The 69074-nt window shown below is 56.4% G+C and overlaps 1 protein-coding gene, 2 long non-coding RNA genes and 2 pseudogenes across 5 annotated transcripts; 1 reads left to right on the top strand and 4 right to left on the bottom strand.

The window, feature by feature from the left end:
* The first annotated feature begins 16970 nt into the window (after positions 1 to 16970).
* LOC308183939 (uncharacterized protein) lies at positions 16971 to 19016 on the top strand. The gene is made up of 6 exons (XM_080570528.1): positions 16971 to 17288; positions 17473 to 17532; positions 17639 to 17703; positions 18134 to 18203; positions 18374 to 18420; positions 18693 to 19016. The coding sequence occupies exons 1-6, from the start codon at positions 17040 to 17042 to the stop codon at positions 18826 to 18828; spliced, it is 627 nt and encodes a 208-aa protein (XP_080426654.1). The 5' UTR covers positions 16971 to 17039; the 3' UTR covers positions 18829 to 19016.
* A 9640-nt stretch (positions 19017 to 28656) lies between these two features.
* LOC308183971 (tubulin alpha-1A chain-like) lies at positions 28657 to 29751 on the bottom strand (annotated as a pseudogene). Its single transcript has one exon. The product of its transcript is annotated as a tubulin alpha-1A chain-like (transcript).
* Positions 29752 to 30600: 849 nt separating this feature from the next.
* On the bottom strand, positions 30601 to 32398 carry LOC308183977. The gene is made up of 2 exons (XR_013942540.1): positions 32218 to 32398; positions 30601 to 31520 (listed from the first exon to the last, which is right to left on the bottom strand). It is a non-coding gene; the product is annotated as an uncharacterized lncRNA (long non-coding RNA).
* Positions 32399 to 40767: 8369 nt separating this feature from the next.
* On the bottom strand, positions 40768 to 41866 carry LOC308183970 (tubulin alpha-1A chain-like; annotated as a pseudogene). Its single transcript has one exon. The product of its transcript is annotated as a tubulin alpha-1A chain-like (transcript).
* An 851-nt stretch (positions 41867 to 42717) lies between these two features.
* Positions 42718 to 44515, bottom strand: LOC308183942. The gene is made up of 2 exons (XR_013942538.1): positions 44335 to 44515; positions 42718 to 43637 (listed from the first exon to the last, which is right to left on the bottom strand). It is a non-coding gene; the product is annotated as an uncharacterized lncRNA (long non-coding RNA).
* Positions 44516 to 69074: the final 24559 nt, after the last annotated feature.

Genomic DNA, 69074 nt, shown 5'->3' with positions numbered 1-69074 from the left:
ACTCGTGCAAGTGACAGAGCAGCGAAATTCTGCCATCGGAGAGGCCAAACGTCTTCAAACACGACTGCAAGATCTGGGTTGTGAACTGAAAGCCATGAGACAACTGGCAGGACGAAGGCAACAACAGGAGAACGACCTCGAGGAAACAAGGCGACTGCTGCAGAAGAAGAAAGAGGAAGTTGAGCATTTGCAGAGGGCTTGGGCAGAGCAAAGAAGGACACATGAGGAAGACACGCAAGCGTCTCAAGCGCAGCTGAGAGAATTAGAGAAACAGAATCAGCACCAAAGTCAACAATGGGAGCTGCTCTCTCAGCAACTTGAGCAAGAAAAAAGAAAAGAATCCAACCGTGTCGGTTCAGGACTACCACAGGTGACATCTTCTCCCACAGCACAGGCCTATGCAGAGCAGTCCCATGACCTTTGCAACCGCGAAGACAGCTCTGATGTTTCTGAGGAGGCAACCAAGGTCCCGGCATCCCACACAAGCACCTCGACATCAGATGCCGCACACAACAGTCCTGGGTGCCGCCTTCTTTCAGACCAGGGCCCTGTGCATGGGAACGAAGAAGCAGGAGCAGAGCATGTGTCCTTCATCCTGCAGTCCTCGGAAGAAGAATCGCTAAAACTTCGAAAATTTTTAGCTCGATACAGCTACGATCCTTTCGAGGGTCCTAATGAGCACCCCGAAGCAGAGCTTCCTCTGACTGCGGGAGAATACGTCTATGTCTATGGAGACATGGATGAAGACGGCTGGTTTGTGGGAGAGCTGACGGATGGCACGAGAGGATTTGTCCCCTCTAATTTGGTAGAAGAAGTTTCAGACGATGACCTGGTGACAACTGTGCCTCCAGAGCTACGTGATCTCCTGCAGGATAGCGATGATGAACTGAGATCTTGCAGCAGGAGAGGAAGGAAGAAACGGAGGAATCGGAGGAATAAATAAAGATCTTGACCAAGGAATCTGTGTCCCCTGTGTCTCCCCCCCTTCTCCCTCCCCTTCCACAGCTTTTATTGCTGAGCGTGACGTTGCCGTATGGACTATCCCTTTGGTCTTTTTGGGTCAGCTGCCCTGGCAATGCCCCCTCCCCACCTCTTGCCCACAGCCAGCCGACTGGATTTGGGGCTGGGGGGTGGCAGAGGGAGGGCGCTGTGGGAGTCCTGATGCTGTGCCAGCACGGCTCAGCAGTAGACAAAACACATTGGTGCAATATCAAGTCAGTTCTAGCCAGAAGTACAGAGCATAGTGCTGCATGGGCTGCTGTGGGGAAGGTTGAGTCCATCCCAGGCAGACCCAGAACACCATACCCACCGTGGTGGGGATGGTATGACCAGGCAGGGTCTAGAGGGGTGGCTGGATCCCCACTGAAAAAGTCGTCAGGGGGCTGTGGAAAGGCTGCTCAGCCTGTAACTTGTGAAGCTTCTGCTCCCTGCTACGAGCTGCTTGGAAAGGCCCGGCTCTTTCAGAACCCACTTTCCCCTTTGGACCAACGGCCCAGGTGTGCTCGGGGCAGCGGTCTGTGCCAGCTGTGACGCATTTCACACCATTGCTGCTTCTGGAAGCCTGCTGCAGGCCCACCGTGCCTGCTGCCGCCATCGTTCACCCGGCTCTGCCACAAGCACCTTGTTTCTCCTCAGGTGTGGCCTCGAGTGAGCTGTCCCCTCCTGGCTGCCTGCAGGAGAGCTTCAGGGGCCTCAAAGAGAAGGCTCTGCTGGGCTCCGCTGTCACTTTGCCCTTTGGAACAAAAGCGCAAACCTGCGCTACAGCACCGCCGTCGTGCAGCCATCTGGGAGCACAACCAACAGGCTCCCTGAGAATCCCCCGTGCCCCCCAGCGTGCCCCCCATTTTCACTCGCCTGTGCCCCCGCTCCCATATGTCCCCCTTTCCCCTCACTATTTCAACTCCCATGTCCCCACCAGTAGTTTCCCAGTGAGCTACGTCCACGGGGCCTGAGGGAACCGGTGGACTTGCTAAGCCACTGGCCATCATACAGGAGAGGCTGTGGAAGTCTGTTTAAGTAGTTCCCACTGACTGGAGGAGAGGAAACATAGCCCCCATTCTACAAAGGGGAAAATGGAAGACCTGGGAGCTACAAGCCTTCCTCCCTTTGTGGGGGTGCAGAGCCTTCACCACCCTCAGGCGGGAGGCAGAGCTGAGGCAGGGCCGGGCTGGGTGGGGGGGGCGCTCGGAAAGGTTCTGTGCTGTGGGGCGTGCTGGGGGGGGGCACTGGGAGGGGGTGTCCTTAAGGTCAGTGGTCATTAAGGTCCCCTCCAACCCAAAGCATTCTAGGATTCTGTTTCTAAAAACACCTCTTCTGTTCCATCCCAGTAATAATAAACAGCACAAGCAGAAATCAGCTCTGCCAGCCTGGGGTGTCCCCATGCATTCAGGTCGTCCTCATCCCCCCCACACTCACGCTACAGCCTGCCCCATGGGAGGCCAAGGGGAGATGTTTCCCCTGCACTTGCAGCTCTCCAGCAAAGGCCCTGGACTGAATGGAACAGGCGGTGCTGGAGCTACACCGGGGGTGCTTGGAGGGCTTGTAGGCACAGTAAAAGATGCATTTCAAACAGCCCAGCTGGGCCCTGCTCGTGTCCCGCAGCCCGAAGGAGATGCCAGCACGGACGCGCTTTGAACCAGGGCATTTACTGGGGTACTGTGTGTTACTGGCATTTACTGTGGGGTACTGAACCGGACTGTGCGGTGGGGCCTGACAAGTGTCCCTACCTTGTGTTGACCTACAGAAGACGGAGGAACTGGCGAGGAGAAGAGGTGCCTTTTCCTGGCTGTGGTGAGTGTCCCCTCAGGTGCCCTGTGCCCACCCAGGTTCCCCTGCAGCGACTGGGATGGCCAGGACGCCTGCTGCGGCGTGTTTGCCCAATGCCGAGGTGTCTTCCTGGGCTTGTGGAGGCTCACGTCCAAGCCTGTCCGAATGAGCAATGAGAAATGCCTGGAGGGGCAGCCTGTGGGGCTCCCAGAACAGCCCCCTCTGGCATGGGTGCGGGATGCGTCCAGCCTGCCCTTTTTCCAGCTCTTTTTCTGCCCCACAGGACATTCTGCCTGATCTTCCTGTGCGTGGAGCTGGCCGTCACTTTCATGCTCGGTGTCACGGTGCTCTACGCCTCCTATTACGACCGGGAGTTCTTCCACCTGCTGCTTCATGTGCTGCCAGAAGACATCTTCACTGACCTGGCACACTTCCTTGAAGAGACCCCGCCTCTGGTCAGTGAGGGCGTGCCGCCCCACTGACATCTCCTCTAAATAAAACCGAGGCTGCTCTACCCAGTTCCTCTGTGCCTGTGCAAGAAAGGGAACTGACCAGGAAAAAAACAAGTACTGAGTCCCTCTACAGATAGGTAGGAGAAACTTCACGTTTGCAGGGCCCCGGGGGACTTCAAGCACCATCTGTCTGCTGGAGGGATAACACCGCAAGACATCAGCAATCCGGGAGGGTCCTGGGGTGCGCTGATGGCAGCTTCCTCACCTGCCTGCTATCCCGAGCAGTGGATATGTATGGGGTGAGCAGCCCCTCACCCCAATGCTGAGCGGGGGCTGCTGTTCCCAGCATGGCATAGAGTCTAGGGAAGGGTTTAAAGAAGATGGTAGGAACAAGTCAGGACTGAACTGGTCCTCACAGCTCCTCGCGTTTTGAACCAGGGCATTTAGTGGGGTAAATCCAGGTATGGGGGGCCGTGACCCACCCCTGGGTGCTAATGGAGGGCTGGGAAGCGTCCCTCCACAACTCACTTCTGGCACCAGCCCCAGAGCAGTGACAGCCATGTCCCAGTGGGCAGCAGCACTGAATCCCAGCTCAGAAATCTGTGCTCGTCCATGTGTCGCAAAAGGAATGATGCGCTTCACTCCTAAGAGAGAAGCAGCAATAGATTTATTGCTGAAAACAGTGATGGAGCAAAGCCAAATATGCCTGCTGAATGGCTGCTTGGCAGCTTACCAGTGTGTGGGGCTAGCAGAGGGCATCAAACAGACCTCAGTGTGACCACAAGTCAGCCCAGCCTTACAGGGTGCAGTGCACACAGGGGCCTGGCACACCCCATCATTATCTGGGCACTACTGAGCGCACAACTCATACACGCTGGCTTGCTGTACGAATGAGAGGTCTGTTGGGCCTGCTGGGAACCTCTTGTCCCGATGCGGGAAACGTTTCTTGGCGCGCAACCTCAAGTTTCTTAGTGAGTGGGGCTACATCTGGCTGGTGGCCAGTCACTAGCGGTCTTCCCCAGGGCTCAGTTCTGGGGCCAATTACCTTCAACATGTTTATCAAAGATCTAGGTGCAGGAGAGGAATGGGTCCTCAGCAGGTTTGCCAATGACACTAAACTGGGAGGCACCGTTGGCTCCGTGGAGGGCTGAGAGGCTTTGCAGAAGGATCTAGACAGATTGGCACACTGGGAGATTAGTAACGGCATGAAGTTCAACAACGGAAGATGCCAGGTGCTGCACCTGGGACAGCGTAATGCTGGATGCAAGCACAGGCTGGGAGACGAGTGGCTGGAGAGAGCAGCTCAGCAGAACGGGCTCTGGAGGTGCAGCTCCACAGCAGGCTCAGCGTGAGCCAGCAGCCAAGTCCTGGCAGCCACGAGGGCAAAATGCATTCTGGAGTGCATTCAACCCAGTAAAGCCAGCCGTTAATTGTCTTGCTGCATTTAATTATCTTAATTAATTAATTAATAATTAATTTTCTTGCTGTATTTAGTACGTGTGCAGCCTCACCTTGAGTATTGTGTGCACTTCTGGGCTCCACAACACAAAAGGGATGTGGACGTCCTTGAAAGTGTCCGGAGCAGGGCAACAAAGCTGGCAAAAGGGCTGGAAGCCACGTCCTGTGAGGACAGGCTGAGGTCACCTGGGTTGTCTAGGCTGGAGAAGAGAAGGCAAAGAGGCCACCTCATTGCTTTCTACAACTTCCCGAGGAGGAGAAATGCAGAGGCAGGTGTCGATCTCTTCTCCCTGGTAACCGATGAAAGGATGCACGGGAATGGCACAAAGCTGCGCAAGGAGAGGTTCAGACGGTACCTGAGGAAAAACTGCCTTACCATGAGGGTGGTCAAACACTGGCACAGGCTTCCTGGTGAGGTGGTAACTCCCCATGCCTGTCAGTGTTCGAGAGGCATTTGGATGATGCCCTCAATAATAAGCTTTAACTTTTAGTTAACTCTGGAGTGGTTCAGCTGTTGGACTGGATGATCTTTGACGATCCCTTCCGACTCGAGCTATTCTATTCCATTCTATTCTAAAATGACCGATCCCCAGTGATGGGACCAATCCTGGAAAGGATGTGTTGCATAACTCTCTAAACCCCCTCTTTTACCCTTTTATTGCTGAGCATGACATTACATGGCGTGGAACGTCTTGTTGGTTAGTACGGTTGCTCTGCCTGGTTATGTCTCCTCCCAACCTCTGGCTCACCCCACGGCCATTCACTCGAGGGGCGGGTGTAATAGACAAATATAGTGTAAATAGGTGTAAAAATAGGTGTAAAAGAACTAGAGAAGGCCTCGATGCTGTGCAAACACTGGTCAGCAAAAGCGAACAACTTCAGCGCACTACCAGCATCGTTTTGGCCACAGCTCTAAAACACAGCACCTTACAAGCTGCTATTAAGAATATTAACTCTATCCCAGCCAGACGCAGTACAGGGGAGCAGGCCACGGCTGGAGGCCTTTGGGGCTGTTCTCATCAGTTACAGCTCATCCATCCCACAGGCACTCTGTGAAGCAGGTGCCCGAGCCGCTTCCTCTTGTGGAGCTCCACATCACCCCAGAATGCCTCTGACAAGCAAGAGAATGGGAGAAGCCACCACCGCCTGAGGGAGAAGCAGCTACACCCCCCTCATTTTGAAAAGACTCGGACAAAGACTTGCATAAGTCTTTGCCAAGACTTATGACAAGATGCAGGTGAGAAAGAGCCTGACAGGGGGCTCATGCCCCAGCCCAACACTGGCTCTCCCTTCATGCGGCTCTCCTCTCCCCGTGCTTGGGATACTGGGGAATGGGCTTGCTCTCAGAACCCCTCCTGCATCTGTCACGTCTCTGACCAGGCTGTGTGCGCTGGCGTGGGACAAGGCCACCTTAGTGAGGTGTTCCCATCCGTTCCCGGTGCTCCTGAGAGTAAGAGATGAGCTGCAAGCAGCAGCTGCAGGGCTTGGCCTCTCCCTCACGCTCAGCCCTGCTCCTAGCTCTCTGCCTGTGTTGGTGCCAAGCAAGTGCTGCAGGCAGTAAGCATGATCTGGAGCAGGTGAGAGCAGACAGAGGCCTCTCTGGATAGAAAATTGCTGCTTATGACACTGATTCGTGGAAGAACTCCACAACTCAAAGCAAATGAATTATAAAGTAGGTATGTGGTTTATTTCAGCACCAGGCACATGCGGGACAGCTCCCAAAGGCATGCGCACCCCAACGCGGCAACTTGCTTGCGTTATAGACAGTAAAGAGTTACATAGGCATGAAGTTTCCCAATATGCCTATACATATGCATAACCTATCCCCGCGCGCAGTGCCTTCTGGTGGTGGTCGTCGGGGGGTCGTGGGGATGAAGGTTGGTGGCTCTTCTTCATCACCACTAGCCGACCCCCTGCCTTTGTACAGACTCAGCTGCTCCATGGCTCTTGTCCAAACCGCAAGGTCGGTCTTTTGAGACAGGTTTGGGTTTTTTTTGTTGTTTTTTTGAGACATGTTCACTTCGTTGCTTTCTACAACTTCCCGAGGAGGACAAATGCAGAGGCAGGTGTCGATCTCTTCTCCACACTCACACACTACAGCCTGCCCTGGGGGGGCACACTACAGCCGGCACTGGGGGGGGGTGTCCTTAAGGTCAGTGGTCATTAAGGTCCCCTCCAACCCAAAGCATTCTAGGATTCTGTTTCTAAAAACACCTCTTCTGTTCCATCCCAGTAATAATAAACAGCACAAGCAGAAATCAGCTCTGCCAGCCTGGGGTGTCCCCATGCATTCAGGTCGTCCTCATCCCCCCCACACTCACGCTACAGCCTGCCCCATGGGAGGCCAAGGGGAGATGTTTCCCCTGCAGTTGCAGCTCTCCAGCAAAGGCCCTGGACTGAATGGAACAGGCGGTGCTGGAGCTACACCGGGGGTGCTTGGAGGGCTTGTAGGCACAGTAAAAGATGCATTTCAAACAGCCCAGCTGGGCCCTGCTCGTGTCCCGCAGCCCGAAGGAGATGCCAGCACGGACGCGCTTTGAACCAGGGCATTTACTGGGGTAAATCCAGGTATGGGGGGCAGTGACCCACCCCTGGGTGCTACTGACCACTGGTCAATATGCAGATCCCTGAGGAATGCCACTCGTTACTGGTTTCTGCCTGGACACTGAGCCTCTGACCGCTACTCTTTGAGTGCAACCATCTCGCCAATTCCTTACCCACCGAGTTGTCCGTCCATCCGATCCATGTCTCTCCAGTTTAGAGATCATGGGGGACAGTGCAAGTGCTTTGCACGAGTCCAGGTAGATGATGTCCGTTGCTCTTTCCCTACCCACCAATGCTGCAACCCCATCATAGAAGGGCACCAGATTTGTCAGGCATGATCTGCCCCGAGTGAAGCCGTGTTGTCTGTCACCAATCGCCTCCTTATTTTCTATAGCCCTCAGCAACAACTTCTCAGGTACGACGGACAGTGGGTGGTGAAGGCTGTGCACCCCCACAAAGGGAGGAAGGCTTGTAGCTCCCAGGTCTTCCATTTTCCCCTTTTTAGAATGGGGGCTATGTTTCCTCTCCTCCAGTCAGTGGGAACTACTTAAACAGACTTCCACAGCCTCTCCTGTATGATGGCCAGTGGCTTAGCAAGTCCACCGGTTCCCTCAGGCCCCGTGGACGTAGCTCACTGGGAAACTACTGGTGGGGACATGGGAGTTGAAATAGTGAGGGGAAAGGGGGACATATGGGAGCGGGGGCACAGGCGAGTGAAAATGGGGGGCACGCTGGGGGGCACGGGGGATTCTCAGGGAGCCTGTTGGTTGTGCTCCCAGATGGCTGCACGACGGCGGTGCTGTAGCGCAGGTTTGCGCTTTTGTTCCAAAGGGCAAAGTGACAGCGGAGCCCAGCAGAGCCTTCTCTTTGAGGCCCCTGAAGCTCTCCTGCAGGCAGCCAGGAGGGGACAGCTCACTCGAGGCCACACCTGAGGAGAAACAAGGTGCTTGTGGCAGAGCCGGGTGAACGATGGCGGCAGCAGGCACGGTGGGCCTGCAGCAGGCTTCCAGAAGCAGCAATGGTGTGAAATGCGTCACAGCTGGCACAGACCGCTGCCCCGAGCACACCTGGGCCGTTGGTCCAAAGGGGAAAGTGGGTTCTGAAAGAGCCGGGCCTTTCCAAGCAGCTCGTAGCAGGGAGCAGAAGCTTCACAAGTTACAGGCTGAGCAGCCTTTCCACAGCCCCCTGACGACTTTTTCAGTGGGGATCCAGCCACCCCTCTAGACCCTGCCTGGTCATACCATCCCCACCACGGTGGGTATGGTGTTCTGGGTCTGCCTGGGATGGACTCAACCTTCCCCACAGCAGCCCATGCAGCACTATGCTCTGTACTTCTGGCTAGAACTGACTTGATATTGCACCAATGTGTTTTGTCTACTGCTGAGCCGTGCTGGCACAGCATCAGGACTCCCACAGCGCCCTCCCTCTGCCACCCCCCAGCCCCAAATCCAGTCGGCTGGCTGTGGGCAAGAGGTGGGGAGGGGGCATTGCCAGGGCAGCTGACCCAAAAAGACCAAAGGGATAGTCCATACGGCAACGTCACGCTCAGCAATAAAAGCTGTGGAAGGGGAGGGAGAAGGGGGGGAGACACAGGGGACACAGATTCCTTGGTCAAGATCTTTATTTATTCCTCCGATTCCTCCGTTTCTTCCTTCCTCTCCTGCTGCAAGATCTCAGTTCATCATCGCTATCCTGCAGGAGATCACGTAGCTCTGGAGGCACAGTTGTCACCAGGTCATCGTCTGAAACTTCTTCTACCAAATTAGAGGGGACAAATCCTCTCGTGCCATCCGTCAGCTCTCCCACAAACCAGCCGTCTTCATCCATGTCTCCATAGACATAGACGTATTCTCCCGCAGTCAGAGGAAGCTCTGCTTCGGGGTGCTCATTAGGACCCTCGAAAGGATCGTAGCTGTATCGAGCTAAAAATTTTCGAAGTTTTAGCGATTCTTCTTCCGAGGACTGCAGGATGAAGGACACATGCTCTGCTCCTGCTTCTTCGTTCCCATGCACAGGGCCCTGGTCTGAAAGAAGGCGGCACCCAGGACTGTTGTGTGCGGCATCTGATGTCGAGGTGCTTGTGTGGGATGCCGGGACCTTGGTTGCCTCCTCAGAAACATCAGAGCTGTCTTCGCGGTTGCAAAGGTCATGGGACTGCTCTGCATAGGCCTGTGCTGTGGGAGAAGATGTCACCTGTGGTAGTCCTGAATCGACACGGTTGGATTTTTTTCTTTTTTCTTGCTCAAGTTGCTGAGAGAGCAGCTCCCATTGTTGACTTTGGTGCTGATTCTGTTTCTCTAATTCTCTCAGCTGCGCTTGAGACGCTTGCGTGTCTTCCTCATGTGTCCTTCTTTGCTCTGCCCAAGCCCTCTGCAAATGCTCAACTTCCTCTTTCTTCTTCTGCAGCAGTCGCCTTGTTTCCTCGAGGTCGTTCTCCTGTTGTTGCCTTCGTCCTGCCAGTTGTCTCATGGCTTTCAGTTCACAACCCAGATCTTGCAGTCGTGTTTGAAGACGTTTGGCCTCTCCGATGGCAGAATTTCGCTGCTCTGTCACTTGCACGAGTTTCCCCTTCAGAGCAGCGTTGTCAGATCGAACCTCGTCTATCCGCTCCTTCTGCCCACGGAGCTGAGAATTTTCTTCTGCGCGCCTGGCATTTTCATTTGTCATCTCTCTCAGACGCACTTTCAGCTCCTCGTACCTTTGCTGCAGTCTTGAGCGTTCCTGATCCAGGTTCCTGTGAGGCCTAAGTTTTTTCCCAGCCTCGGTTTCCGATTCCCCTCTCTGCTGCTGGTCGACCTGCTCTGTCTTTGCAGCAGTCTTTCCAGATTTCAGGTCGGTCTCTTTCAGTTGCCTGGTGTTTTCTTTCAGGTGCTTGGTAAGGAGGCCTAGCATACTAGTCTTCTGCTGGAGCCTCTCCACCTCCTCCCCCAGTTCCAGAGCGCTTTCCTTCCCCAGAAGGCGGGTCTCCTCTTGAAGGACACCGCATTGCCTCTGCAGGTCCTCCAGGGCATGCTGCAGATGAGCTTTCTCCTGCAGCAGCTGGCTGTCTCCACTGCCAGGTGGGCAGGCCTCTTGTTGCGCTGCCACCTGAACACCCACGTCTGTGACCGCCCGCCCGCAGCTCTTCCCTTCTCCCTGGAGGTGAGCTTTTAAGCTGGAGTGGGTTGTCTGCTGCCCTCCTCCCCCAGCAGCACCAGATGCACCGGGGCTCTTCGAAGAGCAGGTCCCGGTGGTCCCTGCGCCCAGGCGAGTCTGCAGGCGGTGCCAGGCCGCAGCCCTGTCTTCGCTGTGGGAGGCAGACGGCCTCCCCTCAGCCTGCTCCAGGATGTACTGCTGGAAGAGCCTTCTCTGCAGTTCCAGTTCATTTTGGAGGCTTACGATGCGGGCGGTCTGCTTGCTGTCCTTCCGCCAGTGGAGCTGCCTGTGGACCTCCTGCAGCTTGCTGCGGGCCTCGCTGCTGCTGCTGCAGCCGTGCCTCACCAGCTCCTCGGCCAGCTCCTGCTGCAGGTCCCGCGCCTGGCGGATGGCGTCGTCCCGCTGCTCTTGGAGCAACTCCTGTGCCTGGCGCCACTCGGCCTCCTTCTCACGCAGCAGCTGACGGATCTCTGTTGCCCGCTGCTTCTGGCTCAGCTCCCACAGCCGCTGCAGCTCCCGTGCCCGTTGCTGCTCCCATCTGGAGCGTAGCTTCTCAGCCAGAAGCTGCCGCTCCTGCTCTGCCATCTTCTTTATCTGGCGGGTTTCATCAGCAAAGCGGCGGTGCAGCTCCTGCGAGTGGAGAGGCTCGGCCTCCAGCTGGGCCCGCAGCGCCTCCAGCTCCTGCCTGTGCTCCTCCTGCTGCACAGGCCTGCTGGGGGGTCGCGCTGGGCCCCGACGGGATGAGGGGTGACTGTGCGCCACGGGCCCCTGGCCCACACCACCCCGGATCATGGCTTAAGGGATGAGAACGATGAACGTTCACCAAACGCTGCCAGCAATAGCCACCAGCGATCGCGCGGCCTGGGCCTCTGAGGGACAGCAGCCTCTGAGCCCTCAGCAGACACCGGCTCCCAGCACCGCGCAGCAGCAGAGGTCGCCTCTGCCACTGGCCCGGCCTGGGCGAGCGCGGCCTTATATAGTGTCCGGGTGATGACGTCATAGAGGAGGGATGACGTCATATGACCTCGTTAACAACCCTTCTAGGGGTTGTTAACCCTCGTTAACAGCCCATGCTAATGGCTGTGTAATGCTGTATGTCATCACTACCACGCTTCCCCCACTAAAGGACAGACGTGGCCCAGACCCGTAAGCTGTGCCCGTGCCTGAGGCCTCACAGACACATTCTCGTTGCGCACCTGCGCGGGGGCTGCGTCTGCACTCGTTAACAACCCTTCACCTCCCTCCTCTGCACCCCTTGCGCTGAGGCTGTCGGGGTGTGTCCGGGCGGGCACGCACCATATAAGGTCATATGACGTCATCCCTCCTCTATGACGCCATCACCCGGACACTATATAAGGCCGCGCTCGCCCAGGCCGGGCCAGTGGCAGAGGCGACCTCTGCTGCTGCGCGGTGCTGGGAGCCGGTGTCTGCTGAGGGCTCAGAGGCTGCTGTCCCTCAGAGGTCCAGGCCGTGCGATCGCTGGTGGCTATTGCTGGCAGCGTTTGGTGAACGTTCATCGTTCTGAATCCTTAAGCCATGATCCGGGGTGGTGTGGGCCAGGGGCCCGTGGCGCACAGTCACCCCTCATCCCGTTGGGGCCCAGCGCGACCCCCCAGCAGGCCTGTGCAGCAGGAGGAGCACAGGCAGGAGCTGGAGGCGCTGCGGGCCCAGCTGGAGGCCGAGCGTCTCCACTCGCAGGAGCTGCACCGCCGCTTTGCTGATGAAACCCGCCAGATAAAGAAGATGGCAGAGCAGGAGCGGCAGCTTCTGGCTGAGAAGCTACGCTCCAGATGGGAGCAGCAACGGGCATGGGAGCTGCAGCGGCTGTGGGAGCTGAGCCAGAAGCAGCGGGCAACAGAGATCCGTCAGCTGCTGCGTGAGAAGGAGGCCGAGTGGCGCCAGACACAGGAGTTGCTCCAAGAGCAGCGGGACGACGCCGTCCGCCAGGCGCGGGACCTGCAGCAGGAGCTGGCCGAGGAGCTGGTGAGGCACGGCTGCAGCAGCAGCAGCGAGGCCCGCAGCAAGCTGCAGGAGGTCCACAGGCAGCTCCACTGGCGGAAGGACAGCAAGCAGACCGCCCGCATCGTAAGCCTCCAAAATGAACTGGAACTGCAGAGAAGGCTCTTCCAGCAGTACATCCTGGAGCAGGCTGAGGGGAGGCCATCTGCCTCCCACAGCGAAGACAGGGCTGCGGCCTGGCACCGCCTGCAGACTCGCCTGGGCGCAGGGACCACCGGGACCTGCTCTTCGAAGAGCCCCGGTGCATCTGGTGCTGCTGGGGGAGGAGGGCAGCAGACAACCCACTCCAGCTTAAAAGCTCACCTCCAGGGAGAAGGGAAGAGCTGCGGGCGGGCGGTCACAGACGTGGGTGTTCAGGTGGCAGCGCAACAAGAGGCCTGCCCACCTGGCAGTGGAGACAGCCAGCTGCTGCAGGAGAAAGCTCATCTGCAGCATGCCCTGGAGGACCTGCAGAGGCAATGCGGTGTCCTTCAAGAGGAGACCCGCCTTCTGGGGAAGAAAAGCGCTCTGGAACTGGGGGAGGAGGTGGAGAGGCTCCAGCAGAAGACTAGTATGCTAGGCCTCCTTACCAAGCACCTGAAAGAAAACACCAGGCAACTGAAAGAGACCGACCTGAAATCTGGAAAGACTGCTGCAAAGACAGAGCAGGTCGACCAGCAGCAGAGAGGGGAATCGGAAACCGAGGCTGGGACAAAACTTAGGCCTCACAGGAACCTGGATCAGGAACGCTCAAGACTGCAGCAAAGGTACGAGGAGCTGAAAGTGCGTCTGAGAGAGATGACAAATGAAAATGCCAGGCGCGCAGAAGAAAATTCTCAGCTCCGTGGGCAGAAGGAGCGGATAGACGAGGTTCGATCTGACAACGCTGCTCTGAAGGGGAAACTCGTGCAAGTGACAGAGCAGCGAAATTCTGCCATCGGAGAGGCCAAACGTCTTCAAACACGACTGCAAGATCTGGGTTGTGAACTGAAAGCCATGAGACAACTGGCAGGACGAAGGCAACAACAGGAGAACGACCTCGAGGAAACAAGGCGACTGCTGCAGAAGAAGAAAGAGGAAGTTGAGCATTTGCAGAGGGCTTGGGCAGAGCAAAGAAGGACACATGAGGAAGACACGCAAGCGTCTCAAGCGCAGCTGAGAGAATTAGAGAAACAGAATCAGCACCAAAGTCAACAATGGGAGCTGCTCTCTCAGCAACTTGAGCAAGAAAAAAGAAAAGAATCCAACCGTGTCGGTTCAGGACTACCACAGGTGACATCTTCTCCCACAGCACAGGCCTATGCAGAGCAGTCCCATGACCTTTGCAACCGCGAAGACAGCTCTGATGTTTCTGAGGAGGCAACCAAGGTCCCGGCATCCCACACAAGCACCTCGACATCAGATGCCGCACACAACAGTCCTGGGTGCCGCCTTCTTTCAGACCAGGGCCCTGTGCATGGGAACGAAGAAGCAGGAGCAGAGCATGTGTCCTTCATCCTGCAGTCCTCGGAAGAAGAATCGCTAAAACTTCGAAAATTTTTAGCTCGATACAGCTACGATCCTTTCGAGGGTCCTAATGAGCACCCCGAAGCAGAGCTTCCTCTGACTGCGGGAGAATACGTCTATGTCTATGGAGACATGGATGAAGACGGCTGGTTTGTGGGAGAGCTGACGGATGGCACGAGAGGATTTGTCCCCTCTAATTTGGTAGAAGAAGTTTCAGACGATGACCTGGTGACAACTGTGCCTCCAGAGCTACGTGATCTCCTGCAGGATAGCGATGATGAACTGAGATCTTGCAGCAGGAGAGGAAGGAAGAAACGGAGGAATCGGAGGAATAAATAAAGATCTTGACCAAGGAATCTGTGTCCCCTGTGTCTCCCCCCCTTCTCCCTCCCCTTCCACAGCTTTTATTGCTGAGCGTGACGTTGCCGTATGGACTATCCCTTTGGTCTTTTTGGGTCAGCTGCCCTGGCAATGCCCCCTCCCCACCTCTTGCCCACAGCCAGCCGACTGGATTTGGGGCTGGGGGGTGGCAGAGGGAGGGCGCTGTGGGAGTCCTGATGCTGTGCCAGCACGGCTCAGCAGTAGACAAAACACATTGGTGCAATATCAAGTCAGTTCTAGCCAGAAGTACAGAGCATAGTGCTGCATGGGCTGCTGTGGGGAAGGTTGAGTCCATCCCAGGCAGACCCAGAACACCATACCCACCGTGGTGGGGATGGTATGACCAGGCAGGGTCTAGAGGGGTGGCTGGATCCCCACTGAAAAAGTCGTCAGGGGGCTGTGGAAAGGCTGCTCAGCCTGTAACTTGTGAAGCTTCTGCTCCCTGCTACGAGCTGCTTGGAAAGGCCCGGCTCTTTCAGAACCCACTTTCCCCTTTGGACCAACGGCCCAGGTGTGCTCGGGGCAGCGGTCTGTGCCAGCTGTGACGCATTTCACACCATTGCTGCTTCTGGAAGCCTGCTGCAGGCCCACCGTGCCTGCTGCCGCCATCGTTCACTCGGCTCTGCCACAAGCACCTTGTTTCTCCTCAGGTGTGGCCTCGAGTGAGCTGTCCCCTCCTGGCTGCCTGCAGGAGAGCTTCAGGGGCCTCAAAGAGAAGGCTCTGCTGGGCTCCGCTGTCACTTTGCCCTTTGGAACAAAAGCGCAAACCTGCGCTACAGCACCGCCGTCGTGCAGCCATCTGGGAGCACAACCAACAGGCTCCCTGAGAATCCCCCGTGCCCCCCAGCGTGCCCCCCATTTTCACTCGCCTGTGCCCCCGCTCCCATATGTCCCCCTTTCCCCTCACTATTTCAACTCCCATGTCCCCACCAGTAGTTTCCCAGTGAGCTACGTCCACGGGGCCTGAGGGAACCGGTGGACTTGCTAAGCCACTGGCCATCATACAGGAGAGGCTGTGGAAGTCTGTTTAAGTAGTTCCCACTGACTGGAGGAGAGGAAACATAGCCCCCATTCTACAAAGGGGAAAATGGAAGACCTGGGAGCTACAAGCCTTCCTCCCTTTGTGGGGGTGCAGAGCCTTCACCACCCTCAGGCGGGAGGCAGAGCTGAGGCAGGGCCGGGCTGGGTGGGGGGGGCGCTCTGGAAGGTTCTGTGCTGTGGGAGTGCTGGGGGGGGGCACTGGGAGGGGGTGTCCTTAAGGTCAGTGGTCATTAAGGTCCCCTCCAACCCAAAGCCTTCTAGGATTCTGTTTCTAAAAACACCTCTTCTGTTCCATCCCAGTAATAATAAACAGCACAAGCAGAAATCAGCTCTGCCAGCCTGGGGTGTCCCCATGCATTCAGGTCGTCCTCATCCCCCCCACACTCACGCTACAGCCTGCCCCATGGGAGGCCAAGGGGAGATGTTTCCCCTGCAGTTGCAGCTCTCCAGCAAAGGCCCTGGACTGAATGGAACAGGCGGTGCTGGAGCTACACCGGGGGTGCTTGGAGGGCTTGTAGGCACAGTAAAAGATGCATTTCAAACAGCCCAGCTGGGCCCTGCTCGTGTCCCGCAGCCCGAAGGAGATGCCAGCACGGACGCGCTTTGAACCAGGGCATTTACTGGGGTACTGTGTGTTACTGGCATTTACTGTGGGGTACTGAACCGGACTGTGCGGTGGGGCCTGACAAGTGTCCCTACCTTGTGTTGACCTACAGAAGACGGAGGAACTGGCGAGGAGAAGAGGTGCCTTTTCCTGGCTGTGGTGAGTGTCCCCTCAGGTGCCCTGTGCCCACCCAGGTTCCCCTGCAGCGACTGGGATGGCCAGGACGCCTGCTGCGGCGTGTTTGCCCAATGCCGAGGTGTCTTCCTGGGCTTGTGGAGGCTCACGTCCAAGCCTGTCCGAATGAGCAATGAGAAATGCCTGGAGGGGCAGCCTGTGGGGCTCCCAGAACAGCCCCCTCTGGCATGGGTGCGGGATGCGTCCAGCCTGCCCTTTTTCCAGCTCTTTTTCTGCCCCACAGGACATTCTGCCTGATCTTCCTGTGCGTGGAGCTGGCCGTCGCTTTCATGCTGGGTGTTGCGGTGCTCTACGCCTCCTATTACGACCAGGAGTTCTACCACCTGCTGCTTCATGTGCTGCCAGAAGACATCTTCACTGACCTGGCACACTTCCTTGAAGAGACCCCGCCTCTGGTCAGTGAGGGCGTGCCGCCCCACTGACATCTCCTCTAAATAAAACCGAGGCTGCTCTGCCCAGTTCCTCTGTGCCTGTGCAAGAAAGGGAACTGACCAGGAAAAAAACAAGTACTGAGTCCCTCTACAGATAGGTAGGAGAAACTTCACGTTTGCAGGGCCCCGTCCTCCCAGGGGACTTCAAGCACCATCTGTCTGCTGGAGGGATAACACCGCAAGACATCAGCAATCCGGGAGGGTCCTGGGGTGCGCTGATGGCAGCTTCCTCACCTGCCTGCTATCCCGAGCAGTGGATATGTATGGGGTGAGCAGCCCCTCACCCCAATGCTGAGCGGGGGCTGCTGTTCCCAGCATGGCATAGAGTCTAGGGAAGGGTTTAAAGAAGATGGTAGGAACAAGTCAGGACTGAACTGGTCCTCACAGCTCCTCGCGTTTTGAACCAGGGCATTTACTGGGGTAAATCCAGGTATGGGGGGCAGTGACCCACCCCTGGGTGCTAATGGAGGGCTGGGAAGCGTCCCTCCACAGCTCACTTCTGGCACCAGCCCCAGAGCAGTGGCAGCCATGTCCCAGTGGGCAGCCGTGGCCATGTCACCATGGTGTCACCATGGTTGTCATTGTGACACGGCCGCCTCGAAGGGTACAAAGAGGGCTGCTCCCCCAGGTGCAGGTGCAGGTGAAGCCATGGAGGCAGAGGGTGCGAAGGGGTCCCTGGAGCATGCACAGGAGTCCCTGGAGAACATGGCGGAGGTCTTGGCGCAGGTCGCTCAGGCAAGGGCTGGTGTGGAAGCGGCGCTGGAGGAGTTCCTAAAGGTCTGTAACCCAGAGGCAGAAGTCCAACAGGGGCAGGGCAGAGCTGCTGGGGAGTGGTGCGATCCCCAGAATGCCTTAGTGCTTGCTGCCCTGGTTCTGGCCTGGCCTTGCAGAGCCCTGGGGATAGACTGGGGATGCCCTTTCCCACCCTGACTCCGTGCAATCTGTCCCGGTTGCTTTGCAGTGCAAACGGAGACGTGCAGAGCTGGAAGAGGCTGTTGCTGAAAGAGCCAGTATCAACAAGGTCCTGAGGGCAGGAGGGAGGGGAGATCAACATGTTTGGGGGGGGGGGGGAAGCCCCATCCAAGCATGTGTGGGTAGTCTCAGAACCTGATCCTTTGCTTCTCCAGGCTCTGAGGGAGGAGATTAAGAACCTCCAGGAGAGAAGGGAGGTTTTCAAAACGCAAACTGCCAGGTGAGTGGGGACAGGGCCCTGACCCCGACCAGGGGTAGACGGCGGGGAGGAGCTGTACAGCTTCCAGGCACCCGTGTCACAGACAGTTTGGGGGCTCCTTTCAGCTCCTCATGGCTGCTCTGGAGAGCCCTTTGCCTTCTCCTAAGCAGCTCCAAGCTTCTCTGAGCAACTCTTGACTCCTTTTAGCAATGCTGCACGACTGTGAGCAGCTCCCAGCCTCTTGTCAGAGCCCCCAAGGCCTGGGGCACGGAGAAGGCAGAGGGTGCAGGGGGTGAGTGTGGGTTTGTGCGGTGCTGGGACAATGAGATGCCTCATCCCTGCTCCAGCAGAGGCTGGGCAGCACCCTGAGCTCCTCCTGGCCACCTCAGTCAAGGGGGAGGTCCTGGCCGAGGTCTCTTCTCACAGCCCAGAAACTCTGTGGTGTCTGTAGCAGGGGGAAGAGGATGCAGGCGGCCGAGGCGCCCAAGACCTGGATGCAGGAGATGGTGGCTGCGCAGCTGGTAGGAGCTATACCCCTGCTGTGGGCCTGCGGGGGGAGGGTCTGGACTTGGCCCCAGAGGACATGGGGCCATTCACCTCAGTGGGAACGAGGGAGGGGGTCTGAGCGCCCCCAACGCCTTCCCTGGCTCACGTGCCCTAACACGTGGCCCTGCTTTGCCTTGTCCTGTAGGATGAAGAGTTGGCGTCAAGGAGGCACAGAATCAGTACTTGGCTGCGGTGAGTTGCTCTCGCAGGTCGTGGCTCCCAAGGCATTAGGCAGCTTTTGACCTCTCCAGGATAAACTGCCTCAGCATTTCTTTGTTTCCTGGGTTGGGGAAGCAGGTGGGGGGTGGCCCTCAAAGTACAGCAGAGCCAAGGGGGATAGGCAGGTTCCTCACCCCAATCCTGAGCGGCACATGTTGCTCCCAGCATGGCACGGGGTCCCATGGCAGGGTTTAAAGAGGATGAATTTATCCCTGGCTCTGTCTGAACCTTCTTCTGTTCTGCAGGAGATTAGTGCTGTCCTTTGCCGGCCTGCAGCTCGCCTTCCTCATCCTGGTCCTGCTGAAGAGGGACATCCTCCACTGGATCCTTCCTCCAGGGCTGGCATCTGCCCTTGGAAGCCATCCACCAGATGAACTGTGAAAAGAAAAGGGAACCTTGAAGAAAAGGGAAGACCCTTTCTCTTCTAACCCTGCCAATAAACTGTGGCCCTTTATCAATAACCCTACCAATAAACTGTGGTCTTTTATTAGTGGGGAAGGGCCTGCGCAGACATTCTGCACGGCTGGTGCTGACTGCATGATGCTGCTGGGCAGTTGGTGGCCTGCTGGGTATTTGATGCACCCCATTCTGAGCGATACAAAACAACAAGAATCCCAGCTCAGAAATCTGTGCTCGTCCATGTGTCGCAAAAGGAATGATGCACTTCACTCCTAAGAGAGAAGCAGCAATAGATTTATTGCTGAAAACAGTGATGGAGCAAAGCCAAATATGCCTGCTGAATGGCTGCTTGGCAGCTTACCAGTGTGTGGGGCTAGCAGAGGGCATCAAACAGACCTCAGTGTGACCACAAGTCAGCCCAGCCTTACAGGGTGCAGTGCACACAGGGGCCTGGCACACCCCACCATTATCTGGGCACTACTGAGCGCACAACTCATACATGCTGGCCTGCTGTACGAATGAGAGGTCTGTTGGGCCTGCTGGGAACCTCTTGTCCCGATGCGGGAAACGTTTCTTGGCGCGCAACCTCAAGTTTCTTAGTGAGTGCGTCTACATCTGGCTGGTGGCCAGTCTCTAGCGGTCTTCCCCAGGGCTCAGTTCTGGGGCCAATTACCTTCAACATGTTTATCAAAGATCTAGGTGCAGGAGAGGAATGGGTCCTCAGCAAGTTTGCCAATGACACTAAACTGGGAGGCACCGTTGACTCCGTGGAGGGCTGAGAGGCTTTGCAGAAGGATCTAGACAGATTGGCACACTGGGAGATTAGTAACGGCATGAAGTTCAACAACGGAAGATGCCAGGTGCTGCACCTGGGACAGCGTAATGCTGGATGCAAGCACAGGCTGGGAGACGAGTGGCTGGAGAGAGCAGCTCAGCAGAACGGGCTCTGGAGGTGCAGCTCCACAGCAGGCTCAGCGTGAGCCAGCAGCCAAGTCCTGGCAGCCACGAGGGCAAAATGCATTCTGGAGTGCATTCAACCCAGTAAAGCCAGCCGTTAATTGTCTTGCTGCGTTTAATTATCTTAATTAATTAATTAATAATTAATTTTCTTGCTGTATTTAGTACGTGTGCAGCCTCACCTTGAGTATTGTGTGCACTTCTGGGCTCCACAACACAAAAGGGATGTGGACGTCCTTGAAAGTGTCCGGAGCAGGGCAACAAAGCTGACAAAAGGGCTGGAAGCCACGTCCTGTGAGGACAGGCTGAGGTCACCTGGGTTGTCTAGGCTGGAGAAGAGAAGGCAAAGAGGCCACCTCATTGCTTTCTACAACTTCCCGAGGAGGAGAAATGCAGAGGCAGGTGTCGATCTCTTCTCCCTGGTAACCGATGAAAGGATGCACGGGAATGGCACAAAGCTGCGCAAGGAGAGGTTCAGACGGTACCTGAGGAAAAACTGCCTTACCATGAGGGTGGTCAAACACTGGCACAGGCTTCCTGGTGAGGTGGTAACTCCCCATGCCTGTCAGTGTTCGAGAGGCATTTGGATGATGCCCTCAATAATAAGCTTTAACTTTTAGTTAACTCTGGAGTGGTTCAGCTGTTGGACTGGATGATCTTTGACGATCCCTTCCGACTCGAGCTATTCTATTCCATTCTATTCTAAAATGACCGATCCCCAGTGATGGGACCAATCCTGGAAAGGATGTGTTGCATAACTCTCTAAACCCCCTCTTTTACCCTTTTATTGCTGAGCATGACATTACATGGCGTGGAACGTCTTGTTGGTTAGTACGGTTGCTCTGCCTGGTTATGTCTCCTCCCAACCTCTGGCTCACCCCACGGCCATTCACTCGAGGGGCGGGTGTAATAGACAAATATAGTGTAAATAGGTGTAAAAATAGGTGTAAAAGAACTAGAGAAGGCCTCGATGCTGTGCAAACACTGGTCAGCAAAAGCGAACAACTTCAGCGCACTACCAGCATCGTTTTGGCCACAGCTCTAAAACACAGCACCTTACAAGCTGCTATTAAGAATATTAACTCTATCCCAGCCAGACGCAGTACAGGGGAGCAGGCCACGGCTGGAGGCCTTTGGGGCTGTTCTCATCAGTTACAGCTCATCCATCCCACAGGCACTCTGTGAAGCAGGTGCCCGAGCCGCTTCCACTTGTGGAGCTCCACATCACCCCAGAATGCCTCTGACAAGCAAGAGAATGGGAGAAGCCACCACAGCCTGAGGGAGAAGCAGCTACACCCCCCTCATTTTGAAAAGACTCGGACAAAGACTTGCATAAGTCTTTGCCAAGACTTATGACAAGATGCAGGTGAGAAAGAGCCTGACAGGGGGCTCATGCCCCAGCCCAACACTGGCTCTCCCTTCATGCGGCTCTCCTCTCCCCGTGCTTGGGATACTGGGGAATGGGCTTGCTCTCAGAACCCCTTCTACATCTGTCACGTCTCTGACCAGGCTGTGTGCGCTGGCGTGGGACAAGGCCACCTTAGTGAGGTGTTCCCATCCGTTCCCGGTGCTCCTGAGAGTAAGAGATGAGCTGCAAGCAGCAGCTGCAGGGCTTGGCCTCTCCCTCACGCTCAGCCCTGCTCCTAGCTCTCTGCCTGTGTTGGTGCCAAGCAAGTGCTGCAGGCAGTAAGCATGATCTGGAGCAGGTGAGAGCAGACAGAGGCCTCTCTGGATAGAAAATTGCTGCTTATGACACTGATTCGTGGAAGAACTCCACAACTCAAAGCAAATGAATTATAAAGTAGGTATGTGGTTTATTTCAGCACCAGGCACGTGCGGGACAGCTCCCAAAGGCATGCGCACCCCAACGCGGCAACTTGCTTGCGTTATAGACAGTAAAGAGTTACATAGGCATGAAGTTTCCCAATATGCCTATACATATGCATAACCTATCCCCGCGCGCAGTGCCTTCTGGTGGTGGTCGTCGGGGGGTCGTGGGGATGAAGGTTGGTGGCTCTTCTTCATCACCACTAGCCGACCCCCTGCCTTTGTACAGACTCAGCTGCTCCATGGCTCTTGTCCAAACCGCAAGGTCGGTCTTTTGAGACAGGTTTGGGTTTTTTTTGTTGTTTTTTTGAGACATGTTCACCTCATTGCTTTATACAACTTCCCGAGGAGGACAAATGCAGAGGCAGGTGTCGATCTCTTCTCCACACTCACACACTACAGCCTGCCCTGGGGGGGCACACTACAGCCGGCACTGGGGGGGGGTGTCCTTAAGGTCAGTGGTCATTAAGGTCCCCTCCAACCCAAAGCATTCTAGGATTCTGTTTCTAAAAACACCTCTTCTGTTCCATCCCAGTAATAGTAAACAGCACAAGCAGAAATCAGCTCTGCCAGCCTGGGGTGTCCCCATGCATTCAGGTCGTCCTCATCCCCCCCACACTCACGCTACAGCCTGCCCCATGGGAGGCCAAGGGGAGATGTTTCCCCTGCAGTTGCAGCTCTCCAGCAAAGGCCCTGGACTGAATGGAACAGGCGGTGCTGGAGCTACACCGGGGGTGCTTGGAGGGCTTGTAGGCACAGTAAAAGATGCATTTCAAACAGCCCAGCTGGGCCCTGCTCGTGTCCCGCAGCCCGAAGGAGATGCCAGCACGGACGCGCTTTGAACCAGGGCATTTACTGGGGTAAATCCAGGTATGGGGGGCAGTGACCCACCCCTGGGTGCTGTTGACCACTGGTCAATATGCAGATCCCTGAGGAATGCCACTCGTTACTGGTTTCTGCCTGGACACTGAGCCTCTGACCGCTACTCTTTGAGTGCAACCATCTCGCCAATTCCTTACCCACCGAGTTGTCCGTCCATCCGATCCATGTCTCTCCAGTTTAGAGATCATGGGGGACAGTGCAAGTGCTTTGCACGAGTCCAGGTAGATGATGTCCGTTGCTCTTTCCCTACCCACCAATGCTGCAACCCCATCATAGAAGGGCACCAGATTTGTCAGGCATGATCTGCCCCGAGTGAAGCCGTGTTGTCTGTCACCAATCGCCTCCTTATTTTCTATAGCCCTCAGCAACAACTTCTCAGGTACGACGGACAGTGGGTGGTGAAGGCTGTGCACCCCCACAAAGGGAGGAAGGCCATGGGGGGAGCTTTGCTCCCCTTTAACAGGGAGGAGGAGAACTCCTCCATTTTCACTTGCGTGTGCCCCCACTCCTATATGACCCCCTTTCCCCTCACCAGTTCAACTCCTACTCTAGGGCATCCCCCCCACAGTTACCCCCAGCTACGTGCCCCGGGTGCCCCCCAGCACCGTGTGTTCCCTCCCCTAGTGCCCCCCCCCAGCACGCCCCACAGCACAGAACCTTCCAGAGCGCCCCCCCCCACCCAGCCCGGCCCTGCCTCAGCTCTGCTCATTCGGACAGGCTTGGACCTGTTCAGTACCGGTTCAGTACCCCACAGTAAATGCCAGTAACACACAGTACCCCAGTAAATGCCCTGGTTCAAAGCGCGTCCGTGCTGGCATCTCCTTCGGGCTGCGGGACACGAGCAGGGCCCAGCTGGGCTGTTTGAAATGCATCTTTTACTGTGCCTACAAGCCCTCCAAGCACCCCCGGTGTAGCTCCAGCACCGCCTGTTCCATTCAGTCCAGGGCCTTTGCTGGAGAGCTGCAACTGCAGGGGAAACATCTCCCCTTGGCCTCCCATGGGGCAGGCTGTAGCGTGAGTGTCGGGGGGATGAGGACGACCTGAATGCATGGGGACACCCCAGGCTGGCAGAGCTGATTTCTGCTTGTGCTGTTTATTATTACTGGGATGGAACAGAAGAGGTGTTTTTAGAAACAGAATCCTAGAATGCTTTGGGTTGGAGGGGACCTTAATGACCACTGACCTTAAGGACAGCCCCTCCCAGTGCCCCCCCCCAGCACGCCCCACAGCACAGAACCTTCCAGAGCGCCCCCCCCCACCCAGCCCGGCCCTGCCTCAGCTCTGCCTCCCGCCTGAGGGTGGTGAAGGCTGTGCACCCCCACAAAGGGAGGAAGGCTTGTAGCTCCCAGGTCTTCCATTTTCCCCTTTGTAGAATGGGGGCTATGTTTCCTCTCCTCCAGTCAGTGGGAACTACTTAAACAGACTTCCACAGCCTCTCCTGTATGATGGCCAGTGGCTTAGCAAGTCCACCGGTTCCCTCAGGCCCCGTGGACGTAGCTCACTGGGAAACTACTGGTGGGGACATGGGAGTTGAAATAGTGAGGGGAAAGGGGGACATATGGGAGCGGGGGCACAGGCGAGTGAAAATGGGGGGCACGCTGGGGGGCACGGGGGATTCTCAGGGAGCCTGTTGGTTGTGCTCCCAGATGGCTGCACGACGGCGGTGCTGTAGCGCAGGTTTGCGCTTTTGTTCCAAAGGGCAAAGTGACAGCGGAGCCCAGCAGAGCCTTCTCTTTGAGGCCCCTGAAGCTCTCCTGCAGGCAGCCAGGAGGGGACAGCTCACTCGAGGCCACACCTGAGGAGAAACAAGGTGCTTGTGGCAGAGCCGGGTGAACGATGGCGGCAGCAGGCACGGTGGGCCTGCAGCAGGCTTCCAGAAGCAGCAATGGTGTGAAATGTGTCACAGCTGGCACAGACCGCTGCCCCGAGCACACCTGGGCCGTTGGTCCAAAGGGGAAAGTGGGTTCTGAAAGAGCCGGGCCTTTCCAAGCAGCTCGTAGCAGGGAGCAGAAGCTTCACAAGTTACAGGCTGAGCAGCCTTTCCACAGCCCCCTGACGACTTTTTCAGTGGGGATCCAGCCACCCCTCTAGACCCTGCCTGGTCATACCATCCCCACCACGGTGGGTATGGTGTTCTGGGTCTGCCTGGGATGGACTCAACCTTCCCCACAGCAGCCCATGCAGCACTATGCTCTGTACTTCTGGCTAGAACTGACTTGATATTGCACCAATGTGTTTTGTCTACTGCTGAGCCGTGCTGGCACAGCATCAGGACTCCCACAGCGCCCTCCCTCTGCCACCCCCCAGCCCCAAATCCAGTCGGCTGGCTGTGGGCAAGAGGTGGGGAGGGGGCATTGCCAGGGCAGCTGACCCAAAAAGACCAAAGGGATAGTCCATACGGCAACGTCACGCTCAGCAATAAAAGCTGTGGAAGGGGAGGGAGAAGGGGGGGAGACACAGGGGACACAGATTCCTTGGTCAAGATCTTTATTTATTCCTCCGATTCCTCCGTTTCTTCCTTCCTCTCCTGCTGCAAGATCTCAGTTCATCATCGCTATCCTGCAGGAGATCACGTAGCTCTGGAGGCACAGTTGTCACCAGGTCATCGTCTGAAACTTCTTCTACCAAATTAGAGGGGACAAATCCTCTCGTGCCATCCGTCAGCTCTCCCACAAACCAGCCGTCTTCATCCATGTCTCCATAGACATAGACGTATTCTCCCGCAGTCAGAGGAAGCTCTGCTTCGGGGTGCTCATTAGGACCCTCGAAAGGATCGTAGCTGTATCGAGCTAAAAATTTTCGAAGTTTTAGCGATTCTTCTTCCGAGGACTGCAGGATGAAGGACACATGCTCTGCTCCTGCTTCTTCGTTCCCATGCACAGGGCCCTGGTCTGAAAGAAGGCGGCACCCAGGACTGTTGTGTGCGGCATCTGATGTCGAGGTGCTTGTGTGGGATGCCGGGACCTTGGTTGCCTCCTCAGAAACATCAGAGCTGTCTTCGCGGTTGCAAAGGTCATGGGACTGCTCTGCATAGGCCTGTGCTGTGGGAGAAGATGTCACCTGTGGTAGTCCTGAACCGACACGGTTGGATTCTTTTCTTTTTTCTTGCTCAAGTTGCTGAGAGAGCAGCTCCCATTGTTGACTTTGGTGCTGATTCTGTTTCTCTAATTCTCTCAGCTGCGCTTGAGACGCTTGCGTGTCTTCCTCATGTGTCCTTCTTTGCTCTGCCCAAGCCCTCTGCAAATGCTCAACTTCCTCTTTCTTCTTCTGCAGCAGTCGCCTTGTTTCCTCGAGGTCGTTCTCCTGTTGTTGCCTTCGTCCTGCCAGTTGTCTCATGGCTTTCAGTTCACAACCCAGATCTTGCAGTCGTGTTTGAAGACGTTTGGCCTCTCCGATGGCAGAATTTCGCTGCTCTGTCACTTGCACGAGTTTCCCCTTCAGAGCAGCGTTGTCAGATCGAACCTCGTCTATCCGCTCCTTCTGCCCACGGAGCTGAGAATTTTCTTCTGCGCGCCTGGCATTTTCATTTGTCATCTCTCTCAGACGCACTTTCAGCTCCTCGTACCTTTGCTGCAGTCTTGAGCGTTCCTGATCCAGGTTCCTGTGAGGCCTAAGTTTTTTCCCAGCCTCGGTTTCCGATTCCCCTCTCTGCTGCTGGTCGACCTGCTCTGTCTTTGCAGCAGTCTTTCCAGATTTCAGGTCGGTCTCTTTCAGTTGCCTGGTGTTTTCTTTCAGGTGCTTGGTAAGGAGGCCTAGCATACTAGTCTTCTGCTGGAGCCTCTCCACCTCCTCCCCCAGTTCCAGAGCGCTTTCCTTCCCCAGAAGGCGGGTCTCCTCTTGAAGGACACCGCATTGCCTCTGCAGGTCCTCCAGGGCATGCTGCAGATGAGCTTTCTCCTGCAGCAGCTGGCTGTCTCCACTGCCAGGTGGGCAGGCCTCTTGTTGCGCTGCCACCTGAACACCCACGTCTGTGACCGCCCGCCCGCAGCTCTTCCCTTCTCCCTGGAGGTGAGCTTTTAAGCTGGAGTGGGTTGTCTGCTGCCCTCCTCCCCCAGCAGCACCAGATGCACCGGGGCTCTTCGAAGAGCAGGTCCCGGTGGTCCCTGCGCCCAGGCGAGTCTGCAGGCGGTGCCAGGCCGCAGCCCTGTCTTCGCTGTGGGAGGCAGACGGCCTCCCCTCAGCCTGCTCCAGGATGTACTGCTGGAAGAGCCTTCTCTGCAGTTCCAGTTCATTTTGGAGGCTTACGATGCGGGCGGTCTGCTTGCTGTCCTTCCGCCAGTGGAGCTGCCTGTGGACCTCCTGCAGCTTGCTGCGGGCCTCGCTGCTGCTGCTGCAGCCGTGCCTCACCAGCTCCTCGGCCAGCTCCTGCTGCAGGTCCCGCGCCTGGCGGACGGCGTCGTCCCGCTGCTCTTGGAGCAACTCCTGTGCCTGGCACCACTCGGCCTCCTTCTCACGCAGCAGCTGACGGATCTCTGTTGCCCGCTGCTTCTGGCTCAGCTCCCACAGCCGCTGCAGCTCCCGTGCCCGTTGCTGCTCCCATCTGGAGCGTAGCTTCTCAGCCAGAAGCTGCCGCTCCTGCTCTGCCATCTTCTTTATCTGGCGGGTTTCATCAGCAAAGCGGCGGTGCAGCTCCTGCGAGTGGAGACGCTCGGCCTCCAGCTGGGCCCGCAGCGCCTCCAGCTCCTGCCTGTGCTCCTCCTGCTGCACAGGCCTGCTGGGGGGTCGCGCTGGGCCCCGACGGGATGAGGGGTGACTGTGCGCCACGGGCCCCTGGCCCACACCACCCCGGATCATGGCTTAAGGAATGAGAACGATGAACGGTCACCAAACGCTGCCAGCAATAGCCACCAGCGATCGCACGGCCTGGGCCTCTGAGGGACAGCAGCCTCTGAGCCCTCAGCAGACACCGGCTCCCAGCACCGCGCAGCAGCAGAGGTCGCCTCTGCCACTGGCCCGGCCTGGGCGAGCGCGGCCTTATATAGTGTCCGGGTGATGGCGTCATAGAGGAGGGATGACGTCATATGACCTTATATGGTGCGTGCCCGCCCGGACACACCCCGACAGCCTCAGCGCAAGGGGTGCAGAGGAGGGAGGTGAAGGGTTGTTAACGAGTGCAGACGGAGCCCCCGCGCAGGTGCGCAACGAGAATGTGTCTGTGAGGCCTCAGGCACGGGCACAGCTTACGGGTCTGGGCCACGTCTGTCCTTTAGTGGGGGAAGCGTGGTAGTGATGACATACAGCATTACACAGCCATTAGCATGGGCTGTTAACGAGGGTTAACAACCCCTAGAAGGGTTGTTAACGAGGTCATATGACGTCATCCCTCCTCTATGACGCCATCACCCGGACACTAACAAGTCCTCCACTAAACCACGTCACCGAGCTCTACATCTAAACGTCTTTTAAAGGCCTCCAGGGACGGCGACTCAACCACCTCCCTGGGCAGCCCATTCCGATGCCCAACAACCCTTTCGGTAAATAAGTTCTTCTTAATACCCAACCGAAACCTGCCCTGGTGCAACTTTAGTCCGTTCCCCCTTGTCCCGTCCCCAGGCACGTGGGAGAATAGACCAACCCCCGCCTTGCTACAGCCTCCTTTAAGGTACTTATAGAGCACGATACGGTCGCCCCTGAGCCTCCTCTTTTCCAGGCTGAACAATGCCAGCTCCCTCAGCCGCTCCTCGTAAGACTTGTTCTCCAGACCCCTCACCAGCTTCGTTGCCCTTCTCTGGACGTTTATTCGGAACTGGGCAGCACGGGGGGTTGTCTCACCAAAGCCGTGAGTCGTGCTCTCACGACGCGGCAACTTGCCGTGGTTATATGCAACAAAGCGTTACATGTGCCTGAAGTTTCACAATAAGCCTCTCCATATGCATAACCTGTCCCCGCTTTATATTAAAATTAGATCCAAGAAGTCATTTCCACAAGCTCCTACCATCTGTGCTTGCGCAGTGTCTCCTGGTAGTGGTCGCCAGGGGTTGTGGGGATGAAGGTTGGTGACTCTTCCTCACCACCGCTAGCTGACCTCTTGTCTTTGCGCAGACTCAGTTGCTGCTTGGCTCTTGTCCAAACTGCAGGACCAATTTCTGCCACTTTCTTAAGATTACTTCACGTTCTTATGAGGAACTAAACGTGGTAAGGGGCCCAAGGCTTCTTGCTTCAGTTAATTTGCACGATGCAAAATGGTTAGCAAAGACATTCAGCAGCATCCACTAGTTTAATACTGTCAGCGCTCTATCTCTATTTGCTAAGATTCTCTGAACTCCCTCTCTCAGCGGCCACGTCCTCCCGCGCCTCCGAGAACTCCCCCTCCTCCATGCCCTCGCCCACGTACCAGTGCACAAAGGCACGCTTGGCGTACATCAGGTCGAACTTGTGGTCCAGGCGGGCCCAGGCCTCGGCGATGGCCGTGGTGTTGCTCAGCATGCAGACGGCGCGCTGCACCTTGGCCAGGTCCCCCCCGGGCACCACCGTGGGAGGCAGGCAGTTGATGCCCACCTTGAAACCACTCGGGCACCAGTCCGCAAACTGGATGCTGCGCTTGGTCTTGATGGTGGCGATGGCGGCGTTGGTGTGCTAGGGCACCACGTCCCCGCGGTACAGCAGGCAGCACGCCATGTACTTGCCGTGCCGCGGGTCGCACTTCACCATCTGGTTGGCCGGCTCGAAGCAGGCGTTGGTGATCTCGGCCACCGAGAGCTGCTCGTGGTAAGCCTTCTCGGCCGAGATGACGGGGGCATAGGTGGCCAGGGGGAAGTGGATGCGCGGGTACGGCACCAGGTTGGTCTGGAACTCGGTCAGGTCAACATTCAGGGCCCCGTCGAAGCGCAGGGAGGCCGTGATGGAGGACACGATCTGGCCTATCAACCTGTTGAGGTTGGTGTAGGTGGGCCTCTCGATGTCCAGGTTCCTGCGGCAGATGTCGTAGATGGCCTCGTTGTCCACCATGAAGGCGCAGTCAGAGTGCTCCAGCGTGGTGTGGGTGGTGAGGATGGAGTTGTAGGGCTCCACCACGGCCGTGGAGACCTGCGGGGCCGGGTAGATGGAGAACTCCAGCTTGGACTTCTTGCCGTAGTCGACCGAGAGGCATAGGTGGCCAGGGGGAAGTGGATGTAGGGGTATGGGTGCAGTGACCCACCCCTGGGTGCTAATGGAGGGCTGGGAAGCGTCCCTCCACAGCTCACTTCTGGCACCAGCCCCAGAGCAGTGGCAGCCATGTCCCAGTGGGCAGCCGTGGCCATGTCACCATGGTGTCACCATGGTTGTCATTGTGACACGGCCGCCTCGAAGGGTACAAAGAGGGCTGCTCCCCCAGGTGCAGGTGCAGGTGAAGCCATGGAGGCAGAGGGTGCGAAGGGGTCCCTGGAGCATGCACAGGAGTCCCTGGAGAACATGGCGGAGGTCTTGGCGCAGGTCGCTCAGGCAAGGGCTGGTGTGGAAGCGGCGCTGGAGGAGTTCCTAAAGGTCTGTAACCCAGAGGCAGAAGTCCAACAGGGGCAGGGCAGAGCTGCTGGGGAGTGGTGCGATCCCCAGAATGCCTTAGTGCTTGCTGCCCTGGTTCTGGCCTGGCCTTGCAGAGCCCTGGGGATAGACTGGGGATGCCCTTTCCCACCCTGACTCCGTGCAATCTGTCCCGGTTGCTTTGCAGTGCAAACGGAGACGTGCAGAGCTGGAAGAGGCTGTTGCTGAAAGAGCCAGTATCAACAAGGTCCTGAGGGCAGGAGGGAGGGGAGATCAACATGTTTGGGGGGGGGGGGGGAAGCCCCATCCAAGCATGTGTGGGTAGTCTCAGAACCTGATCCTTTGCTTCTCCAGGCTCTGAGGGAGGAGATTAAGAACCTCCAGGAGAGAAGGGAGGTTTTCAAAACGCAAACTGCCAGGTGAGTGGGGACAGGGCCCTGACCCCGACCAGGGGTAGACGGCGGGGAGGAGCTGTACAGCTTCCAGGCACCCGTGTCACAGACAGTTTGGGGGCTCCTTTCAGCTCCTCATGGCTGCTCTGGAGAGCCCTTTGCCTTCTCCTAAGCAGCTCCAAGCTTCTCTGAGCAACTCTTGACTCCTTTTAGCAATGCTGCACGACTGTGAGCAGCTCCCAGCCTCTTGTCAGAGCCCCCCGCGCCCCCAAGGCCTGGGGCACGGAGAAGGCAGAGGGTGCAGGGGGTGAGTGTGGGTTTGTGCGGTGCTGGGACAATGAGATGCCTCATCCCTGCTCCAGCAGAGGCTGGGCAGCACCCTGAGCTCCTCCTGGCCACCTCAGTCAAGGGGGAGGTCCTGGCCGAGGTCTCTTCTCACAGCCCAGAAACTCTGTGGTGTCTGTAGCAGGGGGAAGAGGATGCAGGCGGCCGAGGCGCCCAAGACCTGGATGCAGGAGATGGTGGCTGCGCAGCTGGTAGGAGCTATACCCCTGCTGTGGGCCTGCGGGGGGAGGGTCTGGACTTGGCCCCAGAGGACATGGGGCCATTCACCTCAGTGGGAACGAGGGAGGGGGTCTGAGCGCCCCCAACGCCTTCCCTGGCTCACGTGCCCTAACACGTGGCCCTGCTTTGCCTTGTCCTGTAGGATGAAGAGTTGGCGTCAAGGAGGCACAGAATCAGTACTTGGCTGCGGTGAGTTGCTCTCGCAGGTCGTGGCTCCCAAGGCATTAGGCAGCTTTTGACCTCTCCAGGATAAACTGCCTCAGCATTTCTTTGTTTCCTGGGTTGGGGAAGCAGGTGGGGGGTGGCCCTCAAAGTACAGCAGAGCCAAGGGGGATAGGCAGGTTCCTCACCCCAATCCTGAGCGGCACATGTTGCTCCCAGCATGGCACGGGGTCCCATGGCAGGGTTTAAAGAGGATGAATTTATCCCTGGCTCTGTCTGAACCTTCTTCTGTTCTGCAGGAGATTAGTGCTGTCCTTTGCCGGCCTGCAGCTCGCCTTCCTCATCCTGGTCCTGCTGAAGAGGGACATCCTCCACTGGATCCTTCCTCCAGGGCTGGCATCTGCCCTTGGAAGCCATCCACCAGATGAACTGTGAAAAGAAAAGGGAACCTTGAAGAAAAGGGAAGACCCTTTCTCTTCTAACCCTGCCAATAAACTGTGGCCCTTTATCAATAACCCTACCAATAAACTGTGGTCTTTTATTAGTGGGGAAGGGCCTGCGCAGACATTCTGCACGGCTGGTGCTGACTGCATGATGCTGCTGGGCAGTTGGTGGCCTGCTGGGTATTTGATGCACCCCATTCTGAGCGATACAAAACAACAAGAATCCCAGCTCAGAAATCTGTGCTCGTCCATGTGTCGCAAAAGGAATGATGCACTTCACTCCTAAGAGAGAAGCAGCAATAGATTTATTGCTGAAAACAGTGATGGAGCAAAGCCAAATATGCCTGCTGAATGGCTGCTTGGCAGCTTACCAGTGTGTGGGGCTAGCAGAGGGCATCAAACAGACCTCAGTGTGACCACAAGTCAGCCCAGCCTTACAGGGTGCAGTGCACACAGGGGCCTGGCACACCCCATCATTATCTGGGCACTACTGAGCGCACAACTCATACATGCTGGCCTGCTGTACGAATGAGAGGTCTGTTGGGCCTGCTGGGAACCTCTTGTCCCGATGCGGGAAACGTTTCTTGGCGTGCAACCTCAAGTTTCTTAGTGAGTGCATCTACATCTGGCTGGTGGCCAGTCTCTAGCGGTCTTCCCCAGGGCTCAGTTCTGGGGCCAATTACCTTCAACATGTTTATCAAAGATCTAGGTGCAGGAGAGGAATGGGTCCTCAGCAAGTTTGCCAATGACACTAAACTGGGAGGCACCGTTGGCTCCGTGGAGGGCTGAGAGGCTTTGCAGAAGGATCTAGACAGATTGGCACACTGGGAGATTAGTAACGGCATGAAGTTCAACAACGGAAGATGCCAGGTGCTGCCCCTGGGACAGCGTAATGCTGGATGCAAGCACAGGCTGGGAGACGAGTGGCTGGAGAGAGCAGCTCAGCAGAAAGGGCTCTGGTGGTGCAGCTCCACAGCAGGCTCAGCGTGAGCCAGCAGCCAAGTCCTGGCAGCCACGAGGGCAAAATGCATTCTGGAGTGCATTCAACCCAGTAAAGCCAGCCGTTAATTGTCTTGCTGCATTTAATTATCTTAATTAATTAATTAATAATTAATTTTCTTGCTGTATTTAGTACGTGTGCAGCCTCACCTTGAGTATTGTGTGCACTTCTGGGCTCCACAACACAAAAGGGATGTGGACGTCCTTGAAAGTGTCCGGAGCAGGGCAACAAAGCTGGCAAAAGGGCTGGAAGCCACGTCCTGTGAGGACAGGCTGAGGTCACCTGGGTTGTCTAGGCTGGAGAAGAGAAGGCAAAGAGGCCACCTCATTGCTTTCTACAACTTCCCGAGGAGGAGAAATGCAGAGGCAGGTGTCGATCTCTTCTCCCTGGTAACCGATGAAAGGATGCACGGGAATGGCACAAAGCTGCGCAAGGAGAGGTTCAGACGGTACCTGAGGAAAAACTGCCTTACCATGAGGGTGGTCAAACACTGGCACAGGCTTCCTGGTGAGGTGGTAACTCCCCATGCCTGTCAGTGTTCGAGAGGCATTTGGATGATGCCCTCAATAATAAGCTTTAACTTTTAGTTAACTCTGGAGTGGTTCAGCTGTTGGACTGGATGATCTTTGACGATCCCTTCCGACTCGAGCTATTCTATTCCATTCTATTCTAAAATGACCGATCCCCAGTGATGGGACCAATCCTGGAAAGGATGTGTTGCATAACTCTCTAAACCCCCTCTTTTACCCTTTTATTGCTGAGCATGACATTACATGGCGTGGAACGTCTTGTTGGTTAGTACGGTTGCTCTGCCTGGTTATGTCTCCTCCCAACCTCTGGCTCACCCCACGGCCATTCACTCGAGGGGCGGGTGTAATAGACAAATATAGTGTAAATAGGTGTAAAAATAGGTGTAAAAGAACTAGAGAAGGCCTCGATGCTGTGCAAACACTGGTCAGCAAAAGCGAACAACTTCAGCGCACTACCAGCATCGTTTTGGCCACAGCTCTAAAACACAGCACCTTACAAGCTGCTATTAAGAATATTAACTCTATCCCAGCCAGACGCAGTACAGGGGAGCAGGCCACGGCTGGAGGCCTTTGGGGCTGTTCTCATCAGTTACAGCTCATCCATCCCACAGGCACTCTGTGAAGCAGGTGCCCGAGCCGCTTCCTCTTGTGGAGCTCCACATCACCCCAGAATGCCTCTGACAAGCAAGAGAATGGGAGAAGCCACCACCGCCTGAGGGAGAAGCAGCTACACCCCCCTCATTTTGAAAAGACTCGGACAAAGACTTGCATAAGTCTTTGCCAAGACTTATGACAAGATGCAGGTGAGAAAGAGCCTGACAGGGGGCTCATGCCCCAGCCCAACACTGGCTCTCCCTTCATGCGGCTCTCCTCTCCCCGTGCTTGGGATACTGGGGAATGGGCTTGCTCTCAGAACCCCTTCTGCATCTGTCACGTCTCTGACCAGGCTGTGTGCGCTGGCGTGGGACAAGGCCACCTTAGTGAGGTGTTCCCATCCGTTCCCGGTGCTCCTGAGAGTAAGAGATGAGCTGCAAGCAGCAGCTGCAGGGCTTGGCCTCTCCCTCACGCTCAGCCCTGCTCCTAGCTCTCTGCCTGTGTTGGTGCCAAGCAAGTGCTGCAGGCAGTAAGCATGATCTGGAGCAGGTGAGAGCAGACAGAGGCCTCTCTGGATAGAAAATTGCTGCTTATGACACTGATTCGTGGAAGAACTCCACAACTCAAAGCAAATGAATTATAAAGTAGGTATGTGGTTTATTTCAGCACCAGGCACATGCGGGACAGCTCCCAAAGGCATGCGCACCCCAACGCGGCAACTTGCTTGCGTTATAGACAGTAAAGAGTTACATAGGCATGAAGTTTCCCAATATGCCTATACATATGCATAACCTATCCCCGCGCGCAGTGCCTTCTGGTGGTGGTCGTCGGGGGGTCGTGGGGATGAAGGTTGGTGGCTCTTCTTCATCACCACTAGCCGACCCCCTGCCTTTGTACAGACTCAGCTGCTCCATGGCTCTTGTCCAAACCGCAAGGTCGGTCTTTTGAGACAGGTTTGGGTTTTTTTTGTTGTTTTTTTGAGACATGTTCACTTCGTTGCTTTCTACAACTTCCCGAGGAGGACAAATGCAGAGGCAGGTGTCGATCTCTTCTCCACACTCACACACTACAGACTGCCCTGGGGGGGGCACACTACAGCCGGCACTGCGGGGGGGTGTCCTTAAGGTCAGTGGTCATTAAGGTCCCCTCCAACCCAAAGCCTTCTAGGATTCTGTTTCTAAAAACACCTCTTCTGTTCCATCCCAGTAATAATAAACAGCACAAGCAGAAATCAGCTCTGCCAGCCTGGGGTGTCCCCATGCATTCAGGTCGTCCTCATCCCCCCCACACTCACGCTACAGCCTGCCCCATGGGAGGCCAAGGGGAGATGTTTCCCCTGCAGTTGCAGCTCTCCAGCAAAGGCCCTGGACTGAATGGAACAGGCGGTGCTGGAGCTACACCGGGGGTGCTTGGAGGGCTTGTAGGCACAGTAAAAGATGCATTTCAAACAGCCCAGCTGGGCCCTGCTCGTGTCCCGCAGCCCGAAGGAGATGCCAGCACGGACGCGCTTTGAACCAGGGCATTTACTGGGGTAAATCCAGGTATGGGGGGCAGTGACCCACCCCTGGGTGCTACTGACCACTGGTCAATATGCAGATCCCTGAGGAATGCCACTCGTTACTGGTTTCTGCCTGGACACTGAGCCTCTGACCGCTACTCTTTGAGTGCAACCATCTCGCCAATTCCTTACCCACCGAGTTGTCCGTCCATCCGATCCATGTCTCTCCAGTTTAGAGATCATGGGGGACAGTGCAAGTGCTTTGCACGAGTCCAGGTAGATGATGTCCGTTGCTCTTTCCCTACCCACCAATGCTGCAACCCCATCATAGAAGGGCACCAGATTTGTCAGGCATGATCTGCCCCGAGTGAAGCCGTGTTGTCTGTCACCAATCGCCTCCTTATTTTCTATAGCCCTCAGCAACAACTTCTCAGGTACGACGGACAGTGGGTGGTGAAGGCTGTGCACCCCCACAAAGGGAGGAAGGCCATGGGGGGAGCTTTGCTCCCCTTTAACAGGGAGGAGGAGAACTCCATTTTCACTTGCGTGTGCCCCCACTCCTATATGACCCCCTTTCCCCTCACCAGTTCAACTCCTACTCTAGGGCATCCCCCCCACAGTTACCCCCAACTACGTGCCCCGGGTGCCCCCAGCACCGTGTGTTCCCTCCCCTAGTGCCCCCCCCCAGCACGCCCCACAGCACAGAACCTTCCAGAGCGCCCCCCCCCACCCAGCCCGGCCCTGCCTCAGCTCTGCCTCCCGCCTGAGGGTGGTGAAGGCTCTGCACCCCCACAAAGGGAGGAAGGCTTTTAGCTCCCAGGTCTTCCATTTTCCCCTTTGTAGAATGGGGGCTATGTTTCCTCTCCTCCAGTCAGTGGGAACTACTTAAACAGACTTCCACAGCCTCTCCTGTATGATGGCCAGTGGCTTAGCAAGTCCACCGGTTCCCTCAGGCCCCGTGGACGTAGCTCACTGGGAAACTACTGGTGGGGACATGGGAGTTGAAATAGTGAGGGGAAAGGGGGACATATGGGAGCGGGGGCACAGGCGAGTGAAAATGGGGGGCACGCTGGGGGGCACGGGGGATTCTCAGGGAGCCTGTTGGTTGTGCTCCCAGATGGCTGCACGACGGCGGTGCTGTAGCGCAGGTTTGCGCTTTTGTTCCAAAGGGCAAAGTGACAGCGGAGCCCAGCAGAGCCTTCTCTTTGAGGCCCCTGAAGCTCTCCTGCAGGCAGCCAGGAGGGGACAGCTCACTCGAGGCCACACCTGAGGAGAAACAAGGTGCTTGTGGCAGAGCCGGGTGAACGATGGCGGCAGCAGGCACGGTGGGCCTGCAGCAGGCTTCCAGAAGCAGCAATGGTGTGAAATGCGTCACAGCTGGCACAGACCGCTGCCCCGAGCACACCTGGGCCGTTGGTCCAAAGGGGAAAGTGGGTTCTGAAAGAGCCGGGCCTTTCCAAGCAGCTCGTAGCAGGGAGCAGAAGCTTCACAAGTTACAGGCTGAGCAGCCTTTCCACAGCCCCCTGACGACTTTTTCAGTGGGGATCCAGCCACCCCTCTAGACCCTGCCTGGTCATACCATCCCCACCACGGTGGGTATGGTGTTCTGGGTCTGCCTGGGATGGACTCAACCTTCCCCACAGCAGCCCATGCAGCACTATGCTCTGTACTTCTGGCTAGAACTGACTTGATATTGCACCAATGTGTTTTGTCTACTGCTGAGCCGTGCTGGCACAGCATCAGGACTCCCACAGCGCCCTCCCTCTGCCACCCCCCAGCCCCAAATCCAGTCGGCTGGCTGTGGGCAAGAGGTGGGGAGGGGGCATTGCCAGGGCAGCTGACCCAAAAAGACCAAAGGGATAGTCCATACGGCAACGTCACGCTCAGCAATAAAAGCTGTGGAAGGGGAGGGAGAAGGGGGGGAGACACAGGGGACACAGATTCCTTGGTCAAGATCTTTATTTATTCCTCCGATTCCTCCGTTTCTTCCTTCCTCTCCTGCTGCAAGATCTCAGTTCATCATCGCTATCCTGCAGGAGATCACGTAGCTCTGGAGGCACAGTTGTCACCAGGTCATCGTCTGAAACTTCTTCTACCAAATTAGAGGGGACAAATCCTCTCGTGCCATCCGTCAGCTCTCCCACAAACCAGCCGTCTTCATCCATGTCTCCATAGACATAGACGTATTCTCCCGCAGTCAGAGGAAGCTCTGCTTCGGGGTGCTCATTAGGACCCTCGAAAGGATCGTAGCTGTATCGAGCTAAAAATTTTCGAAGTTTTAGCGATTCTTCTTCCGAGGACTGCAGGATGAAGGACACATGCTCTGCTCCTGATTCTTCGTTCCCATGCACAGGGCCCTCGTCTGAAAGAAGGCGGCACCCAGGACTGTTGTGTGCGGCATCTGATGTCCAGGTGCTTGTGTGGGATGCCGGGACCTTGGTTGCCTCCTCAGAAACATCAGAGCTGTCTTCGCGGTTGCAAAGGTCATGGGACTGCTCTGCATAGGCCTGTGCTGTGGGAGAAGATGTCACCTGTGGTAGTCCTGAACCGATACGGTTGGATTCTTTTCTTTTTTCTTGCTCAAGTTGCTGAGAGAGCAGCTCCCATTGTTGACTTTGGTGCTGATTCTGTTTCTCTAATTCTCTCAGCTGCGCTTGAGACGCTTGCGTGTCTTCCTCATGTGTCCTTCTTTGCTCTGCCCAAGCCCTCTGCAAATGCTCAACTTCCTCTTTCTTCTTCTGCAGCAGTCGCCTTGTTTCCTCGAGGTCGTTCTCCTGTTGTTGCCTTCGTCCTGCCAGTTGTCTCATGGCTTTCAGTTCACAACCCAGATCTTGCAGTCGTGTTTGAAGACGTTTGGCCTCTCCGATGGCAGAATTTCGCTGCTCTGTCACTTGCACGAGTTTCCCCTTCAGAGCAGCGTTGTCAGATCGAACCTCGTCTATCCGCTCCTTCTGCCCACGGAGCTGAGAATTTTCTTCTGCGCGCCTGGCATTTTCATTTGTCATCTCTCTCAGACGCACTTTCAGCTCCTCGTACCTTTGCTGCAGTCTTGAGCGTTCCTGATCCAGGTTCCTGTGAGGCCTAAGTTTTGTCCCAGCCTCGGTTTCCGATTCCCCTCTCTGCTGCTGGTCGACCTGCTCTGTCTTTGCAGCAGTCTTTCCAGATTTCAGGTCGGTCTCTTTCAGTTGCCTGGTGTTTTCTTTCAGGTGCTTGGTAAGGAGGCCTAGCATACTAGTCTTCTGCTGGAGCCTCTCCACCTCCTCCCCCAGTTCCAGAGCGCTTTTCTTCCCCAGAAGGCGGGTCTCCTCTTGAAGGACACCGCATTGCCTCTGCAGGTCCTCCAGGGCATGCTGCAGATGAGCTTTCTCCTGCAGCAGCTGGCTGTCTCCACTGCCAGGTGGGCAGGCCTCTTGTTGCGCTGCCACCTGAACACCCACGTCTGTGACCGCCCGCCCGCAGCTCTTCCCTTCTCCCTGGAGGTGAGCTTTTAAGCTGGAGTGGGTTGTCTGCTGCCCTCCTCCCCCAGCAGCACCAGATGCACCGGGGCTCTTCGAAGAGCAGGTCCCGGTGGTCCCTGCGCCCAGGCGAGTCTGCAGGCGGTGCCAGGCCGCAGCCCTGTCTTCGCTGTGGGAGGCAGACGGCCTCCCCTCAGCCTGCTCCAGGATGTACTGCTGGAAGAGCCTTCTCTGCAGTTCCAGTTCATTTTGGAGGCTTACGATGCGGGCGGTCTGCTTGCTGTCCTTCCGCCAGTGGAGCTGCCTGTGGACCTCCTGCAGCTTGCTGCGGGCCTCGCTGCTGCTGCTGCAGCCGTGCCTCACCAGCTCCTCGGCCAGCTCCTGCTGCAGGTCCCGCGCCTGGCGGACGGCGTCGTCCCGCTGCTCTTGGAGCAACTCCTGTGCCTGGCGCCACTCGGCCTCCTTCTCACGCAGCAGCTGACGGATCTCTGTTGCCCGCTGCTTCTGGCTCAGCTCCCACAGCCGCTGCAGCTCCCGTGCCCGTTGCTGCTCCCATCTGGAGCGTAGCTTCTCAGCCAGAAGCTGCCGCTCCTGCTCTGCCATCTTCTTTATCTGGCGGGTTTCATCAGCAAAGCGGCGGTGCAGCTCCTGCGAGTGGAGACGCTCGGCCTCCAGCTGGGCCCGCAGCGCCTCCAGTTCCTGCCTGTGCTCCTTCTGCTGCACAGGCCTGCTGGGGGGTCGCGCTGGGCCCCGACGGGATGAGGGGTGACTGTGCGCCACGGGCCCCTGGCCCACACCACCCCGGATCATGGCTTAAGGAATGAGAACGATGAACGGTCACCAAACGCTGCCAGCAATAGCCACCAGCGATCGCACGGCCTGGGCCTCTGAGGGACAGCAGCCTCTGAGCCCTCAGCAGACACCGGCTCCCAGCACCGCGCAGCAGCAGAGGTCGCCTCTGCCACTGGCCCGGCCTGGGCGAGCGCGGCCTTATATAGTGTCCGGGTGATGGCGTCATAGAGGAGGGATGACGTCATATGACCTTATATGGTGCGTGCCCGCCCGGACACACCCCGACAGCCTCAGCGCAAGGGGTGCAGAGGAGGGAGGTGAAGGGTTGTTAACGAGTGCAGACGGAGCCCCCGCGCAGGTGCGCAACGAGAATGTGTCTGTGAGGCCTCAGGCACGGGCACAGCTTACGGGTCTGGGCCACGTCTGTCCTTTAGTGGGGGAAGCGTGGTAGTGATGACATACAGCATTACACAGCCATTAGCATGGGTTGTTAACGAGGGTTAACAACCCCTAGAAGGGTTGTTAACGAGGTCATATGACGTCATCCCTCCTCTATGACGCCATCACCCGGACACTAACAAGTCCTCCACTAAACCACGTCACCGAGCTCTACATCTAAACGTCTTTTAAAGGCCTCCAGGGACGGCGACTCAACCACCTCCCTGGGCAGCCCATTCCGATGCCCAACAACCCTTTCGGTAAATAAGTTCTTCTTAATACCCAACCGAAACCTGCCCTGGCGCAACTTTAGTCCGTTCCCCCTTGTCCCGTCCCCAGGCACGTGGGAGAATAGACCAACCCCCGCCTCGCTACAGCCTCCTTTAAGGTACTTATAGAGCGCGATACGGTCGCCCCTGAGCCTCCTCTTTTCCAGGCTGAACAATGCCAGCTCCCTCAGCCGCTCCTCGTAAGACTTGTTCTCCAGACCCCTCACCAGCTTCGTTGCCCTTCTCTGGACGTTTATTCGGAACTGGGCAGCACGGGGGGTTGTCTCACCAAAGCCGTGAGTCGTGCTCTCACGACGCGGCAACTTGCCGTGGTTATATGCAACAAAGCGTTACATGTGCCTGAAGTTTCACAATAAGCCTCTCCATATGCATAACCTGTCCCCGCTTTATATTAAAATTAGATCCAAGAAGTCATTTCCACAAGCTCCTACCATCTGTGCTTGCGCAGTGTCTCCTGGTAGTGGTCGCCAGGGGTTGTGGGGATGAAGGTTGGTGACTCTTCCTCACCACCGCTAGCTGACCTCTTGTCTTTGCGCAGACTCAGTTGCTGCTTGGCTCTTGTCCAAACTGCAGGACCAATTTCTGCCACTTTCTTAAGATTACTTCACGTTCTTATGAGGAACTAAACGTGGTAAGGGGCCCAAGGCTTCTTGCTTCAGTTAATTTGCACGATGCAAAATGGTTAGCAAAGACATTCAGCAGCATCCACTAGTTTAATACTGTCAGCGCTCTATCTCTATTTGCTAAGATTCTCTGAACTCCCTCTCTCAGCGGCCACGTCCTCCCGCGCCTCCGAGAACTCCCCCTCCTCCATGCCCTCGCCCACGTACCAGTGCACAAAGGCACGCTTGGCGTACATCAGGTCGAACTTGTGGTCCAGGCGGGCCCAGGCCTCGGCGATGGCCGTGGTGTTGCTCAGCATGCAGACGGCGCGCTGCACCTTGGCCAGGTCCCCCCCGGGCACCACCGTGGGAGGCAGGCAGTTGATGCCCACCTTGAAACCACTCGGGCACCAGTCCGCAAACTGGATGCTGCGCTTGGTCTTGATGGTGGCGATGGCGGCGTTGATGTGCTAGGGCACCACGTCCCCGCGGTACAGCAGGCAGCACGCCATGTACTTGCCGTGCCGCGGGTCGCACTTCACCATCTGGTTGGCCGGCTCGAAGCAGGCGTTGGTGATCTCGGCCACCGAGAGCTGCTCGTGGTAAGCCTTCTCGGCCGAGATGACGGGGGCATAGGTGGCCAGGGGGAAGTGGATGCGCGGGTACGGCACCAGGTTGGTCTGGAACTCGGTCAGGTCAACATTCAGGGCCCCGTCGAAGCGCAGGGAGGCCGTGATGGAGGACACGATCTGGCCTATCAACCTGTTGAGGTTGGTGTAGGTGGGCCTCTCGATGTCCAGGTTCCTGCGGCAGATGTCGTAGATGGCCTCGTTGTCCACCATGAAGGCGCAGTCAGAGTGCTCCAGCGTGGTGTGGGTGGTGAGGATGGAGTTGTAGGGCTCCACCACGGCCGTGGAGACCTGCGGGGCCGGGTAGATGGAGAACTCCAGCTTGGACTTCTTGCCGTAGTCGACCGAGAGGCATAGGTGGCCAGGGGGAAGTGGATGTAGGGGTATGGGTGCAGTGACCCACCCCTGGGTGCTAATGGAGGGCTGGGAAGCGTCCCTCCACAGCTCACTTCTGGCACCAGCCCCAGAGCAGTGGCAGCCATGTCCCAGTGGGCAGCCGTGGCCATGTCACCATGGTGTCACCATGGTTGTCATTGTGACACGGCCGCCTCGAAGGGTACAAAGAGGGCTGCTCCCCCAGGTGCAGGTGCAGGTGAAGCCATGGAGGCAGAGGGTGCGAAGGGGTCCCTGGAGCATGCACAGGAGTCCCTGGAGAACATGGCGGAGGTCTTGGCGCAGGTCGCTCAGGCAAGGGCTGGTGTGGAAGCGGCGCTGGAGGAGTTCCTAAAGGTCTGTAACCCAGAGGCAGAAGTCCAACAGGGGCAGGGCAGAGCTGCTGGGGAGTGGTGCGATCCCCAGAATGCCTTAGTGCTTGCTGCCCTGGTTCTGGCCTGGCCTTGCAGAGCCCTGGGGATAGACTGGGGATGCCCTTTCCCACCCTGACTCCGTGCAATCTGTCCCGGTTGCTTTGCAGTGCAAACGGAGACGTGCAGAGCTGGAAGAGGCTGTTGCTGAAAGAGCCAGTATCAACAAGGTCCTGAGGGCAGGAGGGAGGGGAGATCAACATGTTTGGGGGGGGGGGGGGGGAAGCCCCATCCAAGCATGTGTGGGTAGTCTCAGAACCTGATCCTTTGCTTCTCCAGGCTCTGAGGGAGGAGATTAAGAACCTCCAGGAGAGAAGGGAGGTTTTCAAAACGCAAACTGCCAGGTGAGTGGGGACAGGGCCCTGACCCCGACCAGGGGTAGACGGCGGGGAGGAGCTGTACAGCTTCCAGGCACCCGTGTCACAGACAGTTTGGGGGCTCCTTTCAGCTCCTCATGGCTGCTCTGGAGAGCCCTTTGCCTTCTCCTAAGCAGCTCCAAGCTTCTCTGAGCAACTCTTGACTCCTTTTAGCAATGCTGCACGACTGTGAGCAGCTCCCAGCCTCTTGTCAGAGCCCCCCGCGCCCCCAAGGCCTGGGGCACGGAGAAGGCAGAGGGTGCAGGGGGTGAGTGTGGGTTTGTGCGGTGCTGGGACAATGAGATGCCTCATCCCTGCTCCAGCAGAGGCTGGGCAGCACCCTGAGCTCCTCCTGGCCACCTCAGTCAAGGGGGAGGTCCTGGCCGAGGTCTCTTCTCACAGCCCAGAAACTCTGTGGTGTCTGTAGCAGGGGGAAGAGGATGCAGGCGGCCGAGGCGCCCAAGACCTGGATGCAGGAGATGGTGGCTGCGCAGCTGGTAGGAGCTATACCCCTGCTGTGGGCCTGCGGGGGGAGGGTCTGGACTTGGCCCCAGAGGACATGGGGCCATTCACCTCAGTGGGAACGAGGGAGGGGGTCTGAGCGCCCCCAACGCCTTCCCTGGCTCACGTGCCCTAACACGTGGCCCTGCTTTGCCTTGTCCTGTAGGATGAAGAGTTGGCGTCAAGGAGGCACAGAATCAGTACTTGGCTGCGGTGAGTTGCTCTCGCAGGTCGTGGCTCCCAAGGCATTAGGCAGCTTTTGACCTCTCCAGGATAAACTGCCTCAGCATTTCTTTGTTTCCTGGGTTGGGGAAGCAGGTGGGGGGTGGCCCTCAAAGTACAGCAGAGCCAAGGGGGATAGGCAGGTTCCTCACCCCAATCCTGAGCGGCACATGTTGCTCCCAGCATGGCACGGGGTCCCATGGCAGGGTTTAAAGAGGATGAATTTATCCCTGGCTCTGTCTGAACCTTCTTCTGTTCTGCAGGAGATTAGTGCTGTCCTTTGCCGGCCTGCAGCTCGCCTTCCTCATCCTGGTCCTGCTGAAGAGGGACATCCTCCACTGGATCCTTCCTCCAGGGCTGGCATCTGCCCTTGGAAGCCATCCACCAGATGAACTGTGAAAAGAAAAGGGAACCTTGAAGAAAAGGGAAGACCCTTTCTCTTCTAACCCTGCCAATAAACTGTGGCCCTTTATCAATAACCCTACCAATAAACTGTGGTCTTTTATTAGTGGGGAAGGGCCTGCGCAGACATTCTGCACGGCTGGTGCTGACTGCATGATGCTGCTGGGCAGTTGGTGGCCTGCTGGGTATTTGATGCACCCCATTCTGAGCGATACAAAACAACAAGAATCCCAGCTCAGAAATCTGTGCTCGTCCATGTGTCGCAAAAGGAATGATGCGCTTCACTCCTAAGAGAGAAGCAGCAATAGATTTATTGCTGAAAACAGTGATGGAGCAAAGCCAAATATGCCTGCTGAATGGCTGCTTGGCAGCTTACCAGTGTGTGGGGCTAGCAGAGGGCATCAAACAGAAGTCAGTGTGACCACAAGTCAGCCCAGCCTTACAGGGTGCAGTGCACACAGGGGCCTGGCACACCCCATCATTATCTGGGCACTACTGAGCGCACAACTCATACATGCTGGCCTGCTGTACGAATGAGAGGTCTGTTGGGCCTGCTGGGAACCTCTTGTCCCGATGCGGGAAACGTTTCTTGGCGTGCAACCTCAAGTTTCTTAGTGAGTGCGTCTACATCTGGCTGGTGGCCAGTCTCTAGCGGTCTTCCCCAGGGCTCAGTTCTGGGGCCAATTACCTTCAACATGTTTATCAAAGATCTAGGTGCAGGAGAGGAATGGGTCCTCAGCAAGTTTGCCAATGACACTAAACTGGGAGGCACCGTTGGCTCCGTGGAGGGCTGAGAGGCTTTGCAGAAGGATCTAGACAGATTGGCACACTGGGAGATTAGTAACGGCATGAAGTTCAACAACGGAAGATGCCAGGTGCTGCCCCTGGGACAGCGTAATGCTGGATGCAAGCACAGGCTGGGAGACGAGTGGCTGGAGAGAGCAGCTCAGCAGAAAGGGCTCTGGAGGTGCAGCTCCACAGCAGGCTCAGCGTGAGCCAGCAGCCAAGTCCTGGCAGCCACGAGGGCAAAATGCATTCTGGAGTGCATTCAACCCAGTAAAGCCAGCCGTTAATTGTCTTGCTGCATTTAATTATCTTAATTAATTAATTAATAATTAATTTTCTTGCTGTATTTAGTACGTGTGCAGCCTCACCTTGAGTATTGTGTGCACTTCTGGGCTCCACAACACAAAAGGGATGTGGACGTCCTTGAAAGTGTCCGGAGCAGGGCAACAAAGCTGGCAAAAGGGCTGGAAGCCACGTCCTGTGAGGACAGGCTGAGGTCACCTGGGTTGTCTAGGCTGGAGAAGAGAAGGCAAAGAGGCCACCTCATTGCTTTCTACAACTTCCCGAGGAGGAGAAATGCAGAGGCAGGTGTCGATCTCTTCTCCCTGGTAACCGATGAAAGGATGCACGGGAATGGCACAAAGCTGCGCAAGGAGAGGTTCAGACGGTACCTGAGGAAAAACTGCCTTACCATGAGGGTGGTCAAACACTGGCACAGGCTTCCTGGTGAGGTGGTAACTCCCCATGCCTGTCAGTGTTCGAGAGGCATTTGGATGATGCCCTCAATAATAAGCTTTAACTTTTAGTTAACTCTGGAGTGGTTCAGCTGTTGGACTGGATGATCTTTGACGATCCCTTCCGACTCGAGCTATTCTATTCCATTCTATTCTAAAATGACCGATCCCCAGTGATGGGACCAATCCTGGAAAGGATGTGTTGCATAACTCTCTAAACCCCCTCTTTTACCCTTTTATTGCTGAGCATGACATTACATGGCGTGGAACGTCTTGTTGGTTAGTACGGTTGCTCTGCCTGGTTATGTCTCCTCCCAACCTCTGGCTCACCCCACGGCCATTCACTCGAGGGGCGGGTGTAATAGACAAATATAGTGTAAATAGGTGTAAAAATAGGTGTAAAAGAACTAGAGAAGGCCTCGATGCTGTGCAAACACTGGTCAGCAAAAGCGAACAACTTCAGCGCACTACCAGCATCGTTTTGGCCACAGCTCTAAAACACAGCACCTTACAAGCTGCTATTAAGAATATTAACTCTATCCCAGCCAGACGCAGTACAGGGGAGCAGGCCACGGCTGGAGGCCTTTGGGGCTGTTCTCATCAGTTACAGCTCATCCATCCCACAGGCACTCTGTGAAGCAGGTGCCCGAGCCGCTTCCTCTTGTGGAGCTCCACATCACCCCAGAATGCCTCTGACAAGCAAGAGAATGGGAGAAGCCACCACCGCCTGAGGGAGAAGCAGCTACACCCCCCTCATTTTGAAAAGACTCGGACAAAGACTTGCATAAGTCTTTGCCAAGACTTATGACAAGATGCAGGTGAGAAAGAGCCTGACAGGGGGCTCATGCCCCAGCCCAACACTGGCTCTCCCTTCATGCGGCTCTCCTCTCCCCGTGCTTGGGATACTGGGGAATGGGCTTGCTCTCAGAACCCCTTCTGCATCTGTCACGTCTCTGGCCAGGCTGTGTGCGCTGGCGTGGGACAAGGCCACCTTAGTGAGGTGTTCCCATCCGTTCCCGGTGCTCCTGAGAGTAAGAGATGAGCTGCAAGCAGCAGCTGCAGGGCTTGGCCTCTCCCTCACGCTCAGCCCTGCTCCTAGCTCTCTGCCTGTGTTGGTGCCAAGCAAGTGCTGCAGGCAGTAAGCATGATCTGGAGCAGGTGAGAGCAGACAGAGGCCTCTCTGGATAGAAAATTGCTGCTTATGACACTGATTCGTGGAAGAACTCCACAACTCGATACTGCAACTACGATATCATCGGCATAAGCGAAACCTGGTGGGATGAGTCCTGTGACTGGGGTGTTGCGATAGATGGTTACAGGCTCTTCAGGAGGGACAGGCAGGGTAGGCGAGGTGGTGGGGTGGCGATATATGTGAAGCAGGGGCTGGACTGTGTGGAACTTCAGGTCGGCGATGGCAAAGTTGAGAGCCTCTGGGTAAGGATCAAGGGACGAACGAATAAAGGGGATGTCGTTGTGGGAGTCTATTACAGACCGCCTGGCCAGGACGATAGCGCCGATAAATTATTCTTTACAGAACTAAGAGAGGCCTCGAGATTAACTCCCCTTGTCCTTATGGGGGACTTCAACTTGCCAGACGTTAACTGGGAGTGCCACACGGCTGACACGAGCAAGTCCAGGAGGTTCATGAAGCACCTAGATGATAACTTCTTGGTGCAGATGCTAACGGAGCCAACTAGGAAAGGTGCCCTCCTAGACCTGTTGCTAGAAAACAGAGAGGGTCTGGTGGGAGATGTGGTGATTGGTGGCCGCCTTGGTCAAAGCGACCATGAAGTGGTTGAGTTCAAAATTTACGGTGACAGAAGGAAAAGTGCCACCAAAACCTCATCCCTAGATATGGGGAAAGCGGACTTCAGGCTGCTCAGGGAACTAGTCAGCAAGGTCCCCTGGGAAACTGCTCTTGAAGGCCTCGATGTCCACCAGTGCTGGTCATTCTTTAAACGATGCCTCCTAGAAGCACAAGATCAAGCAATTCCTAAATATCGCAAGTCAGGCAGGCGGGGCAGGAGGCCGGCGTGGCTGACCAGGAACATTCTAATGGAGATTAGGCGGAAACAGAGAGTGTTTCGCTACTGGAAGGAGGGCCAGGTGTCATGGAAAGAATACAGGGATGCTGTTCGTGTTTGTAGGCAGAAAATTCGTGTGGCCAAAGCACACCTAGAGTTGAAGCTGGCTGTGTCTGTGAGAGAAAATAAAAAGGGCTTTTTCAGATATGTGAATGGAAAAAGGAGAACTAAAGAATACATAGGGCCGCTCCTTGATAGGGAAGGTCTCCTCACAGACAATGACATAGGCAAAGCAGAGACGCTTAACGCCTTCTTTGCCTCTGTCTTCAATGCCGATGATGGGCTTCGGGACCCAGGGTGCCCTGAGCTAGAGGACCGGGATGGTGGGGATGACAAACTCCCAACCGACCCTGAACGTGTGCGGGATTTGCTACTCCACCTGGATCCCTACAAGTCCATGGGTCCGGATGGGATTCATCCCCGGGTGCTGAAAGAGCTGGCGGACGTCATCGCGGAACCTCTCTCAATTATTTTTCAACGATCCTGGGAATTTGGAGAGGTCCCGGTAGACTGGAAGCTGGCAAATGTTGTGCCGATTTACAAGAAGGGTCAGAAAGAAGACCCTAGCAATTACAGGCCTGTCAGTCTCACGTCAGTGCCTGGTAAAATCATGGAGAAGATGGTTCTCGAACTTATTGAGGCTCACCTGGGGGACAAAGCAGTCATTGGTCCCAGCCAGCATGGGTTTGTGAAGGGCAGGTCCTGCCTAACTAACCTGATTTCCTTCTATGATAAGATCACCCGTATGATGGACCAAGGGAAACCAGCTGATGTGATTTTTTTGGACTTCAGCAAGGCTTTTGACACGGTTTCCCATAGGATCCTACTGGACAAAATGTCCACCATACAGCTAAATAAAAACATCATACGATGGGTGAGCAATTGGCTAACGGGCAGGGCCCAAAGGGTTATGGTAAATGGGGCTGCGTCAGGCTGGCGGGCGGTCACCAGTGGGGTCCCTCAAGGCTCCATATTAGGGCCGGTACTTTTCAATATTTTTATAAACGATCTGGATGTAGGAATAGAAGGTATTTTGAGCAAGTTTGCTGATGACACCAAACTTGGAGGAGTTGTGGACTCGAATGAGGGTGGAAAGGCCTTGCAGAGGGATCTGGATAGGTTGGAGAGCTGGGCGATCACCAACCGCATGAAGTTCAATAAGAGCAAGTGCCGGGTCCTGCACCTGGGACTGGGAAACCCTGGCTGCACATACAGACTGGGCGATGAGACGCTAGAGAGCAGCCTAGAAGAGAGGGATCTGGGGGTCGTGGTAGACAGCAAGTTGAATATGAGCCAGCAGTGTGCCCTGGCGGCCAGGAGGGCCAACCGTGTCCTGGGGTGCATCAAGCACGGCATCGCTAGTAGGTCAAGGGAGGTGATTGTCCCGCTCTACTCTGCGCTGGTGCGGCCTCACCTCGAGTACTGTGTGCAGTTCTGGGCACCACAGTATAAAAAGGACATGAAACTGTTGGAGAGTGTACAGAGGAGGGCTACGAAGATGGTGAAAGGCCTGGAGGGGAAGACGTACGAGGAACGGCTGAGGTCACTGGGCCTGTTCAGCCTGGAGAAGACGAGGCTGAGGGGAGACCTCATCACAGTCTACAACTTCCTCGTAAGGGGGTGTCGAGAGGCAGGAGACCTTTTCTCCATTAACACCAGTGACAGGACCCGCGGGAACGGGGTTAAGCTGAGGCAGGGAAAATTTAGGCTCGACATCAGGAGGGGGTTCCTCACAGAGAGGGTGGTTGCACGCTGGAACAGGCTCCCCAGGGAAGTGGTCACTGCACCGAGCCTGTCTGAATTTAAGAAGAGATTGGACTGTGCACTTAGTCACATGGTCTGAACTTTTGGGTAGACCTGTGCGGTATCAAGAGTTGGACTTGATGATCCTTAAGGGTCCCTTCCAACTCAGGATATTCTATGATTCTATGATAACTCAAAGCAAATGAATTATAAAGTAGGTATGTGGTTTATTTCAGCACCAGGCACATGCGGGACAGCTCCCAAAGGCATGCGCACCCCAACGCGGCAACTTGCTTGCGTTATAGACAGTAAAGAGTTACATAGGCATGAAGTTTCCCAATATGCCTATACATATGCATAACCTATCCCCGCGCGCAGTGCCTTCTGGTGGTGGTCGTCGGGGGGTCGTGGGGATGAAGGTTGGTGGCTCTTCTTCATCACCACTAGCCGACCCCCTGCCTTTGTACAGACTCAGCTGCTCCATGGCTCTTGTCCAAACCGCAAGGTCGGTCTTTTGAGACAGGTTTGGGTTTTTTTTGTTGTTTTTTTGAGACATGTTCACCTCGTTGCTTTCTACAACTTCCCGAGGAGGACAAATGCAGAGGCAGGTGTCGATCTCTTCTCCACACTCACACACTACAGCCTGCCCTGGGGGGGCACACTACAGCCGACACTGGGGGGGGGGTGTCCTTAAGGTCAGTGGTCATTAAGGTCCCCTCCAACCCAAAGCATTCTAGGATTCTGTTTCTAAAAACACCTCTTCTGTTCCATCCCAGTAATAGTAAACAGCACAAGCAGAAATCAGCTCTGCCAGCCTGGGGTGTCCCCATGCATTCAGGTCGTCCTCATCCCCCCGACACTCACGCTACAGCCTGCCCCATGGGTGGCCAAGGGGAGATGTTTCCCCTGCAGTTGCAGCTCTCCAGCAAAGGCCCTGGACTGAATGGAACAGGCGGTGCTGGAGCTACACCGGGGGTGCTTGGAGGGCTTGTAGGCACAGTAAAAGATGCATTTCAAACAGCCCAGCTGGGCCCTGCTCGTGTCCCGCAGCCCGAAGGAGATGCCAGCACGGACGCGCTTTGAACCAGGGCATTTACTGGGGTAAATCCAGGTATGGGGGGCAGTGACCCACCCCTGGGTGCTACTGACCACTGGTCAATATGCAGATCCCTGAGGAATGCCACTCGTTACTGGTTTCTGCCTGGACACTGAGCCTCTGACCGCTACTCTTTGAGTGCAACCATCTCGCCAATTCCTTACCCACCGAGTTGTCCGTCCATCCGATCCATGTCTCTCCGGTTTAGAGATCATGGGGGACAGTGCAAGTGCTTTGCACGAGTCCAGGTAGATGATGTCCGTTGCTCTTTCCCTACCCACCAATGCTGCAACCCCATCATAGAAGGGCACCAGATTTGTCAGGCATGATCTGCCCCGAGTGAAGCCGTGTTGTCTGTCACCAATCGCCTCCTTATTTTCTATAGCCCTCAGCAACAACTTCTCAGGTACGACGGACAGTGGGTGGTGAAGGCTGTGCACCCCCACAAAGGGAGGAAGGCCATGGGGGGAGCTTTGCTCCCCTTTAACAGGGAGGAGGAGAACTCCTCCATTTTCACTTGCGTGTGCCCCCACTCCTATATGACCCCCTTTCCCCTCACCAGTTCAACTCCTACTCTAGGGCATCCCCCCCACAGTTACCCCCAACTATGTGCCCTGGGTGCCCCCCAGCACCGTGTGTTCGCTCCCCTAGTGCCCCCCCCCCAGCACGCCCCACAGCACAGAACCTTCCAGAGCGCCCCCCCCCACCCAGCCCGGCCCTGCCTCAGCTCTGCCTCCCGCCTGAGGGTGGTGAAGGCTCTGCACCCCCACAAAGGGAGGAAGGCTTGTAGCTCCCAGGTCTTCCATTTTCCCCTTTGTAGAATGGGGGCTATGTTTCCTCTCCTCCAGTCAGTGGGAACTACTTAAACAGACTTCCACAGCCTCTCCTGTATGATGGCCAGTGGCTTAGCAAGTCCACCGGTTCCCTCAGGCCCCGTGGACGTAGCTCACTGGGAAACTACTGGTGGGGACATGGGAGTTGAAATAGTGAGGGGAAAGGGGGACATATGGGAGTGGGGGCACAGGCGAGTGAAAATGGGGGGCACGCTGGGGGGCACGGGGGATTCTCAGGGAGCCTGTTGGTTGTGCTCCCAGATGGCTGCACGACGGCGGTGCTGTAGCGCAGGTTTGCGCTTTTGTTCCAAAGGGCAAAGTGACAGCGGAGCCCAGCAGAGCCTTCTCTTTGAGGCCCCTGAAGCTCTCCTGCAGGCAGCCAGGAGGGGACAGCTCACTCGAGGCCACACCTGAGGAGAAACAAGGTGCTTGTGGCAGAGCCGGGTGAACGATGGCGGCAGCAGGCACGGTGGGCCTGCAGCAGGCTTCCAGAAGCAGCAATGGTGTGAAATGCGTCACAGCTGGCACAGACCGCTGCCCCGAGCACACCTGGGCCGTTGGTCCAAAGGGGAAAGTGGGTTCTGAAAGAGCCGGGCCTTTCCAAGCAGCTCGTAGCAGGGAGCAGAAGCTTCACAAGTTACAGGCTGAGCAGCCTTTCCACAAGCCGCGTAAAGCAGAGTCTTGGTCACCATTGTGACCGAGAATGAAGGAAAAAGGAGGCTCCAAAGCGAGCTGTGGAGCTGGCCACGCTGTGCTCTCACCCCTAGAGATTGACCGGCGCATGCACGCGCAGAGCTGACATCCCTTGGAGAACACTCATACTGCTTGCTCACTTGGGTGAGCGTAGGAGCTCCCACCACACCATCCAGACCCTTCCCCATCATTCCCAGCCCCCCGACGACTTTTTCAGTGGGGATCCAGCCACCCCTCTAGACCCTGCCTGGTCATACCATCCCCACCACGGTGGGTATGGTGTTCTGGGTCTGCCTGGGATGGACTCAACCTTCCCCACAGCAGCCCATGCAGCACTATGCTCTGTACTTCTGGCTAGAACTGACTTGATATTGCACCAATGTGTTTTGTCTACTGCTGAGCCGTGCTGGCACAGCATCAGGACTCCCACAGCGCCCTCCCTCTGCCACCCCCCAGCCCCAAATCCAGTCGGCTGGCTGTGGGCAAGAGGTGGGGAGGGGGCATTGCCAGGGCAGCTGACCCAAAAAGACCAAAGGGATAGTCCATACGGCAACGTCACGCTCAGCAATAAAAGCTGTGGAAGGGGAGGGAGAAGGGGGGGAGACACAGGGGACACAGATTCCTTGGTCAAGATCTTTATTTATTCCTCCGATTCCTCCGTTTCTTCCTTCCTCTCCTGCTGCAAGATCTCAGTTCATCATCGCTATCCTGCAGGAGATCACGTAGCTCTGGAGGCACAGTTGTCACCAGGTCATCGTCTGAAACTTCTTCTACCAAATTAGAGGGGACAAATCCTCTCGTGCCATCCGTCAGCTCTCCCACAAACCAGCCGTCTTCATCCATGTCTCCATAGACATAGACGTATTCTCCCGCAGTCAGAGGAAGCTCTGCTTCGGGGTGCTCATTAGGACCCTCGAAAGGATCGTAGCTGTATCGAGCTAAAAATTTTCGAAGTTTTAGCGATTCTTCTTCCGAGGACTGCAGGATGAAGGACACATGCTCTGCTCCTGCTTCTTCGTTCCCATGCACAGGGCCCTGGTCTGAAAGAAGGCGGCACCCAGGACTGTTGTGTGCGGCATCTGATGTCGAGGTGCTTGTGTGGGATGCCGGGACCTTGGTTGCCTCCTCAGAAACATCAGAGCTGTCTTCGCGGTTGCAAAGGTCATGGGACTGCTCTGCATAGGCCTGTGCTGTGGGAGAAGATGTCACCTGTGGTAGTCCTGAACCGACACGGTTGGATTCTTTTCTTTTTTCTTGCTCAAGTTGCTGAGAGAGCAGCTCCCATTGTTGACTTTGGTGCTGATTCTGTTTCTCTAATTCTCTCAGCTGCGCTTGAGACGCTTGCGTGTCTTCCTCATGTGTCCTTCTTTGCTCTGCCCAAGCCCTCTGCAAATGCTCAACTTCCTCTTTCTTCTTCTGCAGCAGTCGCCTTGTTTCCTCGAGGTCGTTCTCCTGTTGTTGCCTTCGTCCTGCCAGTTGTCTCATGGCTTTCAGTTCACAACCCAGATCTTGCAGTCGTGTTTGAAGACGTTTGGCCTCTCCGATGGCAGAATTTCGCTGCTCTGTCACTTGCACGAGTTTCCCCTTCAGAGCAGCGTTGTCAGATCGAACCTCGTCTATCCGCTCCTTCTGCCCACGGAGCTGAGAATTTTCTTCTGCGCGCCTGGCATTTTCATTTGTCATCTCTCTCAGACGCACTTTCAGCTCCTCGTACCTTTGCTGCAGTCTTGAGCGTTCCTGATCCAGGTTCCTGTGAGGCCTAAGTTTTTTCCCAGCCTCGGTTTCCGATTCCCCTCTCTGCTGCTGGTCGACCTGCTCTGTCTTTGCAGCAGTCTTTCCAGATTTCAGGTCGGTCTCTTTCAGTTGCCTGGTGTTTTCTTTCAGGTGCTTGGTAAGGAGGCCTAGCATACTAGTCTTCTGCTGGAGCCTCTCCACCTCCTCCCCCAGTTCCAGAGCGCTTTCCTTCCCCAGAAGGCGGGTCTCCTCTTGAAGGACACCGCATTGCCTCTGCAGGTCCTCCAGGGCATGCTGCAGATGAGCTTTCTCCTGCAGCAGCTGGCTGTCTCCACTGCCAGGTGGGCAGGCCTCTTGTTGCGCTGCCACCTGAACACCCACGTCTGTGACCGCCCGCCCGCAGCTCTTCCCTTCTCCCTGGAGGTGAGCTTTTAAGCTGGAGTGGGTTGTCTGCTGCCCTCCTCCCCCAGCAGCACCAGATGCACCGGGGCTCTTCGAAGAGCAGGTCCCGGTGGTCCCTGCGCCCAGGCGAGTCTGCAGGCGGTGCCAGGCCGCAGCCCTGTCTTCGCTGTGGGAGGCAGACGGCCTCCCCTCAGCCTGCTCCAGGATGTACTGCTGGAAGAGCCTTCTCTGCAGTTCCAGTTCATTTTGGAGGCTTACGATGCGGGCGGTCTGCTTGCTGTCCTTCCGCCAGTGGAGCTGCCTGTGGACCTCCTGCAGCTTGCTGCGGGCCTCGCTGCTGCTGCTGCAGCCGTGCCTCACCAGCTCCTCGGCCAGCTCCTGCTGCAGGTCCCGCGCCTGGCGGACGGCGTCGTCCCGCTGCTCTTGGAGCAACTCCTGTGCCTGGCGCCACTCGGCCTCCTTCTCACGCAGCAGCTGACGGATCTCTGTTGCCCGCTGCTTCTGGCTCAGCTCCCACAGCCGCTGCAGCTCCCGTGCCCGTTGCTGCTCCCATCTGGAGCGTAGCTTCTCAGCCAGAAGCTGCCGCTCCTGCTCTGCCATCTTCTTTATCTCGCGGGTTTCATCAGCAAAGCGGCGGTGCAGCTCCTGCGAGTGGAGACGCTCGGCCTCCAGCTGGGCCCGCAGCGCCTCCAGCTCCTGCCTGTGCTCCTCCTGCTGCACAGGCCTGCTGGGGGGTCGCGCTGGGCCCCGACGGGATGAGGGGTGACTGTGCGCCACGGGCCCCTGGCCCACACCACCCCGGATCATGGCTTAAGGATTCAGAACGATGAACGGTCACCAAACGCTGCCAGCAATAGCCACCAGCGATCGCACGGCCTGGGCCTCTGAGGGACAGCAGCCTCTGAGCCCTCAGCAGACACCGGCTCCCAGCACCGCGCAGCAGCAGAGGTCGCCTCTGCCACTGGCCCGGCCTGGGCGAGCGCGGCCTTATATAGTGTCCGGGTGATGGCGTCATAGAGGAGGGATGACGTCATATGACCTTATATGGTGCGTGCCCGCCCGGACACACCCCGACAGCCTCAGCGCAAGGGGTGCAGAGGAGGGAGGTGAAGGGTTGTTAACGAGTGCAGACGCAGCCCCCGCGCAGGTGCGCAACGAGAATGTGTCTGTGAGGCCTCAGGCACGGGCACAGCTTACGGGTCTGGGCCACGTCTGTCCTTTAGTGGGGGAAGCGTGGTAGTGATGACATACAGCATTACACAGCCATTAGCATGGGTTGTTAACGAGGGTTAACAACCCCTAGAAGGGTTGTTAACGAGGTCATTTGACGTCATCCCTCCTCTATGACGCCATCACCCGGACACTATATAAGGCCGCGCTCGCCCAGGCCGGGCCAGTGGCAGAGGCGACCTCTGCTGCTGCGCGGTGCTGGGAGCCGGTGTCTGCTGAGGGCTCAGAGGCTGCTGTCCCTCAGAGGTCCAGGCCGTGCGATCGCTGGTGGATCGCTCACCCAGAAGAGGGTGAGGGCAGAGTAACCTCCCCGGAGACCGCACAGCCCGCAGGCGGGCGAGGGCGTGAACAGGGCTCCGTGTGAGGCTGCAAGCGGTGAGGGGCAGGCAGGAGCCCCCCCGGCTGCCTGGGCGCAGCGCCTGGCCTCTACTTGTCTTGGGGCCGCGAGGGAGGGCCACGTGGGGCAGCCGTGTGTGCTGCTGAGGCTGGCAGGGGGGCCAAAGGAAAGGGGTCCCAGGGGCTGTGGGCACTGGTAACATCACAGGGTGGGATGCTGACATTGGAGGTGGCCTCACAGAGGCCCACGGGTCAAGCAGCCCTGTGCACGCTGTGCAGGTGCAGGCGCGAGGGGGGGGGGTCATGAAGGGGTCTTGGAGCACACGTAGGCCCGCATGTACACCCGTAGCCGGTGCTATCCCGATGGCGTCGGGCAGTGGCAGAGGGCCATGGTGTCACGTGGGAGGCGGGTGTCTGTCTGTGCACGGGGAATCTGATGGACCCTCATTCCTGCAGGCGGCAGAGATCCTCACGGCTACCCCGGGAGCCAAGAAATGCCCCGCGAGCTCCAGGAGCACCCGATGGAGCTCACCAGAGAGGTCAGTGTCCCCTCCTCTGTCCGTGTCCCTCAGCTGTGACAGCTAGGGCAGTGTCAGGGGCTAAGTGCCTCTCTCCCGCTCCTCTTTGCAGAAACGTTGCGTGGCCCAGCTTCAGGAGCTGGTGGAATCGTTGAAGGTGAGTTCACAGACCCTCAGAGTCAGAGAATCACAGAAGGCTTGAGGTAGGAAGAGATGGCTGGTGGCGATGATCTTATCAATGACAAATTCAAGGAGAATGGCAAGGATATCCTGCCAGGTGGAGAGGAAGCTCCAGGGAGACCTTTGGAACAACCTTCCGATACCTACAGCTGGAGAAAGCCGGGGAGCGCAGTGATACATGGCAAGGAGTAATGGCTTTAAACTAAAAGAGGGTAGATTTAGATGAGATACAAGGAAGAAATTCTTCACTCAGAGGGTGGTGAGGCACTGGAACAGGCTGCTCAGAGAAGCTGTGGATGCCCCATCCCTGGAAGTGTTTAAGGCCAGGCTGGACGGGGCTTGGAGCAAGCTGGTCTAGTGGAAGGTGTCCCTACCCACGGCAGGGGGACTGGAATTTGATTCTCTTGTAGGGCCTTTCCAACCCAACCCCTTCTATGGTTCTGTGATCCTATGAGCGTCCTTCCCATGGGTCTGGAGCTCCAGCAGCTGGAGGGATGGTTGCCCAGATGGAGGAGTTGGGTCCGGGGGTCCCTCTTCCTGCCCCTCAGTGCCTGCAGGGCTGGGTAGGAGAGGGGACGCGGTGCCCGAGGGCAGCCAGGAGGGGACACTGGCAAGGATCTCCAGCCAGGCAGAGATCTCACAGCAGTGCCCCAGTGCCCTGATGGCTGCTCCTCTTCCCTTCCTCTCCCACAGGAACTTGAGCTGAAAATGAAGGAAGCAACAGCTGACGAACTGAAGGTGGGCTGCAAGGCAGAGGGCAGAAGTTGGCCCATCCTTAGAGGGTCAGAGAGGGGGGTGCCAGCGCTGCTTCTGTGCAGCCCAGCGGCCTCAGGCAGCGGTGTAGCTGGGCCAGACATTTGTGCCAGAATGCGGTGGAGAGGGAAGGGGGGGGGACATCATTTCCCTGTGCCTGTCTCTGTGAGTCGCCAGGTCTCCCTGTGCCTTGGGGCAGTGGGGGAGCTAGACGGCATGGCCCCAGAGCTGGAGAGCAGTGAGGGTCCCTGGGTCCCAGCACCGCTGTCCAGAATGCTGTGCCTGTTGTTTTGCAGCACATTGCCCAACTGGAAGAGCAGCTGCGGGAGGAGGAGGAGCAGAGAAAGGTAGCGTGCAGGGGCCAAGGGGAACCGTGGGGGTGCCCGCTGGCACAGGGTGGGTGATGTGGAGGAGGGCTGGAGCGGGCACAGGGAGTCAACAATTCTGTCTCCCAGGTGCTGCGTCAGGAATTAAGGCATCTACAAGAGGATATAGAAGACAAGGAAATAGAACATGCCTGGTGAGTGAGGACTGCCCCCCTCCCCTCCCTTGCCCCACACTTGTACCCAGGGGGTTCTCCGCAGCACCCAGCGGAGCAATGGGACCGCCAGGGCTGGAGCCGGGCAACCAGGGATGGAGTGTGGGAGCGAGTTCTGATCAGCACCTGGCGTGACAGAGGAGCCCCATCCCGGTCCTGGGGTGTGCACGTGCTGCTGGGGAGCCCCCGTGGTGATGGAGTTCTGCACTCACCCAACCAAAAACCCTGTTACTTGCAGGCAGCAGCAGATGGAACTGGAGGCCGTGGCACAGGGGTGTGTGAAGTCAGAGGTGCTGGAAGCACGACGGGTAAGGGGGAGAGCCCATGACAACCCCTGCCCCTGCCCCCGCCAGCACGGGGCTCCCTAGGGACAGGAGCGAAATGGAGCGCCTGGTCCAGGCCCGGGCTGTGCTCCTGCAGGTAACTCCTGCTCTTGGGCACGAGCCCGGACTGTGCGGTGGGGCCTGACAAATGTCCCTACCTTGTGTTGACCTACAGAAGACGGAGGAACTGGCGAGGAGAAGAGGTGCCTTTTCCTGGCTGTGGTGAGTGTCCCCTCAGGTGCCCTGTGCCCACCCAGGTTCCCCTGCAGCGACTGGGATGGCCAGGACGCCTGCTGCGGCGTGTTTGCCCAATGCCGAGGTGTCTTCCTGGGCTTGTGGAGGCTCACGTCCAAGCCTGTCCGAATGAGCAATGAGAAATGCCTGGAGGGGCAGCCTGTGGGGCTCCCAGAACAGCCCTCTCTGGCATGGGTGCGGGATGCGTCCAGCCTGCCCTTTTTCCAGCTCTTTTTCTGCCCCACAGGACATTCTGCCTGATCTTCCTGTGCGTGGAGCTGGCCGTCACTTTCATGCTCGGTGTCGCGGTGCTCTACGCCTCCTATTACGACCGGGAGTTCTTCCACCTGCTGCTTCATGTGCTGCCAGAAGACATCTTCACTGACCTGGCACACTTCCTTGAAGAGACCCCGTCTCTGGTCAGTGAGGGCGTGCTGCCCCACTGACATCTCCTCTAAATAAAACCGAGGCTGTTCTACCCAGTTCCTCTGTGCCTGTGCAAGAAAGGGAACTGACCAGGAAAAAAACAAGTACTGAGTCCCTCTACAGATAGGTAGGAGAAACTTCACGTTTGCAGGGCCCCGGGGGACTTCAAGCACCATCTGTCTGCTGGAGGGATAACACCGCAAGACATCAGCAATCCGGGAGGGTCCTGGGGTGCGCTGATGGCAGCTTCCTCACCTGCCTGCTATCCCGAGCAGTGGATATGTATGGGGTGAGCAGCCCCTCACCCCAATGCTGAGCGGGGGCTGCTGTTCCCAGCATGGTATAGAGTCTAGGGAAGGGTTTAAAGAAGATGGTAGGAACAAGTCAGGACTGAACTGGTCCTCACAGCTCCTCGCGTTTTGAACCAGGGCATTTACTGGGGTAAATCCAGGTATGGGGTGCAGTGACCCACCCCTGGGTGCTAATGGAGGGCTGGGAAGCGTCCCTCCACAACTCACTTCTGGCACCAGCCCCAGAGCAGTGACAGCCATGTCCCAGTGGGCAGCAGCACTGAATCCCAGCTCAGAAATCTGTGCTCGTCCATGTGTCGCAAAAGGAATGATGCGCTTCACTCCTAAGAGAGAAGCAGCAATAGATTTATTGCTGAAAACAGTGATGGAGCAAAGCCAAATATGCCAGCTGAACGGCTGCTTGGCAGCTTACCAGTGTGTGGGGCTAGCAGAGGGCATCAAACAGACCTCAGTGTGACCCCAATCTGCCCAGCCTTACAGGGTGCAGTGCACACAGGGGCCTGGCACACCCCATCATTATCTGGGCACTACTGAGCGCACAACTCATACACGCTGGCCTGCTGTACGAATGAGAGGTCTGTTGGGCCTGCTGGGAACCTCTTGTCCCGATGCGGGAAACGTTTCTTGGCGTGCAACCTCAAGTTTCTTAGCGAGTGGGGCTACATCTGGCTGGTGGCCAGTCACTAGCGGTCTTCCCCAGGGCTCAGTTCTGGGGCCAATTACCTTCAACATGTTTATCAAAGATCTAGGTGCAGGAGAGGAATGGGTCCTCAGCAAGTTTGCCAATGACACTAAACTGGGAGGCACCGTTGACTCCGTGGAGGGCTGAGAGGCTTTGCAGAAGGATCTAGACAGATTGGCACACTGGGAGATTAGTAACGGCATGAAGTTCAACAACGGAAGATGCCAGGTGCTGCCCCTGGGACAGCGTAATGCTGGATGCAAGCACAGGCTGGGAGACGAGTGGCTGGAGAGAGCAGCTCAGCAGAAAGGGCTCTGGAGGTGCAGCTCCACAGCAGGCTCAGCGTGAGCCAGCAGCCAAGTCCTGGCAGCCACGAGGGCAAAATGCATTCTGGAGTGCATTCAACCCAGTAAAGCCAGCCGTTAATTGTCTTGCTGCATTTAATTATCTTAATTAATTAATTAATAATTAATTTTCTTGCTGTATTTAGTACGTGTGCAGCCTCACCTTGAGTATTGTGTGCACTTCTGGGCTCCACAACACAAAAGGGATGTGGACGTCCTTGAAAGTGTCCGGAGCAGGGCAACAAAGCTGGCAAAAGGGCTGGAAGCCACGTCCTGTGAGGACAGGCTGAGGTCACCTGGGTTGTCTAGGCTGGAGAAGAGAAGGCAAAGAGGCCACCTCATTGCTTTCTACAACTTCCCGAGGAGGAGAAATGCAGAGGCAGGTGTCGATCTCTTCTCCCTGGTAACCGATGAAAGGATGCACGGGAATGGCACAAAGCTGCGCAAGGAGAGGTTCAGACGGTACCTGAGGAAAAACTGCCTTACCATGAGGGTGGTCAAACACTGGCACAGGCTTCCTGGTGAGGTGGTAACTCCCCATGCCTGTCAGTGTTCGAGAGGCATTTGGATGATGCCCTCAATAATAAGCTTTAACTTTTAGTTAACTCTGGAGTGGTTCAGCTGTTGGACTGGATGATCTTTGACGATCCCTTCCGACTCGAGCTATTCTATTCCATTCTATTCTAAAATGACCGATCCCCAGTGATGGGACCAATCCTGGAAAGGATGTGTTGCATAACTCTCTAAACCCCCTCTTTTACCCTTTTATTGCTGAGCATGACATTACATGGCGTGGAACGTCTTGTTGGTTAGTACGGTTGCTCTGCCTGGTTATGTCTCCTCCCAACCTCTGGCTCACCCCACGGCCATTCACTCGAGGGGCGGGTGTAATAGACAAATATAGTGTAAATAGGTGTAAAAATAGGTGTAAAAGAACTAGAGAAGGCCTCGATGCTGTGCAAACACTGGTCAGCAAAAGCGAACAACTTCAGCGCACTACCAGCATCGTTTTGGCCACAGCTCTAAAACACAGCACCTTACAAGCTGCTATTAAGAATATTAACTCTATCCCAGCCAGACGCAGTACAGGGGAGCAGGCCACGGCTGGAGGCCTTTGGGGCTGTTCTCATCAGTTACAGCTCATCCATCCCACAGGCACTCTGTGAAGCAGGTGCCCGAGCCGCTTCCACTTGTGGAGCTCCACATCACCCCAGAATGCCTCTGACAAGCAAGAGAATGGGAGAAGCCACCAGACAAGCAAGAGAATGGGAGAAGCCACCACCGCCTGAGGGAGAAGCAGCTACACCCCCCTCATTTTGAAAAGACTCGGACAAAGACTTGCATAAGTCTTTGCCAAGACTTATGACAAGATGCAGGTGAGAAAGAGCCTGACAGGGGGCTCATGCCCCAGCCCAACACTGGCTCTCCCTTCATGCGGCTCTCCTCTCCCCGTGCTTGGGATACTGGGGAATGGGCTTGCTCTCAGAACCCCTTCTGCATCTGTCACGTCTCTGACCAGGCTGTGTGCGCTGGCGTGGGACAAGGCCACCTTAGTGAGGTGTTCCCATCCGTTCCCGGTGCTCCTGAGAGTAAGAGATGAGCTGCAAGCAGCAGCTGCAGGGCTTGGCCTCTCCCTCACGCTCAGCCCTGCTCCTAGCTCTCTGCCTGTGTTGGTGCCAAGCAAGTGCTGCAGGCAGTAAGCATGATCTGGAGCAGGTGAGAGCAGACAGAGGCCTCTCTGGATAGAAAATTGCTGCTTATGACACTGATTCGTGGAAGAACTCCACAACTCGATACTGCAACTACGATATCATCGGCATAAGCGAAACCTGGTGGGATGAGTCCTGTGACTGGGGTGTTGCGATAGATGGTTACAGGCTCTTCAGGAGGGACAGGCAGGGTAGGCGAGGTGGTGGGGTGGCGATATATGTGAAGCAGGGGCTGGACTGTGTGGAACTTCAGGTCGGCGATGGCAAAGTTGAGAGCCTCTGGGTAAGGATCAAGGGACGAACGAATAAAGGGGATGTCGTTGTGGGAGTCTATTACAGACCGCCTGGCCAGGACGATAGCGCCGATAAATTATTCTTTACAGAACTAAGAGAGGCCTCGAGATTAACTCCCCTTGTCCTTATGGGGGACTTCAACTTGCCAGACGTTAACTGGGAGTGCCACACGGCTGACACGAGCAAGTCCAGGAGGTTCATGAAGCACCTAGATGATAACTTCTTGGTGCAGATGCTAACGGAGCCAACTAGGAAAGGTGCCCTCCTAGACCTGTTGCTAGAAAACAGAGAGGGTCTGGTGGGAGATGTGGTGATTGGTGGCCGCCTTGGTCAAAGCGACCATGAAGTGGTTGAGTTCAAAATTTACGGTGACAGAAGGAAAAGTGCCACCAAAACCTCATCCCTAGATATGGGGAAAGCGGACTTCAGGCTGCTCAGGGAACTAGTCAGCAAGGTCCCCTGGGAAACTGCTCTTGAAGGCCTCGATGTCCACCAGTGCTGGTCATTCTTTAAACGATGCCTCCTAGAAGCACAAGATCAAGCAATTCCTAAATATCGCAAGTCAGGCAGGCGGGGCAGGAGGCCGGCGTGGCTGACCAGGAACATTCTAATGGAGATTAGGCGGAAACAGAGAGTGTTTCGCTACTGGAAGGAGGGCCAGGTGTCATGGAAAGAATACAGGGATGCTGTTCGTGTTTGTAGGCAGAAAATTCGTGTGGCCAAAGCACACCTAGAGTTGAAGCTGGCTGTGTCTGTGAGAGAAAATAAAAAGGGCTTTTTCAGATATGTGAATGGAAAAAGGAGAACTAAAGAATACATAGGGCCGCTCCTTGATAGGGAAGGTCTCCTCACAGACAATGACATAGGCAAAGCAGAGACGCTTAACGCCTTCTTTGCCTCTGTCTTCAATGCCGATGATGGGCTTCGGGACCCAGGGTGCCCTGAGCTAGAGGACCGGGATGGTGGGGATGACAAACTCCCAACCGACCCTGAACGTGTGCGGGATTTGCTACTCCACCTGGATCCCTACAAGTCCATGGGTCCGGATGGGATTCATCCCCGGGTGCTGAAAGAGCTGGCGGACGTCATCGCGGAACCTCTCTCAATTATTTTTCAACGATCCTGGGAATTTGGAGAGGTCCCGGTAGACTGGAAGCTGGCAAATGTTGTGCCGATTTACAAGAAGGGTCAGAAAGAAGACCCTAGCAATTACAGGCCTGTCAGTCTCACGTCAGTGCCTGGTAAAATCATGGAGAAGATGGTTCTCGAACTTATTGAGGCTCACCTGGGGGACAAAGCAGTCATTGGTCCCAGCCAGCATGGGTTTGTGAAGGGCAGGTCCTGCCTAACTAACCTGATTTCCTTTTATGATAAGATCACCCGTATGATGGACCAAGGGAAACCAGCTGATGTGATTTTTTTGGACTTCAGCAAGGCTTTTGACACGGTTTCCCATAGGATCCTACTGGACAAAATGTCCACCATACAGCTAAATAAAAACATCATACGATGGGTGAGCAATTGGCTAATGGGCAGGGCCCAAAGGGTTATGGTAAATGGGGCTGCGTCAGGCTGGCGGGCGGTCACCAGTGGGGTCCCTCAAGGCTCCATATTAGGGCCGGTACTTTTCAATATTTTTATAAACGATCTGGATGTAGGAATAGAAGGTATTTTGAGCAAGTTTGCTGATGACACCAAACTTGGAGGAGTTGTGGACTCGAATGAGGGTGGAAAGGCCTTGCAGAGGGATCTGGATAGGTTGGAGAGCTGGGCGATCACCAACCGCATGAAGTTCAATAAGAGCAAGTGCCGGGTCCTGCACCTGGGACGGGGAAACCCTGGCTGCACATACAGACTGGGCGATGAGACGCTAGAGAGCAGCCTAGAAGAGAGGGATCTGGGGGTCGTGGTAGACAGCAAGTTGAATATGAGCCAGCAGTGTGCCCTGGCGGCCAGGAGGGCCCACCGTGTCCTGGGGTGCATCAAGCACGGCATCGCTAGTAGGTCAAGGGAGGTGATTGTCCCGCTCTACTCTGCGCTGGTGCGGCCTCACCTCGAGTACTGTGTGCAGTTCTGGGCACCACAGTATAAAAAGGACATGAAACTGTTGGAGAGTGTACAGAGGAGGGCTACGAAGATGGTGAAAGGCCTGGAGGGGAAGACGTACGAGGAACGGCTGAGGTCACTGGGCCTGTTCAGCCTGGAGAAGACGAGGCTGAGGGGAGACCTCATCACAGTCTACAACTTCCTCGTAAGGGGGTGTCGAGAGGCAGGAGACCTTTTCTCCATTAACACCAGTGACAGGACCCGCGGGAACGGGGTTAAGCTGAGGCAGGGGAAATTTAGGCTCGACATCAGGAGGGGGTTCTTCACAGAGAGGGTGGTTGCACACTGGAACAGGCTCCCCAGGGAAGTGGTCACTGCACCGAGCCTGTCTGAATTTAAGAAGAGATTGGACTGTGCACTTAGTCACATGGTCTGAACTTTTGGGTAGACCTGTGCGGTATCAAGAGTTGGACTTGATGATCCTTAAGGGTCCCTTCCAACTCAGGATATTCTATGATTCTATGATAACTCAAAGCAAATGAATTATAAAGTAGGTATGTGGTTTATTTCAGCACCAGGCACATGCGGGACAGCTCCCAAAGGCATGCGCACCCCAACGCGGCAACTTGCTTGCGTTATAGACAGTAAAGAGTTACATAGGCATGAAGTTTCCCAATATGCCTATACATATGCATAACCTATCCCCGCGCGCAGTGCCTTCTGGTGGTGGTCGTCGGGGGGTCGTGGGGATGAAGGTTGGTGGCTCTTCTTCATCACCACTAGCCGACCCCCTGCCTTTGTACAGACTCAGCTGCTCCATGGCTCTTGTCCAAACCGCAAGGTCGGTCTTTTGAGACAGGTTTGGGTTTTTTTTGTTGTTTTTTTGAGACATGTTCACCTCGTTGCTATCTACAACTTCCCGAGGAGGACAAATGCAGAGGCAGGTGTCGATCTCTTCTCCACACTCACACACTACAGCCTGCCCTGGGGGGGCACACTACAGCCGGCACTGGGGGGGGGTGTCCTTAAGGTCAGTGGTCATTAAGGTCCCCTCCAACCCAAAGCATTCTAGGATTCTGTTTCTAAAAACACCTCTTCTGTTCCATCCCAGTAATAATAAACAGCACAAGCAGAAATCAGCTCTGCCAGCCTGGGGTGTCCCCATGCATTCAGGTCGTCCTCATCCCCCCCACACTCACGCTACAGCCTGCCCCATGGGAGGCCAAGGGGAGATGTTTCCCCTGCACTTGCAGCTCTCCAGCAAAGGCCCTGGACTGAATGGAACAGGCGGTGCTGGAGCTACACCGGGGGTGCTTGGAGGGCTTGTAGGCACAGTAAAAGATGCATTTCAAACAGCCCAGCTGGGCCCTGCTCGTGTCCCGCAGCCCGAAGGAGATGCCAGCACGGACGCGCTTTGAACCAGGGCATTTACTGGGGTAAATCCAGGTATGGGGGGCAGTGACCCACCCCTGGGTGCTGTTGACCACTGGTCAATATGCAGATCCCTGAGGAATGCCACTCGTTACTGGTTTCTGCCTGGACACTGAGCCTCTGACCGCTACTCTTTGAGTGCAACCATCTCGCCAATTCCTTACCCACCGAGTTGTCCGTCCATCCGATCCATGTCTCTCCAGTTTAGAGATCATGGGGGACAGTGCAAGTGCTTTGCACGAGTCCAGGTAGATGATGTCCGTTGCTCTTTCCCTACCCACCAATGCTGCAACCCCATCATAGAAGGGCACCAGATTTGTCAGGCATGATCTGCCCCGAGTGAAGCCGTGTTGTCTGTCACCAATCGCCTCCTTATTTTCTATAGCCCTCAGCAACAACTTCTCAGGTACGACGGACAGTGGGTGGTGAAGGCTGTGCACCCCCACAAAGGGAGGAAGGCCATGGGGGGAGCTTTGCTCCCCTTTAACAGGGAGGAGGAGAACTCCTCCATTTTCACTTGCGTGTGCCCCCACTCCTATATGACCCCCTTTCCCCTCACCAGTTCAACTCCTACTCTAGGGCATCCCCCCCACAGTTACCCCCAGCTACGTGCCCCGGGTGCCCCCCAGCACCGTGTGTTCCCTCCCCTAGTGCCCCCCCCCAGCACGCCCCACAGCACAGAACCTTCCAGAGCGCCCCCCCCACCCAGCCCGGCCCTGCCTCAGCTCTGCTCATTCGGACAGGCTTGGACCTGTTCAGTACCGGTTCAGTACCCCACAGTAAATGCCAGTAACACACAGTACCCCAGTAAATGCCCTGGTTCAAAGCGCGTCCGTGCTGGCATCTCCTTCGGGCTGCGGGACACGAGCAGGGCCCAGCTGGGCTGTTTGAAATGCATCTTTTACTGTGCCTACAAGCCCTCCAAGCACCCCCGGTGTAGCTCCAGCACCGCCTGTTCCATTCAGTCCAGGGCCTTTGCTGGAGAGCTGCAACTGCAGGGGAAACATCTCCCCTTGGCCTCCCATGGGGCAGGCTGTAGCGTGAGTGTGGGGGGGATGAGGACGACCTGAATGCATGGGGACACCCCAGGCTGGCAGAGCTGATTTCTGCTTGTGCTGTTTATTATTACTGGGATGGAACAGAAGAGGTGTTTTTAGAAACAGAATCCTAGAAGGCTTTGGGTTGGAGGGGACCTTAATGACCACTGACCTTAAGGACACCCCCTCCCAGTGCCCCCCCCCAGCACTCCCACAGCACAGAACCTTCCAGAGCGCCCCCCCCACCCAGCCCGGCCCTGCCTCAGCTCTGCCTCCCGCCTGAGGGTGGTGAAGGCTCTGCACCCCCACAAAGGGAGGAAGGCTTGTAGCTCCCAGGTCTTCCATTTTCCCCTTTGTAGAATGGGGGCTATGTTTCCTCTCCTCCAGTCAGTGGGAACTACTTAAACAGACTTCCACAGCCTCTCCTGTATGATGGCCAGTGGCTTAGCAAGTCCACCGGTTCCCTCAGGCCCCGTGGACGTAGCTCACTGGGAAACTACTGGTGGGGACATGGGAGTTGAAATAGTGAGGGGAAAGGGGGACATATGGGAGTGGGGGCACAGGCGAGTGAAAATGGGGGGCACGCTGGGGGGCACGGGGGATTCTCAGGGAGCCTGTTGGTTGTGCTCCCAGATGGCTGCACGACGGCGGTGCTGTAGCGCAGGTTTGCGCTTTTGTTCCAAAGGGCAAAGTGACAGCGGAGCCCAGCAGAGCCTTCTCTTTGAGGCCCCTGAAGCTCTCCTGCAGGCAGCCAGGAGGGGACAGCTCACTCGAGGCCACACCTGAGGAGAAACAAGGTGCTTGTGGCAGAGCCGGGTGAACGATGGCGGCAGCAGGCACGGTGGGCCTGCAGCAGGCTTCCAGAAGCAGCAATGGTGTGAAATGCGTCACAGCTGGCACAGACCGCTGCCCCGAGCACACCTGGGCCGTTGGTCCAAAGGGGAAAGTGGGTTCTGAAAGAGCCGGGCCTTTCCAAGCAGCTCGTAGCAGGGAGCAGAAGCTTCACAAGTTACAGGCTGAGCAGTCTTTCCACAAGCCGCGTAAAGCAGAGTCTTGGTCACCATTGTGACCGAGAATGAAGGAAAAAGGAGGCTCCAAAGCGAGCTGTGGAGCTGGCCACGCTGTGCTCTCACCCCTAGAGATTGACCGGCGCATGCACGCGCAGAGCTGACATCCCTTGGAGAACACTCATACTGCTTGCTCACTTGGGTGAGCGTAGGAGCTCCCACCACACCATCCAGACCCTTCCCCATCATTCCCAGCCCCCCGACGACTTTTTCAGTGGGGATCCAGCCACCCCTCTAGACCCTGCCTGGTCATACCATCCCCACCACGGTGGGTATGGTGTTCTGGGTCTGCCTGGGATGGACTCAACCTTCCCCACAGCAGCCCATGCAGCACTATGCTCTGTACTTCTGGCTAGAACTGACTTGATATTGCACCAATGTGTTTTGTCTACTGCTGAGCCGTGCTGGCACAGCATCAGGACTCCCACAGCGCCCTCCCTCTGCCACCCCCCAGCCCCAAATCCAGTCGGCTGGCTGTGGGCAAGAGGTGGGGAGGGGGCATTGCCAGGGCAGCTGACCCAAAAAGACCAAAGGGATAGTCCATACGGCAACGTCACGCTCAGCAATAAAAGCTGTGGAAGGGGAGGGAGAAGGGGGGGAGACACAGGGGACACAGATTCCTTGGTCAAGATCTTTATTTATTCCTCCGATTCCTCCGTTTCTTCCTTCCTCTCCTGCTGCAAGATCTCAGTTCATCATCGCTATCCTGCAGGAGATCACGTAGCTCTGGAGGCACAGTTGTCACCAGGTCATCGTCTGAAACTTCTTCTACCAAATTAGAGGGGACAAATCCTCTCGTGCCATCCGTCAGCTCTCCCACAAACCAGCCGTCTTCATCCATGTCTCCATAGACATAAACGTATTCTCCCGCAGTCAGAGGAAGCTCTGCTTCGGGGTGCTCATTAGGACCCTCGAAAGGATCGTAGCTATATCGAGCTAAAAATTTTCGAAGTTTTAGCGATTCTTCTTCCGAGGACTGCAGGATGAAGGACACATGCTCTGCTCCTGCTTCTTCGTTCCCATGCACAGGGCCCTCGTCTGAAAGAAGGCGGCACCCAGGACTGTTGTGTGCGGCATCTGATGTCGAGGTGCTTGTGTGGGATGCCGGGACCTTGGTTGCCTCCTCAGAAACATCAGAGCTGTCTTCGCGGTTGCAAAGGTCATGGGACTGCTCTGCATAGGCCTGTGCTGTGGGAGAAGATGTCACCTGTGGTAGTCCTGAACCGACACGGTTGGATTCTTTTCTTTTTTCTTGCTCAAGTTGCTGAGAGAGCAGCTCCCATTGTTGACTTTGGTGCTGATTCTGTTTCTCTAATTCTCTCAGCTGCGCTTGAGACGCTTGCGTGTCTTCCTCATGTGTCCTTCTTTGCTCTGCCCAAGCCCTCTGCAAATGCTCAACTTCCTCTTTCTTCTTCTGCAGCAGTCGCCTTGTTTCCTCGAGGTCGTTCTCCTGTTGTTGCCTTCGTCCTGCCAGTTGTCTCATGGCTTTCAGTTCACAACCCAGATCTTGCAGTCGTGTTTGAAGACGTTTGGCCTCTCTGATTCTTCGTTCCCACCCACAGGGCCCTCGTCTGAAAGACGTCCCTGTCCCTAGGGAGCCCCGTGCTGGCGGGGGCAGAGGCAGGGGTTGACATGGGCTGGAAGCACAGTCGTGCTTCCAGCACCTCCGACATCACACACCCCTGTGTCACGGCCTGCAGTTCCATCTGCTGCTGCCTGCAAGTAACAGGGTTTTTGGTTGGGTGAGTGCAGAACTCCATCACCACGGGGGCTCCCCAGCAGCACGTGCACACCCCAGGACCGGGATGGGGCTCCTCTGTCACGCCAGGTGCTGATCAGAACTCGCTCCCACACTCCATCCCTG

This window comes from Anser brachyrhynchus (assembly GCF_964034855.1).
Source record: "Anser brachyrhynchus genome assembly, chromosome: 29".
In the NCBI taxonomy this organism is placed as follows: Eukaryota; Metazoa; Chordata; class Aves; order Anseriformes; family Anatidae; genus Anser; species Anser brachyrhynchus.
The sequence above is the reverse complement of the archived record's forward strand: the minus strand, read 5'-3'. Positions and strand labels throughout refer to the sequence as shown.

Bases quoted from the DNA above. Each gene is read 5' to 3' on its own strand.
- LOC308183939 (XM_080570528.1), top strand. From the start codon at position 17,040: ATGTCCCAGTGGGCAGCCGTGGCCATGTCACCATGGTGTCACCATGGT. The intron at 17,289-17,472 runs GTCTGTAACCCA...GTTGCTTTGCAG, and splicing joins CGCTGGAGGAGTTCCTAAAG to TGCAAACGGAGACGTGCAGA. The intron at 17,533-17,638 runs GTCCTGAGGGCA...TTGCTTCTCCAG, and splicing joins AAAGAGCCAGTATCAACAAG to GCTCTGAGGGAGGAGATTAA.